A 72,089-nucleotide genomic window follows, 5' to 3' on the forward strand; every position below is an offset into this window, starting at 1 on the left:
CTGCTGCTTCCTCCTCGGCCTCCTTTATCTCTTGGCCAAAATGCGACTGGATTGGGCTCAACAAGGGGTCGGCCGACCCTTTATGGGCTCTTCTGGCCCCCAACTTCCTCCAGGAGATTTCCATGTGGGCCCCTAAATTAGTGACATACATTCTAGGCCCATTTGTGATTATTAAACTGGACTTTTGGGCCTTCTCATGTAATTGTAGATCACCAGCAGACTTTCGACTGATTGATCGATATATTTCCACCTCCTCCTCTTCATTTATGAGTGCTTCTTCTGCATACATGTTAGTAGCAAAGCATATAGTGGAAGTAATTATTTTATTTGGGAATTATGCATTGCGAGCATAGCTAGTCTTCATATATTGGATAATATTGACGGTCGAAACTGGTCGATAACGACCGTCAACAAAACCCCCCAAGCTTGAACCTTTGCTTGTCCCGAGTAAAGGACGAAAGGAACAAAGACTTGGTTGTTGATCAGGAGTTGCTGCAATGTTGTATATCTCAAAGATACAGATGCAAGGTATGGACACTCTCTCTCAAATTAAATAAGTTTGGCATGGTGGCTTACCCTTACCCCTAATTCCCACGAGACACTGCCTTTCCTTGTCTTGAGCGGTTGAGAGACAGAACAGCAATTAGAGCGCTAGTTACCCAATCTTTATTCAACTTTTATTCCGGAGGTTTTCAAATGATTTTTTGCAAAAGAAAGCCAAGTTCCTCAAATGATTCTCTAGATCACTCAAATTGTTTGAATATGAATTCCTCACTAGATTTGCCTTTATGATTCCTACTCTAAGGTTTGATATGTGGAGCTTGGTAGGGATCAAACATGGCATACTTGTATTCTCATTTATTACTAAGTCAAAAAACTTGGACTAAAATAGATGACTAACCATACTCAAGATCAAGATCGTGCAAAGTGTGTGTGTGAATAATATGGTGGAAAATATGATGGAAAACAAAATGTGGATAAAGAAAATGCTTCTCATTTGTGCTTATGCTTTTCCTCCAAAATATCCTTTAATTTTCATAGAGAGGGTATGGCTAGTTTTTCTCTTTTTTTTTCTTTTTTTTTTCTTTCATGCTCCAATTTTGGGAGAGCAAGAATTTATTATTTTTCTCATAGCCATACCTTTCCCTCTTTTTTTCCTTTAATTTTTGCAAAGGATTTTTCTTTGGAAAGAAAGCATGGATGGAGAGCTTATTTGTGGATAATGATGACATGGATATGGTGGATGATATGAATGCTATCTTCCAGTGTAGAAGCTTAGCATATGTGTACATATGTGGGTGTATGATCTTGATCATAAAGCATGAAAAGTATCTACACAAGTCACAAGGATTTGACAAAGTTCAATAGAATTACAAGTAACCATAATGTATATGGCTTAATCAATATAAATATTTTTGGCTCTAGTAGGAATTCATATCAAATGAGGAACTTCCAAATTTATCATTTTGAAAAATAAAACATCCGGAATTCAAGTCAAATTTAGAACAGGGTCATAGCATGTCACGTCCTGATAAATTCATCCTGAAATAAAAATCATTCTCTAAAAGGAATAATAGAATTAATTAAAATTCGAAAAGAAATTGGTTAACACTAAAATACGTACAAGAAAAATTCGAATGTGGCCCGGAGAATTTTTGTTAAATTCTCCTTGGTCTAAAATGAGCCCTCAAATTTTACTTGAATCTTCAGAGCACCGGAAATATTTATTAAGCAACAAAAACAATTATCAAAGTTTATTAAAAAGAAAAACCTAAAAATAATCCTCCTTCCTCCTTTGGGCCAAGTCTGGCCCAAAGTCCTCTCTCTCTCTCTCGGCCCGCGGCCAAAGTCCTCTCTTCCTCCCTCTCTTTTTCCTTCCCTCTCTCTCTCTCTCTTGGGCCGCCCTCCCTCCTTCCCCTCGGCCCAGCTCCCTCCTCCTCCCTCTCTCCCCCGGGCCACCTCTCCCTCCTCTCCTCCTGGGCCGGCCGCCCGGCCCAAGCCGTGCCCCCCTGCCCGAGCCGTGCCCCCCTGCCCGAGCTGCCTCTCCCTCTCGCGTGCACGTGCCCGTCACGCGCGCTGACCACGCGCCTGACCGGTGGGTCCCACCCCCAGGTCGTCTTCCTCCTCCCGCACGGCCTCCTCTCCCTCTCCCGGAAACCTAGCTCCATTGCTCCCCCAAATCCACGCGATTCAAACCGGGAATTCCAAAATTGATTAGGGGGAATTAATCCCCTTTTCTTCCTCTTCAATTCCCCCCAATTTCCCCCTTGATTCGTGCCCTCTAACGCCCGGAACGGCCGCGCCATTCCCGGCCGCCTTCCATGGCCGCCGGCCGTGTTTCCCGTCGCCGTTCCGCCCTCTCCCATGCCCGGCTCCCTCCCCCATCCTATAAAATGGAACCCCCTCGCTCCGTTCTATCATTTTAGCCCCCTCCCGCGCTCTCCCGTGGCCTCACCACCTCTCCCCACCGTCCTCCTCTCTCTCCCGTGCCGCCAGCCGCCTCCAGCCGCCTCTCCCTCCTCGCCGGAGCGCCGTCCGGTCGCGCCGTCGCCACTAGCAGCCTCGCAGCCGCCTCCTCTCCCCCGGGCCGTCCTCCGTTTAGCGCGGAGAGCACCGGAGACGCGTTCCCGCCGGCGTTCAGTGGCGTCGCCGCCACTACACCGTCTCCGGCCGGCTCCTGTTCGTCGCCGGTACGCCGATCGACGCCGCCATCTCCTCCTTCGATACCGCGGCATCGTCTCCTTCCCCGGCCACTCCTCGGTTTCGCCGGAACACCGCCGTGCCGCGCCGGCCTCTCCATCCGCCTCGCCGGAATTTCCCCGGTCGGCCCTTCCTCTACCCGTGCGCCGTCGGCCGCGCCACCACCGCCTCCGGCATCGCAGCGGCAAGGTCGCCCTCGGCCTCGCCTCCCCTCCACCCGAACCCCGCCGGTGTTCATCATCGTCGTCTCCGTCCGACGTCGCCATCCCCTCCTCCGGTCGGCCGTTCCTCCTCGCCGGCTCATCGTCTCGCGGTGCCGCCTCCGTCCTCGCCTCCGTGCAGCCAACTGCCTCGTTGCCTCCTCGCCGGCCCCGGTCGTCGTCGTCGTCGTCGTCGTCTCATCGTTCCCGGTTTCGCTCGTCGTGGCGTTTGTCCCTCCGTCAAGCCGTTCTCGTTCGTCGTCCTCGCTCCGTCAAGTGCCGCAGCCCCGTCATCGTCTTCGTCCTCGCCTCCGCGTCGCCAAGCGTTGCGCCGGCCGCGTCTCGCCTTCGTGCAAAGATCGCCGCCAAAGTCACTCCCTCGCCGTTCGCCTCCGTCGTCTCCAAACCGTCTCCGCCGCACCCGTTCGCCGTCGTCGTCCCCACGCCTCATCGCGTGATGGTAAGGATCCGTCCTCTCGCTGCCCCGTCCTCGTCCTTTCGGTGTCGCCCTGTGCCTGTTGTGCGGTTGTCGACCCCGGTACCCGTGTACTAGTGTCGGTAGTCGTTCGCTTGTGCGTGTGGTGACCGTGTTAGTGTGCCCGCTCGGTAGCCGCGTGGTTTCCATGTGTGCAACCCGTGTGGTGTCTAGTGGAGTCCGTTTGTCGGCCACTCGCCTCGGTTGACACACGGGGTCCGCTTCCGTCGACCCGTGGACCGTCTCTGTGTACTCGGTCTACCGGGGTCCTTTAGGTTGACATGTGGGGTCTGCATGTCAACAGCGCAGCCTTCCTGTCTTTTCCAGGCTAGCACTTACACATGTTTTATAATTGCAAAACCTAATCACAATAATCCGTAAATCTCCATGTAACAACATTAAACTTCGGATGATCATATCTTGGTCATACGAACCCCGAATCGACCCATTCAAGTCTCCTAATGTTTGTTATAACATAAAGAACCGTGTGCTTTCTTTTTATGTATTGTTATTGCTTCTTTATAGGCTTGTAGCCTTGCTTGTGTGCTTCGCGTAGCTTCTGTCGTTCCGAAGGTTCTCGAAGCGTGGTTTGCGGTCGTCGCCGAAGGTTCGGAAGGCCGTTCTCTCTGAGCAAGGCAAGTCACATCATCCTTGAGCATATTGAATCCCAGTTTATAAAATTATTTTGATTTAAATTAATGCATCATCGCTTTATTTAAATTCCCGCGTTATCACTGTTTTAGTTAGCCATGCCTATTTACCTTTGTTATGACCTTATTATTATTGCTATTGTTTTTATCACCTTGCTTACCCTAGGCAAATAAAACCCCAACTAGTGGGTACTCTATTTAGGGTTCCACTAGTATAAATTTAGGTAGATGCTTCGCTGATTAATTAGGCAGCAATAGGTGGTTTTATAACTTTAGACTTTGGGAATTCTCATATCACTTGGATACTATGGAATGGTTGGCTTATGGTGGAATTGGACATACCCCTCTCTTCCTCTTTCAAAACCCCTAAAACCTGTTTTCCGGTGGGGTTTGGGTGCATGCCAGTTGTGGGAAGTAGCACCCCGGCCAATATAAGGATTAAGCTCGGGCCTCTGTTGCAAAGCACTACCGTACTAACCACATGTCTAATGGGTAAGGCTTAACTCGGTGCTCAGTCTAGTCCTGAACAAAAGAACACGGATAGAGATGGATGAAGTCGTTGCGACAATGGATATCTCTGAAGCAAATGAAGGCTACACGAGCTGCGGCTTGGTAATCGAGATGTCTAGGCAAATGAAGGCTACACGGGTCGGTGCCCGTTAGTCGAGATGCCATGGCACTAGACTAGTACGCGGGTGGTCTCACCCCTATGTGTGTGGCGCACCCGGTCTAGATCCTGTTGCTAGGGGCTCAATCCTGGCCTACCTGTCCCGAGATACCGGCCGTAGGCAGGGTTGGGTCGGTACTTTTGTTCACGGCTAGGATGGGTGAAGGGTTATGTCACATGTTTACGACGGGTTCCAAGGCCATGGAATGCGGAGTAAAGATGTGTCTTGTGGGTAAAGATGTACACCTCTGATCAGAGTAAATCTATTCGAATAGCCGTGCCCTCGGATATGGGCAAGCCTAGCGATGTACCCAAGTTAGTGGTTTAATTCTTAAAATTTGCTTAACAACTAAAATATGGAATGGTTGGCCTGGGTTGGCTTGGGACGAGCTAGGACCCAGGTCAGGTTGCTAGTTCGGTCTGAATCATCGTAGGCCTTGGGTTAAGGCAGGTTCGTGTGGGTCCACGGCGTTGATTAATAATACTGTGTAGCTCTAGGATCGTCTTTATAAAATAGCTTTGGGCAACTAAGTGACTTTTAAATGCTGTTTACTGCAAAACTTAACCCCTATATTATTACTCCTTGTACCCCCTTGCATTAATCATGCATCTCCCGGTGTGACTTGCTGAGTACGGTGGTTGTACTCATTCTTGCTCTATCTCTCCCCCCTCCAGTAAGAGAAGCTTTGGAGAAGAAGTCCTAGGTGGAGTCCTGGCTTATACCCCAGTTGAGCGCCTGTGAAGATGGAGCCGTAGGCCCGCTAGTCCGCTGATGTTTATTTTTGTTTGTCAGGCCTGAAGTGCCTTTGTAATAATGTAAATATTATCGATATAATAAAGATGTGCCTTTTGTATCATGTTTGTTTGGTGTACCCCGGCTTCTCCTGGGACGGGGATTAATACACTAGCGTTCGGGAAAAGGCAATTTTCTCGGTCGCGACATAGCAACTCTTATTTACTATCTCATATCTCGCAACAACCTAGATGTTGGTGGTTGTTAAATGCCGATTCTATACCACCAGCATCTGCATAAAGTTTAGATAATAAAACATCCAACATAGTGATAGGTGCTTAATCTCACACATTCCACAAGTGTTGGTGTATATTTATGCAGGTAATAAACCCTGAAGTTGGGAGGACATCTAGACTAAAGTGAGGAAAATTTTGTATCCATACAAGGATGGGTTGTGAACTTCATCAAAACATCAATAAATCAGCCCAAAATACCAAGAAATGGATAGAGGAGGACCAGGGGAGGACTTGGGCCAAAGGCCAGGCCAGATGGGCCCAGCCCAGGTTCAGCCGAACCACTATCTCCACCGTTGGATGTGGGGTTTGGCTTGGACGCTCCAGATCACTCCCTGATGGTGGTTGGAGGGCACTTCGGACATTTCCCCTTCGCCAACCGTTATACCTACCTCTATATAAAGGCTTCACTCCCTCACTTCACACACACACTTCCAAGCTTGAGCTAAATTATAAAAGGCTCTATTGTACTATATTGTATACTAGAATAGAAAGAGAGTAGAGTAGAAGGAGTCGGAAGAATTCCGGAGTTGTCGGTAATCTTCTCCTATTTCTTTTATTCTGTTTATTACTCTGAATTCAATATAATATTCTTCTTGAGTAATTTAGATTTATCTTGTGAGAATTACCTCTTGGTTAGTTCCTAATTAGCATACAGGATTATTGTTCACTATAATCAACTAAAATATAGTGATTGCTTTGGTGAGTTATAAACACTAAAGTAGATATTAATTGCTTAGACGTGGTGTTTAGGTAATTATTATCCAGTAATTGCTGCATATCCCACAGTACGTTGAGGTGGGTGTAGAGGTGGTGACAGCCCTCGAGAGCACTTAAGTCCTCCCTGTCCGGGTACAAAGTAGAGCGACATCTAGGAACAGCGGGTTGCCAGTGCCTGAAGTATTACGTGAGGATTAAAATTAAGCTTTCCCTACACTGTTTCTCACTAGTAAATCCTCTCTATCTTGGCCTATCAATTGCTTGGTGTCCTTGGATGAACCGGAGGAAGCTCTGATCACACATGTTCCCTTGGATTCGATACCCTTGGAATACTCCGTAGGGGAAGTGCTACATCGGTATATCCGTGCGCTTGCGGATTTTATCTGTAACCGTATCAAATACCAACACTAGACTCAGATCAGCAAAGTGCAGCTCACTTACCTCAGGTTCCCGGATAATTGTTGGCTACTCTTATTCAATTCTTGAGAGAGTACTTAACCATGAACCCATATATGAGAGATATAAAACAGAGCAACTATTCATCATTTCAACATGAAGAACTAAGCATGTCTTACCTAGCATATTAAATCTAACCTATCTTTTTGGTATTTTTAGTTTTGCAAATTTTTATGTTGTTTTTAGGTTTATAAATGCAATGCAAAAATTTAAACATGCAATTTGAAAAGGGAAATATGCAATGTGATACAAGTTACCTTAGTGGCCCCTCAAGCTTGCTTCTTGCTATGGCTCATGGCGGGGATCAAATCCCTGGTAGTGGTGAAACGCTTGCCAGTCAACTTGTTGTTGTTGGATCATAGTGTTAAAGTTTGCAAGCTGTGCATCAACAGTCTGCTGCCATTCCCGTGACTGTACCACATGATCTTCCAGCATGTGCTGCATGTTCCCTGCCTACAGTTCAAGTGTATCCATCCCCCGGATGAGTTTTCCCAGATCCCCTCGAGAGGAGATTGAGCAATGCATCCAAGAGGATGGAGGTAGACCACTTGAACTGAAGGAGCGCGAATATCCCCAGTGCAGCTCCTGCGGCTCATACCACCGGCTGTCGCTAGCACTCTACCAGGACGAACCTCCAGCATCATGTTGCAGGAATTGGGTCCAACCGGGGGCATGCACGGTCGGGTCCCAACAATCTCCATACTTCTGCACTGGTGGTGAAGAAGAAGACGCCTCCTGAGGTGCTTCTCTCGCCATTCGTCATGTTACCCTGCATGGGACCTCACGAGGCAACACCGCTTGGAGAGAAATGGTTAGTTTTCTCAGCAGTTATACAAATGAAACTCCGGGTTAGATAACGGAATCTCATTTGTATTGCCGGGAAACAAAAACATAAGAGAATCATTTAGACCATGTTTCAGTATGTGACCTTGAATCAGATAGGCCTCATCAACATAAGAGCGGGTAACAGGAATACAAGATACTTGCGTATCAAGCATAGTCCCAACTCTTCATGCTAAATGAGTCACCAAAGAAATACACTTAATAGGACCAGACAACTTCACATTTTCTAACCATTGCTTGATCATGGGTTGAACGGGTGAAACTTGATTTTTCTATCCATGGCATACAAAAGGATAAGTTCATACTATCTGGATATCAGCTCTAGGAAACAGCACGAAACCAAGCAACCTATGCAACAACCTCAAGGTAGGATTATGGATGTCACTAGTTCCAAGCTTTTTACAGGATGACAGACCCGAAATACCTTGCCAAAACATACGCTTGTTAAAATCAGGAAATGCATCCTGAAATTAATTTTGCATGTTTTGTCAAAGCCTAGATGCAAGCTAAAGTCTTTCCAAGAAAGGTGATATTCTTTGCGGAATAACCGGAAAGTAACACCATCGCCCACCTCTAGCAAGGCACATGAAACTGCATGGTAAGCAAATGGGAACCCAGCTCGTCTACACATGCAAATTTATCCCAACCTATAGCACGCTAAATAGTATGAAACTCAGCATCCATACCTATCATTTTCAGAAGGTCGAGTCGTATGCTTAGGTATGAGCACACGTTCGGTTTTTCAGTATGTAGTAGGCTTTGCAATTCCCGGTCGCCCACGAGGTCGAGATCGTAGTTGTCGTAGCCTCGGTGGAACATACGCCTCCTCCATGGATGCATCCGCGGAAGAAGGTGTACTTGGCTTATCGTGTCGGCTTGTCCGTGAGCTTGATCGTCTCTTCAATATGCCTGAAAGTCGTTTCTTCATAGCTATAACAAAGAGAAAGAATACAAGACTACTCAGACGGGGGTTAAGCAAATACCCGCCGATTAACCTTGCACCGAACTAAAGCAAACTTGTACATGCAAAGTGTCTAAACTAAATGCAGCAAATTGTGTGAATTTGAGGCAAACTTGCAAAACTTTGAATGAATTAATTTTGAGAGCAAGGTTTTGAGAGGGAGTGAAAATGAGTTAAAGTGGTGTGACTTCCCTCTCCCAGCCGAGCTACATATATAGTGCATGGATAACGGCTAGTCATGGCATGTGGGCCCCACTAGCCACTACCCTGCAAAAATTTGCAGCCAGCCGGTGCTAGGCCGGTTCGGCCCGAACCACTGGTGGACCCAATCGGCCCCACATGTACCTGTTGGGTTCCATCGACTAGTGTGAAGGTGGTTGTGTAGAATTTTGCCAAAAATTTTATTTTATTTTGCTCACAAAAATTCATATGAATAATTTTCCTCAAATTCAAATCTCAATGTGCGTTTTGAAAATTCAAACATGCTTCGATGCAATGGAAAATAAATATGAGATAACTACCAATTTACCTGTTGGCAAGGGCGACGTCGTTTCAGGTCCGACGAGCACGACCGTACCTCCGATGTTTTAGCTCGATGAGGCACCCAGTTCCGGAGGTACAGGAATGGGTGTCTTCTCCTTAACCCACCACACCTTCTTTGTCTTAGGTGTAGGCTGCGGCCTCTTCGTAACTGGGAACACAGGTTGACCAGCCTGTATTCCCGACTTCTTGGATGCCAGCTTAAGGTATTGTTGGTTCCTCGTTTTTCCCTGTTCCCGGAAGTTCATCATGAAGGTGTTGAGGCTATCCGTCCTTTGGGGTTTTACTTTGACCTCCTTGTGCTTCGGTCCGTTCTTGATCTACCCCATGGAGCAATGCTCCATCCTTGGTCTCCTTGTGGACGATTCCCGTTGCTGTTGTTCATGAGCATGACGTCTTTACGGGTTTTCGGACCATCCGTCCCAGAGTGACCGGCATTGCCATAAACCTCAGATGTCATGTGAGAGCCCAGAGCATTAACGGTACCCTGCTTGGAGTCCTTCTCGTTGTTGTCCACTCTATTCTTAAGGAGATCCAACTGAGCTGCTAGCATTTCCATCCACTTGATAGTGTACATGCCGCATTGACGAGTTTGGAGTCGTTCCTTGCTCCACCCCATATTTGAGAGCATCTTCTCAATCGGTTGGCATCTGACTATACTTGAGAAGAATGTCCCTCTAGCAGCAGCATCCAGGTGATCCCAGGACGAGGGGGTTAATTCGTTCAAGAAACTCTGTTGGATGAGCCACTCGGCCATCCCATGATGAGGACGGGCGGTGACGCATTCCAGCAGCCTTTCCCAGGCTTCAAGAATGGTTTCATCCCTCGTCTGCTGAAAGCTGGATATTCTTCCATGAAGAGCGTTGGTCTTGCCCATCAGGAAGAATCTTGAGAGGAAGGCCGTTGAGCAATTGTTTCGGGTATTCACTGTTGCACGGTTGATGTAGAACCGCTGTTCTGCTCTCTCGAGGAGGGAGAACGGCAATAATTGGAGTCTGATTCTTCTGACGGTATACGTGCTACGACTTTCCACGAATTACTGAAAATGAGCACTTACATCCTCCTTAGCCTTGCCACAGAACAAGCAAGCCTACGCCATCGTTAATTTAGCTGGTCTTTAAATCAAAGTCACCATCTCCCCTGCTGACTTGGGTTGCAACTAGCATGTTACCAGCAGAGCGAGCAGCGAACTTGCAAAGGGACTTCTTGTAACAGCCCTAGGATCATAACCAGGTATTTAGAAGTGCTTTTGTTGTCCTTTAGATTTCATATTTACTATATTGCAATTTGATCATAGGCGATGACAAAGTTAATTCTAATCGGTAAAATTGAAACCACTTCTATTTGAACAATAACTTGAACAGAAATGTACATGTATAATAATTTATTCAAATACTAGTTTATTTATCACCAACAAATATAAATTTTGTGGAATTTTTACTCTCTGTTTTGGCCTCCTAAAAATTTCAGCCTAACCAATTTCATCTTTCCACCAGAATTAAAATATTTTGAATTTTTGAGTGAAACTTTGAAAAATGGAAACTAGGTGTCCAGGTCTATCTCCACACCAAAGGATAAAATTATATCACTATTATTTCTTGAACTAACTGAGTGTCATATTGGAAGAGGTGTAAAATTGCTGAAAATTCCGGAAATCTGCCCAAATTCTTGTTCCACCTCTATTCCAGCCCTTACCTCTTAGACCACCACGACTTGGGCCCACTTGTCACTAACCTTGGGTGCCTTTTTAGCCCAAAACCCACCCTTGGGTGTTCTCCCCACCTCAAGACATAAGGTGGGTAGAGGAAAACCCCTTCTTCTTCCTCCCTTTTCACTTCCCTTGCTTGTTCTTTCTTTTCCTTCTGAGGCTGAGCTCCCAACTCACTTCTCCTCCCCCAAATCCCATCAAAGAACCCAAACTCAAGCTCTGCATGTTAGACCATAACAATCCCCATCATCTAAGCTTTCAATCCATCCCAACATCTTGCACATGCATGGAGAGTTGAGAGAGATCGAGAAGGAAGAAGAGAGTGGTGGTTTCAGCCTGCAGGGCTGCAGCAGCAGCATTGTGTTTTCCTCTATTTGGTGAGCTTCCTTTTCATCCATGGTGCCTCTTTTGAATTCTCTCCATGTTGAACATTTATAGCAACATTCAACAGGTCATCCATCTCCATTATTGCAGCTAGGAGGTGGCTGCAGCTCATCCGGTGTTAATCTCTTTTGATTTTGGTTGAAGCAGCCCTAGGCAACGTCTCTTACCGTCAGCCGAGGCCTTGCTCTGTCTCTTGCCATCAGCCCGAGGCCTTAGCCTCGCACGACCCTACGTCCAGGTTGCTGCCATGTGAGGGATGTCCGGTGGAAGTTGGAGAAAAGGGGAGCGAAAATAGAAATCGATTTCTGAGATAGCTTTTGAGCTGAAAGAGGTTTGCGTTTTAAAAATTCATAACTAATTCATATGAACTCCGAATTCAGTGAACCAAATTTCTGTGGATTAAGAAAAATGTGATCTTCTATGTTGTAAAATAAAAATGACCAACTTTTGTACTGGTTTTCCCAGTAAAAATATAAATAGCTATATGTATCCCTTGAGTGGTCTAGCTCTTAATAAATTCGTAAGAAATTATTGGTAAAAGCTAAAATTGTGAAACCAATTTTGTTGAGCTTATATTTTAGTACTCTTTGCTGTTGTGGTGTTGTTTTTGGCAAAACTACCTCTTAAATCATGTTTAGGAGTTTATTTATCATTCCTATGTTTTTAACTTGTAAAATCCATAAATAAATAATGACAACACATATAGCTGTGAAATAATTTTTCTTAGGAGCTGTGAGTGATGTACTTTACTCTAAAAATAATCATTATTATGAAATCTTGGTTTGAAATGCATTTTACTTGTAAAGTACTAAAGGAAACGTTAATATTTACAGAACTGCCATTTTCAGCACCTAAGAGCTTGTCATTTTCATATCTCCCAAACCATAAGTGATAATCTGGTGATTCTTTCACCTAAATTCAAGTTAAAATATGATCTACCCACTGTATTTATTTCATAATTTATTGATCATTTTGCATGTGCATGTTTATTTGGCTCTTATTCGCATATTGCTTCTTTTCGATAGATTCAGAGATTCCGGAGAGTAACGAGCCATATCCCGACGAGGATAGTGACTACCCTCAGTAGCAAGGCAAGCACCTAAGCATATAGAACCTATGCTTTCTCTAAAAATGATTTGGTTGCAATCTATACGTATATATATGCATGCATTCCTAGATATTAATATTGCCGGTTTATGGTGTATGGGAAGAACCTATTTATGCATTTAGTTCTTGTAATATTGCTGTCCTTATACCCTATTACCACTGGTTGGGATTACTTGGGATGTCTTATTCATTAATGCTTAGCCATGCTTAGTGCTAATAGAACTATAGGGATGGACAGTGCTATTAATTGTGGTATATAGACAACTTGCATTATTGGGCATAAAACTTGAGCACTTACACTAAATAATGGTTGATGAAATATGTTGGACTTGGACAGGTGATAGGGCGATGAAGGGAGGTTGGTTTTCCTCTGATGCAAGAAGCCCCGTCTGAGTCGTTAAGGACCGAACATTTTGACATCTATTCAAGCACCCTTCGTACTTACCACATGCCTTATTTGGGACCGGCTTGTCCTTTACTAGTTCTACTGTGATCATTTATACCACGTTGGAGAGACTTGAGGGCAGGTAGCCCTTTGGAGGGCCTCGGGTGCCTATATTGGCCGGGGGTGCCTCCCGCGTGGCGCGCCCGCCTTGGTCACGTCACGCACGCACGTGACTGAGTCGTCGGGAACCCTAGCGTGGTATAGGTGGTTGGGGTGGGGCTAAGAAAGGGCATGTAATGAGCTTGAATCACTTGTGTACCGCACTCGACGGGGTGTGTAGCATTTGATCTTTGTTCATTTCGTGTGGGTCCAGTTGTACACCTCTAGTCAGAGTATAATCTATTCGAATAGCCGCGTCCTCGGTTATGGACATTGCTTGATGTGTATCTCACTCATGTTAGCATCAAATGTGGATTATTATGGATGGGATTATGTTTGATGGTGGTGTTGGCATGTTGTGCCATGTTGGTATGGACTTTGGTGGAACATGGTTGATGATGAGAGCGCCGTTTGGGGTCATTTGCTTATACATTTCAGAATTATGTTCTTGCTGTCCATAAATTAAAATGATGCTAGATTTACTTGTCCTTACTTATTTTACTCATTAATTGCTCAATAAAATTAGCATTATGCAAATGTTGAACCTAGAGACCCACTGTAGGCTAGAAAGCTTGCATGCTTCTCTCTCCCTTATGTATATATAATTTTGGGTAAGACTTGCGAGTACAATCTTGTACTTAACCTGGTGTCTGCAATTTCAGGAGTGGAATCCAGTTTTGAGTTATGCTTCTTGTGTGGTCATTGCTCTGCCGAGGGCGGCGAGGGCAATGAGTGATCTCTTGCAACTTGGCTCTTGCCCGGTTAGTTTGCCCTAGTGGGGTTGTGGCACCACCGGTTTTATCTTTTGCTTATGAACTCTATTTGAGACTTCCGCTGCTATATTTATGTGTTGTATGTTGGGACCTCGGACCCTATTATGTGTCATGTATCTCGCTGCACTTTAACCCTATTATGGTACTTGCTATGTTTATTAATTGCTTGCGATGAAAGTGTGAGGATAGTCGTATTCCTGGGGACTAGCTAAGCATGAGTAACGGGTTTTGATCGCTTGAAATAATTGGGGATAGCGAGTCACTGAGGTATGCTTTTGGTCGCCACCTTCGAGTGGTTGACGGGCATATGACGTGGTGGACTGGCAAGCTATCTTACGGTTATGTCTTGCGCTCACTACTCGACATTTCGGTTATTATAACAGAAGGTTGTCAACCGCGATCATGGACACATTGAGGACGAGTGGCTATTTATGCGTGTATGGATCCCACTTCTCCAATAGTATGTGGTGGTCGCGTTGGACACTAGATGGTATAATACTCAGGGTGTCCACACTTCTCAGCCGTATCGTGCAATTCTGGTGGCGCGGAATTGGCTGGTCTGGTTGCCGATAGAGTAACCTTGAGGATGAACGACACGGGGTCGGCTTCACTTCACCAGTGACTCCAGATATGAAATTGGTCGGCAGATCAGAACCAGTCCTGTACTACCCTGTTTTCATATAAAAGAGAAAACAAACAAGGTTTGCCAACAAAGGACAATAACTATACGGAGGTAACATATAAAATTATTAACATGTAGTAAACTCTTAATCTTTTATCTTCCCCGGCAACGGCGCTAGAAATACTCATTGGTATTTCTTAGCGACACTACTGGAAATATAATTCCCAGCAATAGCACTAGAAATAACCTAGGTATATTATGGTTACAGATGTGATCTGCAAGCGCACGGATATACCATTGTAGCATTTCACCCGGGAGTATTCCAAGGTATCGTATTTATTTTATCCCAAGGGAAGATATGATAAGAGAGTACTATGTTAATAGTTTATATATTACCTGTATACATCAAGGTCTATGCAGGGGTAAGTTAAGCTTAAGGGTTGAGTGACACACAGCTAAGGATTTAGCTAACTCCTACATTCTCCTAATTATAGCTAAGTGGTAGTAATTTAGATAAGTTCTATTCCTATACTTCTAGTATACAACATCTTAGTATATTCTAACTAGTATACACTATGTAGTATAACCCCTTTAACAATGCAACATAGCTAAGCCCAAGAATAGCTATGCCCTCCCGATGCATCGCAAAGTTACCCCGGGTTGCCGAGTTTCTTATGACAACCTGTCATAACCCTCCAACCGAAGTAGGATACAGCGGTGTATCCAACCCTAGGAAATTGTATGTAGGAATATAAACTGCGGGGGAGACGCCCGTACTGAGCTGTCACCATCAGCGGCATGCAAATCACCCAAAGAATATACCTCCAAATAATGATAAGTGATAACCTAAACCCTATGCTTAAGTTACTACTTATTACTCTACAGCCTTGCAATCGGTGCAGAGCATCTGAGTCCCCGAGCCATAGCTCTCGGCCAAGCCAGAGCAGACTTATGACCCAGCAATCAGACATTATACCAGCATCAATGGAAATCCCAGAAGGTTTAACCACACAGATTATACTACTTATGAATAAACTAAGACTGATACTCATACTCTATGATTGGAATAAAGTACCGAACTTGTACAAAGAAGAATATTATATTGATAAATGGAAGTCTTACAAAGAAGAAAGGAAAAGCTATAGAACCTTTACCAAACTCCCCGAAGCCTCTGCGGACTTGGAACTATTCTAACTCTACTCTACTAACACTAATACTAACTTTGTAGAGAGCTTTTATCCTTGCTTGAGTGTGTATTGAAAGTGAAGGAGGTGAGGTCCTTTTATAGCACCCAATGACGGTTGTAGATCTTGGGAATTGTCGGAAATGCCTCGCAACCGCCATCAGGAGTTCATCCGAAGCGTCCACACCAAAGGGGACTTGCCCAATAGGCCTGGTTTTTGGCCTGCTGCTTCCTCCTCGGCCTCCCTTTTGTCCTGGCCAAAATGCGACTGGATTGGGCTCAACAAGGGGTCGGCCGACCCCCTATGGCTCTTCTAGCCCCCAGCTTCCTCCAGGAGACTTCTATGTGGGCCCCTAAATCAGTGACATACATTCTAGGCCCATTTGTGATTATTAAATTGGACTTTTGGGCCTTCTCATGTAATTGTAGATCACCGGCAGACTTTCGACTGATTGATCGATATATTTCCACCTCCTCCTCTTCATTTATGAGTGCTTCTTCTGCATACATGTTAGTAGCAAAGCATATAGTGGAAGTAATTATTTTATTTGGGAATTATGCATTGCGAGCATAGCTAGTCTTCATATATTGGATAATATTGACGGTCGAAACTTGTCGATAACGACCGTCAACAATCCCCCCCAAGCTTGAACCTTTGCTTGTCCACAAGGAGGTCAGGGGTGGAACCAGCTCCGCTCCAACTACCAAGGAGGCAGCAACAACAATAACGATACAATCAACAACCAGCCTTCCTTGAAAGATCTTGTTTTTATTCAGGCTAAAACTACCGGTGCTCTAAGCAAGAAACTAGCTGCCAATGACAAGATCTTAGAAAACATAAATGTTAAGCTAGATGGCTTTGCTTCCGCTTTCCAAAACCAGCTGAGATTTAATAAAATGCTAGAAACTCAGCTGACGCAAACTAGCTACTCTAGTCCCTGCTAATGAGACTGGGAGGATTCCAAGGCAACCCGAATCCTCCATAGAAAATGTTAAGGCAATCACCACGAGGGGAGGAAAATCGACTTAGGATCCACCGTATCTTAACACTGCATGAACTAGGAGGAACAGCGAGGATACATCTCAATCTAGCACAGCAGGGACAGAGGAGATAGCACCTCAGGAATATCGTGATACCAATCTGCTGCCATTTCCTCAATGATATCAAAAGCCATCCGTGGACGAGCAGTCCTCTCGTTTTGTTGAAGTCATTCAAAAGATCCACATAAACGTGCCACTTTTGGATGTGATGCAAGTACCCACACACGCTCGCTACCTGAAGGACATTCTAAACAACAAGAGACTGACAAAGGAGGAACTGACCAAGGAGTGTAGCAACCACAGAGGTGGTGAAACTGACGAAGGAGTGTAGCAATGCTTTACTCCACCGACTTCCAGAGAAGAAGAAAGATCCGGGGTGTCCCACAATCACCTGCTCAATTGGGACACAGCATTTCGACCAAGCCCTCTGCGACCTTGGAGTAAGCTTGAGCGTCATGCCAAAGGAGGTCTTCGAAAAACTCAACTTCGCGGTGTTGGCACCAACACCGATGCGTCTCCAACTGGCTGAATCTTTGGTCCGCTACCCAGCGGGTATTGCTGAAGACGTACCAGTGAAGATCCGGGATTTCTTCATCCCGATAGACTTTGTGGTGCTTGACATGGACTCTGACAAGGATACGCCACTCATTTTGGGGCGTCAATTCCTTAGCACTGCGGAGGCTAACATCGATTTGGGAGCTAGGAGTATTCGGCTCCGCATTAACGGGAAGGAGGAAAAGTTTGAGTTTTGACCTAGGACGGAGCGGTGCTCTATGGTGAAGATCAAGTATGGGCCAAATCCACATAATATACAAGAGGTTGAAGTGAAGCCGCTAACGACGAACAACCTAACAGCTTTCATGAAGAACTTCCTCGAGAAGGAAGCAGAAATGAGCAAGCCTCGTCCAAGAAATACACCAGTAAAGCCAGGGGCGCAGGCTAGAAAGCCTGTGAAATCAGCTGCTAAGAAGCCACAAGTCACACCAAAGATGAAGAAGGTGTGGCGGGTGAAACAGATGACATTCGATCCCTCACCTCCGGAGCCGGGTGCCACATCGTCATGCTAAATAGGATGGTGGTACGGCCTTGCTCGTCGGACCTGAAATGACATCGCCCTCACTAATATACTATCATCGGTTTCAGTGCCACTAATGAGGGGAAGCCGATGGAGCCTTAGGCTGAAAAGTGTTAGATGTTAGAATTGATAGTATTGATCAAAATGAAAGATGGAGAGTTTAAAGAGAACTTGCCAATGGAGGAGGTGTCAGTCGAGGAGTTGGTTGCCGATGAGTGGAAGCTGATATGGTTTTTGTCTTCAGAAAGATAATAAAGTGTTAGAAGATATGAATGTTGTCCAGATAGAGTGGAAGGATGCAATATTTACTCTTGCTCAGGGTTGGCCGACGACGAGGAGGTAGAGGAGGAGGTTGCTCACTGGCTTTGCTGCTTTTGTCCTCAGGGATATTGCTGGCATCTTCATCTTCATTAGTAACATTGGTAGGTTCATCGCCCATATCGGCAGCAACATTTTCGATATCTTCCATGGCGGCACTGAAACCGATGATAGTCGGAGCTATTTCCCCATATGGTAATAAAGCTTGAGCATATACAATCGGCTGATTACTATCACTAATTGTGGGAGGACATCGGCGGCCTACAATAAAAATGGATTAACGGTAGAGAAGTTTATGAATTGCAAGGGCTAATTGAAGGATTGACTATGGTTAAGTAAAAGTTAGATCCCAAGACGTAAAGATGTTTCATCCACTCAATCCACCATTAATCAAACAATCGGCTGCGCATGGGATGGATATCGATATCGGCAGGAGAGCGTAAGATAGGTCCTTCAAGGTTTAGCAGCCGATCAAATAAGAGAGTTGAGATCACTATTCCCCTAGTTTGAATTTTTCTTGAGAAGTATAGACCAATTGGGAGTTGGCCATATCCTAGTTGTCGGGCTGCCACCATTAGATGATAGAATTCGTAAGAGACCTCAGAGTAACAGCCGGTAGATATACCAGTCGGAAGGATGCAGGGTGAGACAACTGATATAAATATATCTCTGGACTTGTTGTCACTGTTGATTTCATCCAATCTCAAATCAATTGGGAGCTCATAGGAACTGAAATCAGTGTTGGAGTACCAAATTCTAGTGCTTCTGGGAAACCATTATAGAAGTGTTCAAACCAAATTTGAAGTTTTTCATCCAACGGTCCTAATCTAGGGTAGATTGATGTTGCTTCTCTAAAGGACATACATTGGTGAGTTGTTTCATCGGCATTGTTGGAAATACATATTCTTCGAGGGTTGGACATACGATTAGCAACTTGAACTGTATAGAGATTAAGCCAAAGTTGGACAAACCACCAAGGCCCTCCACATCCTATCGGCTTGCCAGTTAGCAAGTTGATACGTGGCCCCAATAGATATTTTCCTAAAGGCATCTCTTTACCATTAAAAACCATTAAGAGCGGCGGGCTGGGCGGCCGCTCGGCGTGTCCATGCCAGCGATTTGCTACAGTACTACAGTGCTCGGGTGTATTTTTGCAAAAAAGCCCTTAGATTTGTCCATAATTCGGAGTAGGTCCCTCATGAAAGTCGCTCTGAGGTGATTTTTTATTTGGAGGCCCTTTAGAAAACCGGATATTGCATGTGAAGGAGGGAAAAATTGCGGATTAGGAGTGCGCTGTAAAAAGTAGAAGTATAGGGGCTTTTTCGCAAAATGCCACCCACTAACCGTAACCAAACCCTAGACGCCGCCGCCCCCTTCTCTTCTCCCTCTCGTCTCTCCCTCCCCATCTCCCACCGTCGCCGCCACGCGCCGCCGCCTCCGTCTCCGCCTTCCCCTCTCGCCGACGCGACCGCGTCTACCTCCGCCGCAACAGCCACGTCCACCTCCGCCGCCGCGGCACGCGTCCCCTCCTCCCTCTCGTCTCATCCTCTTTCTCTCCCGTCGCCGCCGCCTCCGCCTGCCCCTCGCGACGCCACCTCCGCCTCGCGCCGTCGCCATCGTCGTCCCTGTCGCCTCGAGCCGCCGCGTCCATATCCACCTCCGCCTTCCCCTCGCGTCGCCGCCTCCGCCGCCGCCGCCGCGCCATGTGGTTGCTCGCCGCCGTTGGAGAAGCTGGATCCGATGGCCAAGCCCTCAAGGCCGTCGCATCTTATGGCGGCAAGTTCATGGCCGGCCAATCCGGTGGTTTGACGGATGATGGAGGGGATGGTGGTGATGGAGCAGTGGGGCGAAATCCTAGCCCATGCCACCAGCATCCCTTCGCCACGTCCCTCTATCTTCTGCTCTTGCGATACACGAGCCGCTGCCGTCGTCGAGCATTGCCTCCCTCCCCAACATCTTCCGGGGCGTTCGAGGTGGTAAGGTGCTCGATCCGGTGATGATACGATTGACCTCAACGGGGAGAAGCTCGGTTAACTGGCGCTACGATCGATCTAGATGGCTTACTCACAAGGCAAGCCTGTCATCACACTGTCCTAGAATCGGGTCGCCCCAGTGACGCCCTTGTCTGGTGCTGCATGCCTCCTCATCCTCTCCCTCACGCGACTGCAAGATTTGAATCACTCCGGTGAGTCTCTGGTTCGTTCTCGGCTTCTCAATCCTCTGCCTTCCTTGATTTTTTTCCCCTTTTTCTTTGTTCTTTACTTTGCTGATGTGCATAGGTGAATTCTTTGTTCTTTACTTTGCTGATGTGCATAGGTGAACGAGAAAGGCGTCCAGCCAACCACTTCTCCTCGTTGACTGTCTTTATCTTCCCTCCAGCCCTGGCAGCAATAGAGCAAGCTCATGTCACCATAGTCCCATGCTCTTGGGGAAGGAGATACTAGCAGCCCGCCTACGGAAATCGCCATTGCCGCTGCTTCCTCAAGGTTTGCATTATTTTTCACGGGCGTATTTGTTGCCACATGAAAAAAAATGTTAGCTGATATTGTTTTCCTATGTTACAACAGGTGAGAAAGATAGTACAAGGAAAACATGTACTTTGGGGAATCTGTTATGGACAATAGTAAAGGGAGAGTTTCTTTTACAAGAATAAACCATAAACCATTTCCAATTTACCATTATTATTCCGCAATATAGAACGACAAAAGCCTGAGCTCACCCGATCTGAAATTTTTTCAGCTTTTATCTTATTTGACAGTTCAAGAACTGGTGTAATAGTTGATAGAACTATACTTGCAGAAAATAGAAAACATGACCTCTGCGTGCAGGCGAGAGATTCTCAGTGGTGATGCGGACGGAGGCAGTACAACATTCACAGTGGTAACATGACACTAAGGTTTGGTTGATTGGGCGAAGAAAAATAGAGTTTGGTCAGGATGCAGTGTTTCCTCTGAGAAAATTGTTGCAAAAAGCAGCTGCACAAGACAATTATGAGGTATTATAACTGCATTTATGGACTAAATTTGGTTCTATCGAATTCGCTTGATTCGTACTATACATGTTTATATATGTATGGATTGTATTACAGTGCGATATGAAATAAAATAAATTTCAATAGTTGAGTTGGATTACATGGTGAAGGATTATAAACACAAGCAACCTAATTATGTGGATATATTGTATGGGTTTCCTATAATAAAAGAATTGTACAACAAACACAATTTGCTCTATGTAGTATTCAAATTCAAGGATTTAGTACAAATAAAAAAGGTCATTTAAGGGGATTGAGTAGTGCAATACATAGTTCTTCCATAGTACCATAAATTATATATGGAAATAGTCATGCCAGAGCTGTAGAAGCTAGAAAGGCTATACTGTAAGTATGGTTACATAGAGAAATGCACATTATGTAGATGTACAGTTTATACAGGGGTGTAAAGCAAAAGGGCTGTATAAAGTAGTATTATATACAGAGGTGGCAAAGCTATATAATTTAATTGAGCAATGCAAAAAGGTTTATATATGAAAGTGGAATGAGATGTCTTACTATTTCATCCTGTTTATTACAAAAGGGATTTAGGAAGTGGAACCATCCAGTTGACCTATGAAAACAAAAAAAAGTATTAATCATACAGGTTACATCAAGTCAGTACATGCTATTTGTAATGTGCTATGTTAATGAGTAATCGATGTACCTTATCATGTTGCTTTTATCTAAACGATGTATAATACGTGATTAGGAATCCTAGAGAGTTCTTGCATTGGTAGCAGTGTGCTTTGAGCCTTTGAGTCAGTATACAGGCGTCATGTGCGAAGTGTTAAGATTAATTTGTAATGGATCTTCCGTGCCACGATTTGTCGATTTCACACGAAAGTTCTACTCTTCGTGTCCTCCTCATATTAATAACAATTCTCTTTTATGATGTTCTACAGCGCTTCTGAAAAATGAATATATATCACTGGTGACAGATTATAGATTTGGACTTACGTAAATTGGTATGGTATCCTTGTGAGTATTCATCTACAGTTCAAGGTATGATACATACACTGCATATATTTATAGGTCCATCATCCTTGTTACAGTTTCTTTCTGTTAACCAGATAATAATGTTTTCTTGTATGTCCCCCAATTATTATCATTCCTTCTCACACAAAAATTGTGCCTTTTGTATTTCTGTAATTTTGTCATAAAATACTACCACTTTGTATATTACAAGGAAATAACCATTATCATGGTTTCTTATTAGTCAATGGCATGTTTCTGAGAACAAGAAAGGATTAATCAATACTCTTTCTGAGAACAGGAAAGGATTAATCAATACCAACTTCTTTTTGTAATTTTATAGAAATTGTTGGTTTTCCTTCTTAGCAGCGGCTGGTGATGAATTTCACTGCATCATATTTTATTTGCTTTCAGACAAGATATGATGGCAATTGTTCCACATGAAATCTGCTAACACATGCATATTTGGTATGTACTTCTATCCTGATTATATGGCTTTACCTGCCCTTTTCAATGCCTTCTACGGAGTGTCGCCTATTAAAATCAGTAATTGACAAGCCACATGGCATGCTCATAGTTTTTTTGGGTTAAATAACTTGAAGCATTTCAGCGTAGAAGCTGGGTAAAGTATGGGACAAGTATGGCGCTGATCATCTCCACTTAAGGTGAGAAACATTTTTCTTCATTTGTTTCAGGAATTGTAAATGTTCTTAGGTTTAGAGGTGAGATCCATGTGCATGCTATCTAACTGATGCTCTCTGGTTTACCAAATTTGTGGACTTCTATGTATTGAATGATACCCTTACAGGTTGTATTTGAAAGGTCAAAATAATTGATGCATCACCATGTTTCTTGCCCTATTCATTCTATTTGAGAACATATTTATATATTACTACTGCCGGCATATACAAGTTACAATTTACAAGTTGTTACCTTTACTGGAAGGCATATACAAGTTACTATATCCCTTTTTTTTTGACGAAAAACAGCAGGAGAAACTCCTACTGTCCTATATTAATATATATATAAAGAACAATATTTACATGAGAGAACTACAAGATTAGAATATACAAAAACTTATGCTAGAGTTTGGCATTTATTCTTTCTACTCGTTGAATCAAGAGAGTATCTTCAAGTAATCCTAGCTCTGAATACTTCAAATTATCACTTATCATTGTAGCTGAGATATATTTTCTTACTTTAGTTACTTCTTGCTTTAAATTATCTATACAAACAACACCTTCGTGAATATGGTTTAATGCACTCCAACGAGTTTAACACTTCCTTTAGCTCTATAATTATGTGCAGATTTTTTTAGTTTAAATTCACCTTTTAGAGACTATTCTTGTGATTGAAATTTTTTGGATACTTATTTTTTCCTCAAGTTCATTGAGTGTGGTCTAGGCATACATGGTTGCATCATTTTGCCATGGATTTTATCACTTGAGAATATGCATGCTAGAATTAGGCTTCTTATCTTTCAGGTTTTTTCTAGGGTTAATTTAAGATTAGAACTGGCATGTACCTTTATATGTAAAGAATTTTGTTTTTTCACCTCAAACCCTCTATGGTGTGTACTTCCTACAGAGTAATACGTAGCATGTTTTCTCTGTTCAAAATTTAAGGTCATATATACATATTCATTTAGTCCTGGTATTTAAGTAAGATCCATTGCAGTGAGTGTGTGTATATGAACTTTTGTATGTAAATATATCTAACCAATTTACTGTGGCTTATACAAAATTAGATCCTAAATTACATTGAGAAACCTTTTGTATTTCCAATCAATTATACTAGAGCATATATGTATAGCTACCAGTATTGTGCATTTGAAAAATAGAGCATTTTTTCCACCAACGGTGGTTGATCTGTTAGTCTCAGGTCCCAATTAGATGCAATATTTCATCTTAGTGCAATTTATTTTGATCTTCAGTTTGACCTAAATAATTGTAATTTGCATATGTCTTATTTTTCTGATCAATGACATTCTTAAATATTCCTATAGGATGTTAGCATCTGATACATGAGCTTTGATCTATATACACCACAGTTGGTATTGTCTCTAACCATGTTGAATTATCATGACATCGATGCATTTTAACCTGAAGGAATTATAATCGTTCAGAATTTTGTAATTTACATTAAGTATACCATGGCTGAATAATATAATGATTCAAGTTTTTAGTTAGTTGTATTTCTCGAAAATGAGTTGGAGTTGTTTGGTTGAATTCCTGTAGGTACAGCTGTTGCTGCCATTTGTGTACATTGGGGAAATTTTTTAAACATAAACTAACAAGCCATATATATTTTGCAGTACATTTTAGACACCCATTGCTTTGGATACTAAGTCTAACTAGACATGTTTTCTATTTGTCAACCACCTTTTTGTTCGGTCAAATAATAATTGATCTACACTGGAGTTATTCTCCATTCTCCAATGTAAATATAATAACTAATGTAGTTTAGGATCTGATGTATTTCCTTTCGATATAGATGAGGCTGACAGTGCAAACAACAATGAGCTGTAGTACAAGTTGTAAGCATTTCCTTTTTACATACTGACAATTGTACTAACAGATATCATGATATACTAATGATATTGCTACATTTGACAACTGTTAAAGCCTTTGCTCTCATCCAGGAAGCTGGCTTTGGAACCCAACACCTCTAAGCGGAAATGTGCACGCATATCAGAGCTGGCTAATAGTAAGCATATCTCTATAATTAAAGGATGCTAGAGAATTTAAGATTAATAGCTGAGCTATCTATTCCCATAATAGGAGAGTAACTAAGGATCACATAAATCTCAGTCAGTAACAGTCCATTGTAGGCACTATGTCATGCTCTCCTAAGCGTGCTACATTGTAATTCATCTGTCATCCTATGAACAGCCAATCATTATCTTTATTATTCTTAAGGTTTTTGTTTAGAACTCAACTTATAAAAATGCTGATGTGCCTTTAAAAAATAGCTTAGTTAGTCATAGGATCATGTTGTTCTATATAATGAAGGGAAAAAAGAGAGGTATGCCGTTTTTAGTTTCCTCAGTGTGAAAATAGTTACTTTATTTAACCAAACCACTTTATTACTGATGTTTATAACTATCCCATTTTATTACCTTTCTTCAGTGCTGCGTGCAGTTTGTGACTTTACTCAGAAACACAAGGCCGCAACCAAGTCGCTAAAGTGATTAATTAAGTGCATCGCTATTTTGGCCTGGTTAGTGCATTTTGTAAGTTTGCCAGCTAAACTGTACATTTCCAGAGGTAGAATACTATCATATAGGTGCGATTATTATATACTTGTATTGTGCTATATACGTCCTGGCATCAATATATATGCTATCTACCTATATTATCATTGTGCTGCTAATGGACACATCTTTATTTTTAAGGCATTCTTCTTGTTACAACCTGTTTGATCATATTGCCAATACCGTAAATGTGCATATGATGTTCTTGGCAGGAAATGCCCCGTACCTTTTACAATGCTTTTGCTTGTAACATAACAAATTATTTGATCTTATTTAGAATCTATAGTCAGTTATATGGAAAAACATGAGTGTTCGATCATTATGTGCACTATTTGTTTCAATTTTTTATCATTATGTCTCATCAGTATCTGGAGATTGTTCTTTTCGTTTGGAGAAATCTTGAGATTGTTCTTAACACCTAGAATTTATTTATGGTCGTTCTACCTGTTCACTATACAATGGGTGCTTAACTATACTTTTCAGTTTTCTCATAGCTTTGATCATGCATGTTAATATCTATACTGAAAGAACATCTAATCTACTATGCTTAACATCTTAAGACAAAATTAATATGTTCAAGTTACTTGTGAGATCTGCTTTCAACCTTTTATTCAAAGAAGGCCTTAGGCTTAAGTTTATATAAGATTTCCTAAATGTTGCACTTAGCTTGTCAAAGCTTAATGACCTCGTGTTATTAGTTAAAACTGCATGAATACCTTTTTGTTCATCATGAATAAAAATCCAATATACTAATATCAGCACGCATTCATTCGTAGGTTGTTCTTGGGGTATTTGCTGCAAGCAGTGCAGTACATAGTTCTTACATAGAACCATATGTATTATATGCATGGGAATGGCCATGGCAGAGTTGTACAAGCCCAAAAGGCCAAACTGTAACTAAGGTTGCATAAGAGCTGCAGATTATCTAGAGGCACAATAACGATACAGGAGTATAAAGAAAAAAATGTCATACTTTAAGTAGTCTTATATATAAAAAAAAATGTCATACTGTAAGTACTCTTATATACAGAGGTGGACAGGTGGTAGAACATACTTCGTATATACTTCGTGTTCTCGGTTGTGTCTTAATTTGGATCAAAGTTATCACCAATTATGCAACTAATTATGAAGTTGTATGGCAATTTTAAACAACTAATCATATGCTTTTACATGAGAAATGTTTGTGTGCCATGATCTTCAATAGCCCACATAACTCATGTAGTCAGGTATTACATTCATGCTTGCTCTTACTTCTCATCTCGATTCATTTCAGTTTTAGCCACAAAGACATTTTTCAGGTATTACATTTCAGTTCTATCCCTATAGATATTTTTCTACAGTTGTCTATATTATGCATGAATGGAAAGTTCATCTAGCCTGCAGCTACTCTCCTGCAATATCTACTATACATGTGTTGGTTATATTCATACACTTCTGCTAGACCCAAAATCTCATGGAACAGTGTGTGATCGGTATTGCATTGGTGATCATTGAGCATTGATAACTCAATTCATACGCTAGCTACATGTCAGATATTTGCAATTACTTCTGCTTTGATCTAATAGAGGAAATCTCAGCACATGATGTCTTAATTGTCAATCCTCTAATCATTATCTTCAGCAAGCATCAATTTATATATATTTGTTTTTCTTAATGTTGAAGCAGGATCGAGAGATTATCAGCATTGCTCCCTGATATTGGTGCAATACAAAAGCTTATCTGACCCCTTTCCATCGGTGGGATCGAGAAATTATCAGAATTGCTCCCTGATATTGGTGCAATACAAAAGCTTTTCTGACCCCTTTCCATCGGTGGGAGACAATACTTAGCCATTGTGTTAGGCTGTGTTTAAATCCAAAGTTTGGATCCAAACTTCAGTCCTTTTCCATCACATCAACCTGTCATACACATAACTTTTCAGTCACATCATCTCCAATTTTAACCAAAATCCAAACTTTGCGCTGAACTAAACACAGTCTTAGTCTATTTCACTGCTATACTGTACATGTGTTTGTTATGCTGAAACTATTTCGTTGAATTTTATGTACGTATATCGGAAGCATGCGAGGATGTTGGCAGGGCAGTTGGACCAAACAGTTTAGTAATAAAATCTCACAGAAATCCACTGGATTCGGTAACCTTGTTGCGTACGGTCAATTATCAGTTATACACATTGGATCAGCAAGGTATGGTATAGTGTGCCGGTATTTCATACAGGTGGCGCGCGGCCCATCCTCTAGTTTACTAAGGGTGTGTTTAGTTGGGGAAAAGAAAATTTTTGGATGTCACATCGAACGTTTGACCGGATGTCGGAAGGGGTTTTCGGGCACGAATGAAAAAATTTATTCCTGAACTGGCCTGGAAACCGCGAGACGGATCTTTTGAGACTAATTAAGCCATCATTAGCACATGTGGGTTACTGTAGCACTTATGACTAATCATGGACTAATTAGGCTTAAAAGATTCGTCTCGCGATTTCCTCTATAACTGTGCAATTAGTTTTTCTTTTTATCTATATTTAATGTTTCATGCATGTGTTCAAAGATTCGATGTGATGTTTTTGGGAAAAAAATTTTGGGGAACTAAACGGACCCTAAAGCAACGGCATATTAGCTGTTGGTCCACAACTTAGTTCCACAAAAAACAAATCTGTCCAGCCAAAGATTCAAGAAGGCTACATGCTCCTTCTCAATAACAGCCCTAGTGTTGGAATCAAGTTGTTAGGATCGGATATTAGGTAGTATCGTTTTGCTCAAAGTAGTATTGTATCGTAGAATCGTATCGTAGTATCGGGATACTATGAGATTTTCTTTTTTGAAAAGTTTAATTAATATTTATATTAATTATATATAGCCATTCTATATAAAAATATATAGTAATAATATATATTATGCAAATATAGACATTTATCATGAGAAATCACATTGGTTTTGATATATTTAACTGATTTCTATATATACTTGAGCATATTCGTTTACATTATTTCCAAACCATCTTATTTTAAATAATATTTTGTAGTATCGTAGGGATCGTAGAATCGAGATATCACCTAAGATTTCATAGGATCGTGTAGTAATGAATAGTAGGATCGAGAGGTGGGATCGGTATCGTTTCTGCTTGGTAGGATCGTAGTATCGTAAGATACTAGAATACGAATCGGGATACTGACAACCTTGGTTGGAATGTCTGGTGATATACCCTGACCAACCACCTCCACCTTTGGTGTCCAACTTATAGTTGCACTTTGTTCTCAAACTTACGAAGTTGATGAAAGAGGTTGTATCTAGGCCGGTCAGCATAGAGATATTAAGTAATGTTGGAGTCATCGACCCATGGTTCAAAAGAAGCATTCAAGGTATCTGACTAGAAATAGGAAGCTGATGGCATTAAAGGTTCATCTGAGAGTTCAGAACTGCCCTATGGGCCGAAGAAGTTCTCAGTTGCCCATCGAGTAACGAACAATGTTAAGTGGATGCGGAGGTAAGTTGGTACACACTTGGGGCCGGATCACTCCGAGCAACGACCCAAGCGTCCTTTAACTTACTAGGCAGAAAAAAGAGAGATGTGGAGCAATATTACACCTTGTTACTTTTTAGCCTGGTCTGCTGTGGGTATCGTGTGGGTAAAAAGCTAGGTAGACGTTGCAGAGTCATAGAGTATTTGAATGTGCTGTGCTCCCGGTTAATGGAGTTGTGTCTATGGGTGGATTCCAGATTATGAGGACAAGTTAAACTAATTGGCTAATAGTTAATTTGGTTAATTTTGTTATTAGCTCATGTTCTGTTTAAGTTATTAGAAACAATTACTCCCTCCATTCCAAAATATAAGAACCTAGGACTGGATGAGATATTTCCTAATACAACGTATCAACGTCCCATTTGGTCCTAGTTTCTTATATTTTGGGATAGAGGTAGTATATTTTATGCTTATTAATATTGTTTAAATTAAATGTTTAATTATGTTGCTTATATTAAATGTGTATTAGGACAGACCCTATGAAATAACTGATAAGGTTTGGGTTTAAACCTTTCAACTTCTTATATTGCATTTTATTATGTCATTATAAGCATGTTTTGCTGAGTACCTTTTGTACTCATAAATGGGTTCAGATCATGAGGAGAAAGATGCTCGTGGAGATCCCGTGACCCGTTAGAGTGGGACGATTATGATTTCTAGGTCATTCTATGCTCAGGCAGTTCCTGTGGTGGAGTCCAACTGTTTATTTGTTTATAGACATAAGGTTTTATGGGTAATATATGGAATGATCATATATCAAAGTTTATGATTTTATATCATTTCATGCGTAACTGAACTTCCTAGGAGGTTATGTATTCGTGGGGCACCTTAACTTTATCCGGTGTCCCCACAAAAACCGAACCGATTAAACTAGGAAAACCGAAAGCCCACCGCTAGGGATCAGGATTGAGATGCATAGGAGGTTACGTATTCGTGGGACACCTAATTTTATCCCGTGTCCCCACAAAAACCGAACCGGTTAAACTAGGAAAACCAAACGCCTACCCCTAGGGATCGGGATCGAGATGCATAGGAAGAGGATATCAATATTGGGGAGAAGGCACAGTCTCTGGAACAGGACAGAGGACGATGCATACGGGCTAGGGTGTGGGTCGGTAACAGCTAAAGCAGTTCAAAGGAGAGATATTATTACAAAGTAGATATATTTACGCTGTTACTGCACACGAGTTATATTGTTACTATATTGATTTCATGATGGTACTACAGGTTTCAAGTAACACATAATACAATTGGCACAGTAACGTGTGAGTAAAGGTTAGTTGTATTAAAATCAATCAATAACGTGGTGGTAGCTCCTACTCATAGGAACTAAACAATGGTGTTGTCTCATATTACTACAGTAATATATAATTCTAATGGTGATTTTATTGTAAGCATAATAATATAATAATAGATTTGTGAATATGCAGTAAGATGGTTTGAAGTGTACAGTAACAAACATCGCATTGTAGTTATTACATGTTATGCCAAATTCTACATCAATTACAATGGATTTTCCAACAAGCCGTACGAGGAGATCTAGTTGTTTGAATACTAGTTACATTTCCATACGATTTGTGTTAATATTAGCATTCTCAGGCCATGGAATGAAAGATTTGAATTAGTTAGGCCTTAAACTTCTATTTCCTTTAGAATTTAGGCATTATTTTTTCCCCTTGCTTCCAAAAAAAATAGTAAAGAAACACTAATGACAACCCTTCGAGTTTTGCGTGAAGGCTATTCGCATTACAACAGTCGATCCATGCGGCAAACTTTATTTACCTAACCATACTGATATTGGCGCACATCCATGCTATGGCTGTGGCCTGCTTTGCACTATAAAAATATCTTTCCCAACCAGGCAACCTTCCACATCCTGTGCACTCCCGAACTTCTGCTCCAGATACTGGCCAATCGCAGCCAGTCGCTGACCAAACTGCTTCCTAAAGGTTGTATCAACCGACAATGGCTTCTTGCTGTAATCAACAGTAAGACGAATTACTTCTCCATTGGCAGGACCAGAGTTGTGCACCACCATCTCCTCACTGAAATTTGAAAAGGCAAGAGTGGCAACTTTTCCATCGAATTTGTTACATGACAGCCTCCACGGGGTGCCACGGGTTCCTGAAGCAAGCGTTTCACCCAGCCCAGGGGTGACCTCAGCCTGGACAACCTTGGGGTCATGGTCAGCGGCGCAAACAGTATGAAGCACGAAGGAGAGATCTGGCTGCAGTATTTCTTGGACAAGAACAGCCATTGTCGCGTCTCTCTGATAAACACCAGCGGCTCGACGGCTTAGGATGGCTCTCCTTGTGTATAAAGAAGCCCAAACCTTCCCAACCGCAGCTCCAAAGGCACATGGGTCCATGAGACTGACATTGGGAATTGAATCATAGAGACCAGCAGCTGACATACCAGCCAAATCCTCCACATTAGCACTAGATCTAACAATCAACCTGACATCCTGTGGGAAGATTCTTTTGAGAAATATAATAGTCTCCTCCGGTGGGGAAAGATGTGAAATTATTGCTTGTAGCTCCAACGCCAGGCTATCAACTTCACCATTTTCGACTTTGGCTGTTTCAATCTTTTCTAGAAGGCTTGTATAGGATTCCAGTGATCCACTTTTCTTGAGCGCATCCTCCATTGATCCAAATGGTATCACAGCACCAGAAGGGACTCTAAAGGCCGCTGGAACTCCTTGATCACTATAGACTACACAGCAGTAAAAAAAATATCAGAAAATAATAATTAGAAGTCTTCTCTTATGAATTTATCACCTAGAAGTTTTCCATTCAACAAACATTAGCAGTAAACAACTCTATAATATCAACCCTGTACTAGAGTCATTACAATTGTTTTCCTGTGAACCATATGTACACTTTCCATCAGTTACCAACTTACCATGGATAGCACTACATTTTAACTGTCTTGGCAAACTGTTTTTTTAAAGAAAATACAATGATACGTGCACTTGGATGATCCACCAAATTATGCACAGAATTGTTTACCTTATACTTTGATTACATACAAAATCGTGCAGTGTAATAATATATCCTAGTATTTTCTGTTCAAAACTTTCGACTTCCCCATTGATAATAATTGGAGCTTATTTAAATACTTGTTTAAACTTAAAGTCCCTCGATATCTTGCAAACCTTGTAAAGTTCCATTTGCAAAAGAACTTAGACAAAAAAAAATTTAAATGAAAACTTGATACCTTTATTAGACAATGAAGCAAGAACAGAAAGAGTTCTGCATGCAGCAGCTTTTGCACCAGCTGATTCCACTGAAGCTTCTGAAAGCTCGAGAGCAGCAAAACTACCATTCACTCCTGATTTGCTTTTTTGCTGTGGCAATGCCCACGGAATGAAAAATAAGTAAGAGCAACTGCAACAAGAATGCAGGATGCATCTTTCTGGATGATGCCTATCAAAGATAAGAAATGAAGCATCACCTTAGACATTTGCAGTGGCATCTCGATATCCGATGGTAGAGAGAATTCATTTTGGAGTTTCTGTTGAAATGGATTCCCTGTACTATTTGGTTCTGTAGAGACAGCATTGTCATTTTTTTCTGAAACTATTGAGAGATTGACATTGATGGATGATGCTTCTAATCTGTAAGAAACTAAGTTGATTTCAGTCCACCAAAAGGGAAAAGAGAAGTCCTAGAGATATACTGTTGAGAGAACAAGGCCAATTAATTCTCATTAAGGACGAGAAAGCATCTATGGAATTTGCTAACCCAAATACACAAGTGAATTTTAAATCGCAAGTCTGTTACAATGGTAGATGAAAATTCAGAGTTCAAAGTTCAATCTGATTTAAATAAAAACTGAGGCCATTTTTGGAAGTGATATTTCTCTTAGATTTAGTTTATGCTTATTATCCAAGAATAAAGCCTAATTCATGGCGTGTGCTGGAATATTCTTCTACACTTTATTCCTGCACCTTTTCTATCCCCATTCGTTCCTTTTGGCACAACTCAGTAAGTTGGAGAGTCATGACATCTTATGTAGTTAGCAGGGAGGGAAGCACCATTGGCCCACAATGAAATGGATATGCGCATCCCTAGTTGGAGAGGCTGCAAGTTATCCTTCTTTGGAGGAAGCACCAACGTTGCAGTGGTGCAGTCCTTCACCCACTAGGCTCGCAGTTGGCACAGTAACCAGAAATTATACTTCTATTATCTACAAAACCTGTAGATCGTACAACTCATGATTCCCTACTGTCATATTCTTCTATAAAGATTACTAGCAAAATGCCCGTGCATTGCCATCAGAGAAAACAATTTCAAAAGAAGTGAAAAAAAATGAAGTATCAATAATGCATGTACATGGTAGTCGTCATCACAAGACGTGTGCTTGGTTGATGAATTACAATGAAAAATTGTTATCATTTGTGAATGGTATTTAGTTTTGAAGTTACGAAGTGCAATGCTTTGATGCAGTGGTGCTGTGGTGCCTGTGTTGACTAACATGGGTCAGCTTGTGAATAATCTATTCCCAATATGGTTGTTTGGACTATTGATACGTAGGAGGCTTGGAGTTAACCTTGCTACTGGTATTACGCTAAGAGAAGAGCCAAAACACATTGGCAAACAAACACCTTACATCACGATTGATGTGATGGGTGTAAGTCGATTTTTATGAGTGGCAAAAAACGAGAAGAAAATATCTAGAGAAATGGAAAGAGAATAGGAGAAGAAATCAAATTTTCAAATCACAAGGGACATCATATGTGCTTTGTCTGCTTAGGCTACTGTTCCTGTGGAACTATTCACCACATCATGCATGGGAGAGGTGATGAGATCTTGGCTTACGGAAGTAGGCTCATCGGCCTTGGTGGGTCATGGCCAGCTGAGGAGCCAGCCATGTGGGGGCAGGGAGGAGTGAGGCTCCCTCACACAGTGTAAGGGCATCTCCCAGCGATTGAGTTGTGTTTGAGACCAGCACAGCTACGGAGGTGACGGACCAAAATTTCTGGCAGAAATGCTATCAATTTTTATAATAGTGGAGATAAAGATATGGATTACATCATGATATAAAGCATTTATGAGTTAGCTGGTTTAAATAGCACAACTAGATATTCGAAACTTTTAACAAGATACTGAAAACATTCAACCACACAAGTCGAGATTAAAATTTCAGCCTGTTATTCAATCAACGATTCAAAATTTCTAGCAGAGCAATTTTAAAGTGTACACCACATACAAATCTAAAGTCGCAAACAAGGTCATAGTTGTCACTTAATCGTCTCTCATATTAATATTTGCACAACACACAGGAAGAATCATGGGCATATTTGTCACTTGAACAAATAAAACAGAAACTTCAAAAGATCAAAGCAAAAGAAATAACATTTCCGATGAGAACAAATCATTAGAACAGAACATGACCTGATATATTTTCCCTCAAGCAAATACACATCTGTAACTGTGTCATCATATTCACAAGTTACAAATACAACTTTCTCCTGTAAATATATCAAAAGTAGCTTTCAGAAACGGCACCATCATAAGTAAAAGGAAATGAGTGTAGTAAGACTAACTTGACGAGCTCTAACACCAAGATGTGAAAGGTGAGGTAGTTCCTGAAGAAGAATAACACCAACTATATTATCCCCAGCAGCTTTGACCTATCAAATAATGAGCAAAACCATGGTTTATCAGTTATGGGGGTGATAAGATCAGCAAATAAGAACTTGGCGCTCCCAAAGTACCTCTTCATCTCCATCAGCCTTATTTACAATTAGAACCACAGGTTCTTTGACAGATGAAGGTAATGATCCAGGAAGAATTCTTTCCACCTGAATAAAGAAATCGTTTCCACAAAACATAGACAATCAGACCAGATAATAACTCAGGCCCAGGAAAAACTTCTAGTTGGACTGAGGATATTATAACCATTCCTTATTTAGTAACCTGAAGGAAATGTCTCTTGCAAGGCACTGGCCCAAGCTGATCTAATTTAATTAGAAATGAAGCATACAATAATTTACATGCATGTTTATGAAACAAATAAACATGTACTATCTCCAACAGAAAACAAGAACCTAGAGAGTAGAAAAATGGAAACAGTAGAAATTTCTATATGTCACTAATGAAAATTGAAGGCACCAAAAACCTAGATCTAGTTACTTGCCTGCCACAGGAAAATAAAATTCTACTCAGAATGCCACTCTGACAAGGATAAAGATCTTGGTTAATGTTAAATGAGTCTTATACTCCTCCCAAAACATGTGACGTCCACCCAAAATTCCAAATGTGTAATAAAACTTCAGAGAATAATGCACAGAGGAAGGGTGGACTGTGATAGATGGAGTGGAAAGGACTAGGAGACTATAAGCTAGGATGATGAATATTTGGGAGAAGAAAACATATATACAAACATGTCTTTGTCCATAAAACCACACATTTATGGTCATGATATTGCACTTCCTGTCTGAAGTGCCCTAAGCTAAGGTTCCCTTGCTCTATTGTAAGTAATCAGGTTGGTGCAACAGAAGATGTCAAGGAGTGTTTCCTACTGCAGCAACACTACAAGGAAAAAAAAATTGAGGTCTCTCTCTCTCTCCCCCTCGACCAGAGAGAACTGAGGGCAAAGCAACCTACCTTGCCAAATTACCCCAATCAGTACTCGCCCTCCCTCCCTCCCTCCTCCCCCCCCCCCCCCCTCCCCCCTCCTTCCTCTCTCTCTCTCTCTCTCTCTACCAGAGAGAACTGAGGGCAAAGCTACCTACCTTGCCAAATTACCCCAATCAGTCCCTGGGCTGTGTCAATGGATATGCACAAAATTTCATATTAGGATTATGGTGGCAACTCAGGAAACAAGGCAATGCAAACAGAAGGAAGTTCAATGCAAGAAAGTCTGCTGCTTAGTTACAGAAAATACCCGCATCAGAGTTCCATGGGCCACTCCAGGAACAAGAACATCCCAGCCAGTTGATCCAAGTACTTCTCGAATTGCTTTCTGAAGTACTGTGCATAGTTTAGATACCTGAAAAACAATGCTAGACATATATAAAAAGTTAGGTTCAGAATAATTAGATTGATTACAGCTCCAGAAAACCACAATTTCCAGACTCTGTACAGAAAAGGATTACCCAGCACGAATTTCTGCCTCTGTGTAAGTTCTCACACTGTTATCTGGTATTCCAAGGGCTTTCCCAATAACCTATTAACAAGACAGCCACACAGAATCTAAGTTTGAAACATAACCAAACAAGACAAAAAGTCTGAGTGCAAAACTTGTATGGTCAAATATCACAAAAAAAATGTAAATCTTTAGGAACGACCATCTGAGTAAAGTTGTCCATGAACCAATTTTCCATGCTTACATGCCACTGAAAATGTCTGATCCCAGATATGCCCCTGAAATTTTGGTTCTTCCAGTTTTACCACTGCTTTTTAATTCATGCCTGAAATTGCAATCATTGTCAATGTTGCGGGATCAGCTCAGCTGACGTGCCAACAATTGTTCCGACATGGCAGTCCTACCCTTGCTTTACTCAACATGTGAAAATGGATTGACAATAACCCTAGGCATCCATTCACCATGTTATTCCATCTTAGCTTCTATCCTTCTCAGGTGATGGACAACACAACCAGTAGAAAGGAGAAGGGCAGAGGTGGTGGGCAGTATCCAGGATTTAGCTCACACAACACAGGTGTTTGAGCTGAGTGGGTTTGGGGTGGCGGATGTGTGTTGCCATAATGGCAGTCAACCACACCAACAGGTTGTACTCAGCAGCTTATTATACTATGCGTTTAAGTTTGTTGGATAATAATATTGACAACATTGTATCTTCATATTTGTTTCATTTAACTGCATGCATACAGTTGTGCATGCTGATCAGGATATATGCATACTTGCAGCAGAACATGAAGAAGTAAGATGTGATTTTCATGAGTGCAAACAGAGCACAAACTTGTCTTAAACTCTTATTTTCTATGTGATATTTTTAACAAATTTCTGCAACATGTGTTAGTTTTAATACAATGGCATAAATGCGAGTAATAAACCTAACATGGTGACAGAACAGGAATACGAGACTTCCCTCACTTGCAAAGCAAGGGTAAATTTGGCATTTCCCACCTCTTTCACACCAAGATTTAACACCAGTTGGTCAACAGTCACATTTTCAGGCAAGGATTAAAACCTCTTGTAGGCTACCGATTTTATCTTGTTAGACTAAAGCAGTGACAAATAAATAATCAAAATTTCAGTGGCATATCTAGGACAGGAAAATTTATATGGCATTAAGGAATTTTCCATACGAAGGTTTGGTTTGAGTCTGAAGCAGGTTGTGATAATCTCGTTCAGTTTAGCAGTTAAAATGCTATTAATTTCCCGTGTCCATCTAGCTACTCTTTTTCTTAATCAAGTTGCGAATGGGTTTATTTTTTTCAGACCATTTAAGATGAAATGTGACAAGAAATGGGGAAAAAAATGATTTATCTAACTATAACCTGACTTACCAAGCAGTAATATTACACAATGGTTTCTGTTTTGAAAAGAGCAAACCATACCATGATAACAGCAAACTAAGCCTACGTCAAACAATATGAACATAGTTGTATACCATTGAACATTTTTTTTCATTAATGGAGTTAAGGTCCTCTAGCTTCGTTTAATACACTCACCATTACTTTTTCAGGGAATATAGAAAGAAGTGCTTCAGAGTACTCTTCCGTTAATCTCCGTGCTCTGTCCAGTGTAGCTTTAAGTCTTAGTGACCAAATATATTTCCCATCTTCACAACCTTCACACATGACAAGAAACAGTCAGGGTATTTCTGAGTCTTGACTACAATAAAGGTATTTAGGCATGGGCATATAAAATAGATAGATATTAAAGAAGAAACAGCACCTTCACTTTCAGATAGACCTTTTTGCTTCCAGGAAAGAATCTCATTCCCTATGGCAATACATTCATCTGTTTTCCAACCTGAAAAGCTAACTTGATTGATGCCAATGACAAGGGCATCAAGAGTAGTATCCCATAGAGTAGTATTTCTAGCTACATCCTTTGCAAGTGAAGCTGATCCACCTAAGGCTTCAAGAGTATTGATGAATCTGTTATAGTACCAGAGCAAAGTACATAAGCTCACTGATACCGCCAAGAGTAATATAAGTTTGCCTAGCTACGATTTTATTTTGAAGCTATAAATGATAACATAGAGTCATGGAGTGAATTAACCTATAAATCATAACAAATAAGTCAGCAAAAATTGATACCATTTTAATCAATGCAATGCATTAGCATTATTTGGAAAAACAGACTGCAAAGTCTATCTTTTCACTAAAGCACAAAGGAAATTAGTTCACTGTTGCAAAAGTCAAACAAGTGAAATACACTGTTCTTCTCACTTCACACACACACACACACACAAGTAGGTGATGGACTGAAGGTGTTTTCAGTTTGCTACAATAGCTACTTCTGCTAGCTTGCATTACTACCAATTATAGAGAACATGTTTCAGTCGATTCTGCTCCAAAACCAACATATACTACAGCTGCTTGCAATCTCTGCAGGTCTCTGATTACTACTGATCCTAGAGCAGGAAAACTCTATCCTGACTTCTATCTTGTCAAAGGAAACTTATTAGCCCAGCAGCCTACAAACATTTCTAGTGTTCAGACATCAGTTGTTATGGGTTAGGGTTCATAGGGGTAAACACCGCCGGGAGGATGGTGACGGCTGCTAGGGATGAGAGAGGGACTTAGGTTGGGAGAGACTGATTCATCGCTTAATCCAAAATTCCAAATGACGATACAATCCATCCTTATATAGATGGATAAGATGGAGGGAAAGACCCAGTCTAATCCTATCCAACCAACTCTATCCAACTGAGCCCTAGGGATGATGGAACTGATCCCTAGGGCCTCAACCCATCGGCTCACTAGGACCTCCACCTCTCGGCCCACTACCTATGACAACAGTTGCCTACAATCTATTTGTACACATGAGTAAGCTGCTGGTTTTATTTAACAAATTTGATGCCTAAGCATTAGATTCACCTAACAATTATGACTCCGCATGCCCTCGAATAGATCAATATCCACTCTATATATGCACATAGATAATATGGCTTCACTAAAGATGACTACATCACATGAGAGTGCAACCTCTACATTCACTTTTTATCCATATTCGTCAGTATTTTCCTTTAATATTTGTATTCAACAAGACTCCACACCACATGATATAGATAAGCTTGAAACAGGGGTCAAAAAGAGGTAGGGCACTCGTCCACATCTATCCAATGACTTTTTCCTATCATGATAGAGAGGCTTCAAGCAATTCTTGGTTTCTCATTGCAGAATTCTAGTGGTAAATTAGTTGATCTTATTGGGATAACTCAAACTAATACAGTAACCATACAACGTTTCTATCAAACCCCTAGCAATTTGTTTACTTAATCCAATATGGTCCTTCTGGATCAAAAAGAGAAATCTAGTATGCAATCAAATTTATGTTCTGACATAATCAAGAAAAAATTGCAATTCATGCAGCCATCAGTTTTCACCAGAGCAGCCCCCACTTCATATATACCCAAAGTAAATACTTTATTTAAAGATTGATTATGGCATGTTAGTGTCAATAAATTTTCGATTGCCCACTAGTTTGGAAAGGTATGTGCTTTTTTAGAGAGCACTGATGCATTGTACAAGTGCATACAAACTAATCAACAAAGAACATAAAATCTCAAAAAGTGACGACTATTGACTAGTAAGACAAATGAAGGGCGAAACTAACATTTCAGAATGGAAAGAAAAGGCAATTCAAAAGTACAATTTCATAAGGTTTGTGAGAAAGCACCAATTAAAATCACTTAGTTGAAACTAGGACAGTTACCTGCTTAACAGAACAAATGAATAATCCTCAAGACTAATTTCACAAAGGCGCCACTGCAAAACGTAATCAAGTATCGCTTGTGATATATGCAGCCAATTTCAACCACTTATCAATTATGTTAGACAAGATAACCTTTTGTCGCATTGCTATAGCATTATCAGGCGCATCATTTCTAAGGCCACTTTCAAGGCCCTTCATTAGAACCGATCTTAGAGAAGATAATGATTGCAAGGTAGTCATCAAAATTTGAATGGTATCATTTTTATCCAAATCTTCTGCATGATCCACTTGGTCCAAACTCTGAAAAGGAAGATAAACACGAAAGGAATATGAGTTAGGCATGACAATGATAAGCAATGATGCCAGACCAGTACTACTTGTTCCTCTATTGAAATACCAGAAAGTAACAAATGTCGGTATCAACTGTCAAAACATAGAAATAACAAGGACATAGTGCAATGCAAGGTGACATAAATTCGTATTTATAAGTTTATTTGATTATGTTATGTTAGGTAACCAGAGCACAGAAGTGTCTGATTGAGAGTGATCCCTGGTAGAGCATTATCCGCAACTCCAATGCAAAGGAAATAAGGAGATAATTAATTGATGATCATACATATAAAGAAAAATTAACTGGTTTCAGCAAAGTTTACCCTTTTGGTTTCCACAAAGGATGAGAGAACTTCTAAGCCTGACTCGTTCAGAGATTCCTTGATGGACTCCAGTTGCTCAAATAGGCTGTGAAATCGGTAATCAGGTTAGACAATTTATATTTACATGGACACTATATGACCAACAGGCATTTGAATATCTAACACACTAAACATCTGCTTTTTTTCAATTTTGTTTTATAAATTTATTTTGTAGTAATCTGTTATTACTTCTTAAGGTTTGATTGCAGGTTAGCAGTACATGGCAACTTTTTTTTTTATTCTAGTGTACATCTAAAAGGGCAGCCACATAGGCATTAGGCAGCACACGGCCTCCTAAGCATGTCTGTTGCCTGACTAGAACTTAGAAGTTCTAACCCTGGTGAACAATTACATGAAACCCAGAATTGACAATATAAATTGAAAGTTTAATTACTTATTTCATTCCATGTCACTGCGTTGAAGTTGAATGCATTATAAGGCTCATTCAGAACTACAAATTCCCATCTTCTACTCCCTTGTTTTACGAGTGCACGCTTCCCGAACTACTAAACGGTGCATTTTTTTCCAGAAAATTTCTATAGGAAAGTTGTTTTAAAAAAATCATATTAATTCATTCTTCAAGTTTTTTTAGCTAATACTTAATTAACCATGCACTAATGAGCTACCTCGTTTTCCATGCGGGATGAATGAGTTACAAATCCTCAGGTTCGAACACAGCCTAAGGGTGTGTTCTTTTATCCCCTTTCTCAACTTCTACTCCCTCGTTTTACGCACGCTTCCAAATTACTAAATGGTGTGTTTTCTACAAAAAAAATTCTATATAAAAGTTGCTTTAAAAAATCACATTAATCTATTTTTCAATTTTTTTAGCTAATACTTAATTAATAATGTGCTAATCCACCGCTCTGTTTTGTGTGCCAGAGGGGAAGGCCGGAAGGGTTCCCAACCCTTCCAAAAGAACACAGCCTTACCTTCACTGGTGCCCTGAATAAATATATTAAATTCTTAATACCAGCATTATTGCAAGAAATATGTGCATATACTAGCAGCACCAGTCTGGTGTTTTTCACAAGTTAAGACCTTGATTTATCTTTCTTTGTGTGAATTCATGGGTCGATGGGGGACTACCATCTGTCTATCTCTATCACCGTAAAATTACCACTGCTTCTAGTTATAAGTAGTCATGAATTGGAAAGCTATAACTGGCATAAGGATGTTTTAGTACACAGTAGGATAGATAAGTTCAAAAAGAGAGTGACAATTTTGTTAGCTTTTTCAGCAAACAGAAAACTTATATCTATGGAAGTAGGAAAATGGAAAATTGTAAATTAGATAACCTGCCAGCATTGAAGAAATCTTTTAGTTCGCTATAAAATATCGTGAATTGTTCAACAAATGTTTCACTGTATTCTCCAGGGGTCTTAGTAATCCTAGCAAGCATGACTTCTGTAGCAATAAGATCCTCAGGTCCAGCATTACGATGAAGTTTGTTTTGTATAGTATGCTTGATTTCTTGCTGTCGACATGAAAAGATCAAACTAAGTAAAGTAATCCAATGAAGAGATTGTTCAAAACTGCAGAAAGGGATCACCACCTTGAGATCATGTGGAATGTCATTCCGGTGAGCAATATCACGAATTCGTGTTAGAGGGACAGAGGCTGTAAACTCTGACTTAAATGAAGGTAAAAAGGGATGAATTTTGCGAATCACGAGAACATCCTGCACAAACATAATTGGAAGTTGGCAAATAATAGATATACCTTTTCCCAAATGTTAGTCTGGCAGAGCCAGAATGTGCTCGAGAGTAGGGCTGAACTAGTATAATCTACATAAATTTGTCTTTTGTCTTCCATTTTTCAAATTTTAAAGTATAATTTCAATGAATATTTGGGCATAGGAGTAGGGCTCTAGCCCTAGCTGCCCTACTCCTATATCCACCTGAAGATTTAACTAACAGTCAAGCATTACATAGTTAGCAGAGCAAACATTTAATAGCAATTATATAAAAGTTGGACCATTTTCATGTGCTTAGCCTCAGTTAATTGGGATAACTACCATACGAATGGGACCAAGGACAGCACAGAGAAATATAAGGGATCTTAGGTCAAGGAGGCTATCAATTGGGACGAAGAACATGATTACATGAGAGACTAGATTAATTATTTCATATTGCTTGCTTAATCAAAAGATATCCTTATATAGATATGATTGGGTGGAGCATTAAGGGGAAAAAATAATAGCTCTCACTAAAATAAAGCAGCAGAGTCCTGCTACAATACGTCGTGGACACTATTCACTCTACTTTTTAAGGGAACAAAATTGTAGTAGTTCATCTTGATTAAAGGCATTGTGATCTGAATATAATCACAATACTTGAAAATGCTGATGTTGATGTAACATTTTGTTACTACGATGAAAGGGGCAATTAACCTTGGCTGATGTGGTTTTCCCATAATACATCATTTCAAGTTCACGGAATATTTGCCTCGATATCTCAGCATGTTTGTTAGGCCGATGGTGGCCACCATCTTCAAAGCACGATATCTGACCTGTATAAATCCACTGAAATAAAATATAAAAAAAATCAAAGAAAGCTATGAATAAACTGTTATACGGTCTTATTAACTCCAAATTATAAAATCCTAGAGAGGAAAATTAGATTTATAGGACCATTGACATAAAACAATTGTAAGGAGAAACCTTCAGATAAATAGCTGAGTATACAAGGGCCCCCAGACGACTCTGGTCATCAAAAGATTCTGACAATATCCCGCGAACAACCTCTAACTGTGAAAAGGAAAATATGAATTAAATTAATATAAATAATTAGGTAGACAGGGTTATAATATACCTCCCTACAAAACAACTACCTACACCGGCCCTAACTCTCAATGCACAAGGGGGACTCCCCTCTGTCCGCTCGCATTTGTTCATTAGATTCAAACCCATAATCTCCACACATATGTTTGCTAACATAACCAACTAGACCAACACGGAAGCACTAAAGTAGAGAGCAAGCTAATTTACATTACTAGGATATTACATTTTTCATGAAATAGCCAGAACTTTTGAAAAGATTTCAGTAACCACTGACAATCATGGGGGTACAACTATGGCTTGATTTGTATAGATGTATGTAGATATATTTGTCTGTGCTGCTGCACCATTTAGTTGTTCGTGCGCAGTAGAGGTGCAAGAAACACAGAAAGATCTGACGGCAACAGCACTACAAACTAAAAAACATACAACCAAAAGATTACTGCATTTTGTTTGCAGTTTTATAACACTATTATGACCAGTTCTAAGTATAGGATTAGTGCACAATGACAGCTAATACCCTGCAATATAAGCCGGTCAAAGCCTGCAGTTCATCTTCAGCTATCCTTTTTGTAAACGATCATCTTCAGTTACCTTCAGCGATGACTGAAAAATCGCTGCCTCAATATCGCAGAGAAAGAGCTGAACTGTTTATAGTTTAGTCCTGTTCAGATTCTTATTTCACAAATAAATCCCTGAGAAAACTAATTGCAGGAATGGACCCCTTGGCTCTTACTTTTTTTTCCCTTTCCAATATATTTTATTGTTGTCTTACAAATTTGGGAACATAAATTACATACTAACATTTAACTTTATATCTACAAATAAAGAGGACTACATGTAAAAAAACAGAACATGTAGTATATAGCATTTCATATGTTTCAAGTTAAAAAATGGAACATGTAGTTTTAAAATAATATTGGGAGAATAATAGTCAACATAAATTATATAATACATTTAACTTTATAGCTATAAATAGAAAGTACTCCCCCCATCCCAAAATATAAGCATTTTGAGGTTGCTTAGCAAATACTAAGGTTAATGAAAAAGATTCCCTTTCAGTCACCTCAATGGTCAAATTTTGAATTGCTTAGATTCCCTTCCCAAGCACCTGACTAGCTGAAAATGTATGGATTTTCATGCAATGAACTCAGTGCCCCAGAAATGCTTATATTGTGTGACAAAATTCGATCCTAGAGAGCTTACAAATTGATAATTTTCACATTTAGGAATAAAGATGAATTTACATATAAAATATGTAGGTTTTCACTTTTCAATGAAAATTAGGGGAGTACAAATGTAGGATTGGTAGGAGAAAGGTCCGTAAAAAGATATCGTCAGTTTGAACCTTGCTCTCTTGGATGAAAAGCAAAACCCTTACCACTTTGTTGGCATTGTTTTGTTGTGAGGTAATGTCTTCCACATCATTTTTGAGTGGTGCAGAGGTCAGTGCCAAGCATTGGCATTGACCTCTGATAACATGACAAACTCACAGAAAGAGCTCACCAGCACTGAGGCATTATAGCTCAATGCCTTTGAGGCTGGATCTGAGCAAAGGGTACATTCCTGCAATTAGTTTTCCCAAGAAACCAGAAAGTGCTAAATTACAAAAAGTTCAGGACAAAGAGGGTTGGTAGCTATTCTGCACTGTAATGGTGTATTGCATTGTCATAAGATAAGCAGATTTTTTTCCTAAACTGCAAACTAGCTTTAAACATACTGGCTTTATGGTGGCTACACAAAATATTCCTTAGCATGGCATAAATATTTATTTCAAACCCTGAAGAGACAGAACCAATCAGAGAAATAGGCGCTGCACCACCTTTACTCAGTTATATTCTCTCCAATTCCATGTCAAAAACAGAAAAAGCAGTAACCAAGGTTTGGATCTCAATTCTCAAATATTGGTATCAACTTTTCTTATTGTTTTCCTGTTCTTTCCAGCCAACATCACCTCCTGCTCTAGCTAGCATGCACTAGCTAGCAGCCAAGGTTTCGATCCCAGTCTATGTCACATTTTATCAAACATTTAACCATCAAATGTTCTGGGCCATCAAAAAGTTTGGATCATCATTAGGCCCACATATTGGCTGAATGAAATATTGTTGCCTGGTTTTTTAAGCTAAGGATCCTGGTTTTTTCTTGTTCAACCGATGGTCCAGGCCAGGAAATAGTAACACTATTTCAATCCACTCAACTGGTACCTAAAAGTATTAAACACTTCTAAGTACTATCCAGGAATGGTATAAAAAATAAGTATCGAACTTCTGCACGTAAATAAATAAATAAATGGTAAAAACTACTCCCTCCGTCCTAAAATATAAGAAGTTTTGGTTGGATGGGACACTAAGAATATGGACATAGGATGTGTTCCATCCAACCAAAACTCCTTATATTTTGGGACGGAGGGAGTACATGGAATATAAGACCCATTTGAAAAGGAATTAACTATAAAGCAACTAACCTTCAGCCACCAGTTCCTGGATGCTTTATCGCCCTCCACCAGTTTCAGTGCTATTCCATCAAGCCCAGTTGTATCCCACATCCTATCAGCCTCCTTATTCAGATGCTCATTTGATCTCATGAAAACAGTTTTACTTCCTTGCCATTGCCCACCAAATTTGCTTGACTCGGCCTCTGGTGCTGGATCACCATTCTCAACAACTGAAATATCTTGAACTTTTTCAGGTGCAAAAGTTACAGATGCTGAAGCATCCTCGCCAGTATTCTTTTCAGCTTCTCCGACCAACTCAAACTTTGGTGTTCCTAAAAGTTCTAATGGCTCTTCTGTTCTATTCCAGTGGCATACTATATCAAACTTACCATCCTTCGGCAGCTCAACAACACGGTTATTACCATCTTCCCATATTTTATCTTTTCCTCCCACCAAAAATATAACAAATTTAAACTCCACAAGTGTTTCTCCAGGGAGCTTAAGCTGGCAGACCCAACCATTTGTAGTCCATTCCAGTTCAACCTGCTCCTCCCATGAACCAAGCTCCTTTGTGGAACCGATAATGCCTACATGCTCACCAAACTTAACCTGGTGCTCTAGACAAACCTGGAGATGCACCAATGGCTGCTTTGAAGAATCTCTTCTCTTTTTCTCCTTTGTACAATGTACAGTCAAATTATAGCAACTGTAACCAATTAATTGTCCAGAAAATTTAAGTTTGTAAACTGGAAAGTAAATGTGTGCAATAAAACTCTTTAAAATGAACCTTTTCAGGTTCACAATTTTAGTTAATCACTTGAAGCCAGAAAAGAAAAGGCAAACCACCATTGTGGAAAAATAATAATAATGACAGACAGATTGTCAAGGAATATGGAGATAGTCAGTTAGTATACAGAAGTCTAGATAATGGAATTACGTTACATTATCTCTCATTCAAAATTTAAATAGCAATCAAGTGTAACCATGTTTCATTGATCCTGAAGGAACTATAATAACTTAAGTAAACAAATAACGAATGCAGTCTATCTCAGTTTATTATGCTTTTATTTTCTCATATACCGCTACGTTGGTCCAATATTTGGCATTTCTTTGATTGATCCCTTGGTTACATTAGGTAGACTTGTTGTGTTGTTGCTTACTAGTTTCCATATAAACTTGTTCTATTGGGCTGTATCACAAGTTTATTAGTAGCAATTTCCAATCGTACGATGTTGACAGAACTAGAGTTGCAATGGATAATATCCAACACGAAAGACATCTCGGAACAAACTATACAATACAACTGCCCCCAACACACAGAGCTTCGCTCTACCAGGTTTATTGCACGCAGCCTCATGAAAGCATAAGAGAGAGGAGGAAAAAAAGAACAAGATATCACCTCTCTGCCGCCGAGGCCGCGGATCCCCCGCGGCACGCGAAGCCGCGCCGCCCAGGGAGCGCCATCGCTCCCCGGCGGAGCAGCACACCCGCACCGACTCCGGGCGGCGGGAGGACGAGACCACGTCGCGGCCTGCCGCCTATGGAGAGCGAGGTTTCGAGGGGCCGCAGCGACGTCATTGATCCTCCTCAACGGCAATCCGCCGAACAGGTGGCGGTCGCTCCCCGAAGGCGTCGCCGCGTCGGTTTGTTCGAGAAGGCACGGAGGGAGGGGAGGAGGAGGATCTGGGGCTCAAAAGCAAGCGAGCGAGTAGGCCTCGGACCGCGTGCGAGGAGGATGCGCTGCGAGGAGGACGGGTGAGTGGAAACGAGAAGAGGGGCGAGACGATCGGGGTGGTGCCGTCGTGGCAGACTGACAGGGGAGGGGAGGAACGAGTGGACGGGCCGACGGGGTTCCCGTGACCGCTTGACCGGTCCCATGCGCGACCACCGTACTTATCATATATTAGGACCTGTTTGGAGAAAGTTTAATAGTATAGGTAATTACTAGCTTCAATTTATCTATAGCTAATCATATCTCATTTATACAATAGTTAACTATAAACATATATTATATCATCAATATATAGTCTCACCTCTCATACACACGCAACGTATTGGAGTCCGTTCTGCAGCCTGCTACAAATATGTAGTCCGTTCTGCAGCCTGCTACAAATATGTAGCCCGTTTTCGTCTCTCTCTTCTCTTCTCTCCTCCACATGTGCTTAAAGTTGACTTAGGAGTCTGTTCTGCAGCCTGCTATAAATCTGTAGCCCGCTTTCCTCTCTCTCTCTTCTTTTCTCTACTCCACATGTGCTTACAGCTGACTTATAGCATGTTATTGTACTCGCTCTTAGTTCGCGAAAAGAAAATTTTTGGTTCTCACATCAGATGTTTGACCAGATATCGGAAGGGGTTTTCGGACACGAATGACAAAACTAATTTCATAACTTACCTAGAAACCGCGAGACGAATCTTTTGAGCCTAATTAATCCGTCATTAGCACACGTGGGTACTGTAGCACTATGGCTAATCATGGACTAATTAGGCTCAAAAGATTCGTCTCACGATTTCCCCTCTAACTGTGCAATTAGTTTTATTTAAATATATATTTAATGCTCCATGCATGTGTCCAAAGATTCGATGTGATGCTCTTAGGAAAAATTTTTGGGGGAACTAAACCAGGCCTTAGGTCGGCGCCATGTGTTACTACCATAATCCCTCATGTTCCGCGTGCACGCTTTTCAAACTGTTAAATGGTACGTTTTTAGCAAAAAGTTTCTATAGGAAAATTGCTTAAAAAATCATATTGATCTATTTTTTTAAAAAAAATAGCGAATACTTAATTAATCACGCGCTAATAGACTGCTTCGTTTTCCGTACGCGAGATATGTGTTGCCAACCTAGCTGCCGAATACAACCTTAGGCCATTCACAGTTCATCACACTATTTTAACTCATAAAACTTATTAGGCCATTCGCAGTTCATCACACTATTTTGAGGAGCCTCAGAGTGCCACGTAGGCTAAAGCTATGGGTCCAAAATCTGGTTCATCACAGTGCAAGTGGCTCTAGGAGTGGCTTTAATTTTACTCCCTCCATCCACAAAAGTTAGACATATTTCACATTTGACTTTTTCCAAATAAGTTGTTCCTATTTGTAGTCTTTATGCATTCAAGACTTAAAGACTTAAAGAAGAGATAAATTAAATGTTTGATTAGAACCCAAGGAGTCATATAAATACTCATTGGTTGCATGGTAGCATTCGCCCACCAATTTATCATATGCCTCTATTAATCTAGTCTTAGCATATCGATTTAGCTCTATCGGTTGCTTCTCGCTTTAGGGTTTCTGCTAGTATCGGCTAAATCGTCTTGCTAGATTAGATTAGCTTAGACATCTACCACCCTGAAAATCAGTCAAGGGCTTGATTGTTTAGATATTGTGTTTCTTTTCATACTTAGTGCTGCATCAGTTAAGTTTGATCTACTAAGTCGTACTTAAAACCATAATCTCTAGCATGCTTTTTGATTGCCGATAAGGGTTTCATCAGAGTTTCAGCCGATGAAGTATCTAGACGTCACATCGGCTTGTAAGGATTACATACTGTTGATGTGAAAACACGACGGCCTGGGAGATCTGCTTAACTCCAGTGCAGTTCCAAGGCTAGGCTCGAGTGTGTCAATGCCAGTTGATTTGATCCTACAATCAGCAAGAAAGAATAAAAGCAGAATCAGTCGACCGATAGCGTATCAGCTGACAGAGTTAGACCAAATCGGCTATGGACTGGATATATCAAAGAATAATAAACCCTAAACATACCTAATCGACTGTAATACTATCTATGAGTTCAATAGATTTATTTAAGACAATATTATGAAAGTAGTCAATGTGCAGTCTGTTGACGGTCAGTATCGATCAGTTGCGCCCGTCAATATTACCAAAATAAAAGATAACTAGTTATGCTCGCAATGCATATTTATGTTAGAATAAGTTATATTCCACTAGCACTAGGATTCTAACCTCTTCAAGAGAATAAATACAAAATGGAGGAGAATCAGTAGCAAAACATACAATCGATCAATCAGACGCTATCGAGAATCAGACTTGCGGACAAGTGGGCTGAGAACACCAAATTGACACGTCCAAAACAGCCCAAAATTCACAAGTATACAGAAAGGAGCAAAAGAGGAGGCCGCCAGCCGAGACTTGCGGACAAGTGGGCTGAGAACACCAAATTGACACGTCCAAAACAGCCCAAAATTCACAAGTATACAGAAAGGAGCAAAAGAGGAGGCCGCCAGCCGAGATTGTGCTGGTTTGGCCTAGCCCATGAACCCGCCGTGCAACCGTTTGATGCAGGGCTGGCGCTGGACGGTCTGGATTTCTTCCCTACAGCGGTTGGAGGGTATTACCGCACATTTCCAACTGCCATAACCATCATTACCAGGCTATTTAAGGCCTTCACCTCCTTACTTCTTCCACATACTCAAGCAAGGGGCTTCTCATACATTCTCTCAAGTTCAGTTAGTCTCTACAATATAGTGGAATAGAAATAGAATAGAGTCTTCAGTCCTCGGAGTCTTCGGAAGAATTCGGGTATGGCTCTAGTAGCTTTTCCTTCTTTTGTAAGACATGTAATATTTATAGAATTTTCTTTTCAATATATTTACGATACTTTGCTTCATTCTAATCATTTGGGTACCGACTTTTCGATATATTATTCGAGATATACTTGTCTAGCTAGCTTACTCAGGAGATGCAATTATGTGGGTATAATGTTCATTTATATGTTTGCTTATTTCATGAGGATGATAGTAGAGTAGTATTTGGTAGCATAAGCGAGGTGCTTAGGCTATTGAATATTATTATTTGGGGTTATATGCTGCAGAACAGTAGAGGTGGGCCGCTGATGGTGATAGCTCAGTATGGGTATTCCTCCACGTTAGTATATAATCCTAAGTTACTTTCCTGTGGAGGGTACTCCTCCATATTTTGCTCCATTTGGATGGCAATGAAGAGTTGTCGTAAGGAACTCGGCAACCAGGGGTGGTCTCTCGAAACGCCAGGAGGGCATCGTAAGGGGGGCATTGGCTATATAACTATATAGTAGATAATATTGACTAAAGTTGTATGTATGTATATTAGAAGTATAGGAAATGATTATTTTCTTATTCTTTTCCACTCAGCCTAGAATCAGTATGTATGAGAATATCGAGTGCTTCTGCTTTGTGTCACTCTACCCTTGAAATGAATTAACCCCTGCTTAGATTTTGATTATCACAAGTAACATATAAATATTAGCTTGGTTCTCTCTATTATAATCTTCCCATGGGATTAAACAAATACGATACCCTTGGAATACTTTTGGGTAAAATGCTACAATGGTATATCCGTGCGCTTGCGGATATGGTCTGTAACCATAATATACCATGAATACTTCTGTGCTATTGCTAGGAATTATATTTCTAGTAATGTCGTTAAGAAATACAACCACAGTCCAACTTCGAATTCAGTTAGATTCAACACCAAATCCGCTTTGATCTTCTTTCTTCTTCTCCGAATTTGCTGCCAAATTCCGTTGTTAACACATACAAGTTGGAGTTAGCCGATCGTAACAGAGGTTTCACTATTTATCTAATCTCGTGGATTTTATGACATGGGACCTCTAGCCGATGTATGCTATAACCTTCGGATCAGTGCTTATTCTATCATATCATTATTAGCCAATTGGTTTCTACTGGATTATATTGTTGTTTTGTTACATTATCATCAGCCGATTGTCTTTATATCATTTATTTACTCAAGTATCAGACTCTGCATTGGGCATACAACCGATTGCTTAAAACCCTATCGGCATCGACATACAGCCGATTGCTTAAAACCATATCGGCACCGGCTAATATAGGCATCGGCTGGAATTACTCCATCGGCTTGATCAGCTCATTGATCTACTATTTGCATATCTTATCAGTTGCAGGATCAAACTGACTGGCACGCCCACATCTCATCAACTTTTGGACCTGCACTGGAGCTAAGCAGATCTCCTAGGCTGTTGTGTTCGTCGACTTAGTTCGTGCCAATACATTTCCGGCACCATCAACCGAGCGTGGATTTTTCATCAACACCACCCCACCGTCGGCGCGCTCTCTCCCTACCACCACACCACCGGTGCACCTCTCTCCCTACCACCCCACCGTCGGCGCCACTTTTCCTCCTCATCTCCGCCGGGCTATCCCTCCACCTTCCCCGTCGGGGTGTCGGCGGAAATCGAGCGACGAGCTCGGCACCGCGTGCGGGGAGAGGCGACCGAAGTGGCGGCGCCCGGGCGGAGAGGTGGTCGAAGCGGCGGCGACCCCGGGCGGAGAGGCGCCGGATCCCCCCTCTCTCCTGTGGGATGAGCTCGGGGATGACGCAGCGGCTCGCTGGAACTCCCTCTCTCCTGCGGGATGAACTCGACGACGATGCGGGCCTACTCGCTTGTAACGTCCCGCCTCTCCCAGGCCGGGACCACTTACATCTGGCAGCTTTTCTTGGATATAGACTGCCCTCACAGACGAACACAAGTCTTTTCTGCACACTTTGTCCTCACTCGTGTGCACAGGGGAAGAATTTCCTGGTCGGTCACCCATCCCGAAATTGCTCTAGGCCAAGAAAAAGAAGTTGCAACTTGTTGGTATGAGTATTCTATTAATCCTATTAAGCCCTGGGCCAGGATGTCACATCGCTCACTCGTACACACGGGACGGCAAGGACAAGCGCAGGAACAACGAAACGAGGTAACGACCTCCACAACGTGCGCAAGTGCTCGCTCCTCACGCCGCTCGCCCTGGATTTGGCCGAGGAACACGTGACCAAAGTTGGACGCGCGGACTTCAGGTAGATGCGGCATAAGCTAATGTGGCGTGGAATATTCGTTCGGGAACGACGAAGCCAAATGTCAACTAGACTGTCACACCCGGAGTTTCTCCTTTTTCGTAGTTTCTGATTCACCAATAAATCGTCTATAGAAATTACTTTGGTTAACCAGGAGAAAACCCAAATTAACAATGTATTTAATAATTGGAAATGTCAGGGAGAATTTTTTTCGAATTCTCTTTGCTCTAAAATCATTAACAGGATTTTAGAGCAAAGAATGTTGTTAATTTAAATTGTAAAGATTTGACTTAAATAATCTTTCTCTCTCACCTTTGGTCATGAATAGTGCCCGATTCACTCCCTCTTCGTCTGCGGTTTCGTTTTGCATGATGAGTCGGGTCCGTTTCTGTCCGCGGGTCCGTTTCCGTTCTTTTCCAAAACCGGCACCGCATTTCTTTTCCAATTTGGGAAAGTCCCTATCCTAATTCTTTTCCTATTTTTGTCCTCCCACTCCCTATCGGCAGCTGCTCCCCCTCTCCCCCTGCCGCGCGCCGCCCTCCCCTCCCCGAGTCCGAATCGGCATCCTCTCCCCTCTCCTTTGCCGACTCCCCTCCGGCCCCATCTCTTTTAGTTTTTCCCCTCTCCTATAAGTTAGAACCCCCTATTTTTCCTATTCGATTTTGGTTTAGCCCTAGCCGCCGGCCGCCCACCCTAGCGCCACCGCCCGCCGCTGTGCCGCCGCCTCCCGTCGTCGCCGTCATCGCCCTAGCGTTGCCGGTAATCCGTTTTCCCTCTCCGTGCCATGGCTATCGCCATTATCTATCCAGTTCTAATTTATCTTTGTTCTAAGTTTTGATCTAACATCGCCGTCATCTCTGCGTGTTGCCGCCGGACCGTCGTCACCATCATCACCCTAGCATTGCCGGTAATCCGTTTTCCCTCTCTGTGTCATGGCTATCACCATTATCTATCCGGTTCTAATTTTTCTCCGTCCTAGGTTTTGATAACGTTGCAGTCGTCTCCGCGTGTTGCTGCCGGACCATCGTCGCCGTCTCCTCCTCGCCGATCATCTCGGTTTGGTGAGGAATCTATCCGTAATCTCCTGTTTTAGGTGTTAATTCTTTTAGTATCGTTGTTGAAACTCTAGTTTTTTAGCCCCGTGCAAAACCCTAGCCGCCGCCACCGCCGCTCTCGCGTCGTCGTGGTGGTTTGCCGCTATGCCGTAGCTCGGTAGCCGAGTTGCAAAGCATAGGTGCATCCCTAAATTCCTACCGGCCTATCGTTTGTCGTACCGAGTCTTTGCCGTAAATCGTGTCTAGTTTTCTGTTGTCGTTCTGAGCCATCGGTTCCGTTCACCGGTTCGGTTGACCGTTTGGATGGTCCCGTGTCACGAAGTATTGGCTCGTTGAGTCATTAATTCATGAGGCTCGCTGTTGATGTGAAAACACGAGGCCTAGGATATATGCTTAACTCCATTGCAGGTCCAAAATCTTGCCTTTTAGGTTCGTGGGTGTGCCAGTTGATTTGATCCTGCAATTAACAAGAAATAAAGACAAAGAAACCGTAGTTAAATCCATAAATGATAGCCGATCAGCCAGCCGCCGATGACATATCATTTATCTCCGAGCCGATGTCATATGTGAATCGATCGACAGTTATAAATAAGTAAATTAAAACTAAATCTACTCGATCGGCTGTAGACGTTAATAGTGCATAATTTTTATGTCGATATATACTTAAATCAAGTGATTGGGATAGATTGGTCGCCATGCCGAGACAGTATAAATCACTTAGATCGAAATATATATAAACAATGAGATTATAGATGTTCACAGCATAACCGATCAGATAGATCTAGCGCGTATCGGCTAATACTCCGATACCACTCTATATTAAGATATTAAAGTGAGTAAAATATATCAAATAAAAAGCTTAACATATCTAAAAAGCAATAAGATCTCAATATAAAGGGCAGATTTAGCATATCAATTAAGCACATGAAATATAAGGCTAAATCAGGTAAGATCGGCTGAAACCCCGATACTACTCTAATCGACAACCAAGAAGCAGGCTAGAGATTATAGTTCTAAGCACGACTTATGAGGTCAAACCTAACTGATGCAGCCATAAGTATGAAAAGAAACACAATATCTAGACAATCAAGCCATTGGAAGTTTCGTAGAGTGGTGGATATTCTATATAATCTAAATCAACATCGGTAATTAACCTGATCGGTTGCCTCCCAGTAACAGATGTTAGCCTATTAGAGGTTAGGTAACGATATTGCCAGAGATTATATAGAATATATGATAACTCGACAACTTACATGCACAAGATTAGAGTGTCATAATGATGCAAGCACTAATCCTGAGAACGCAAGCCGCCATAACAAGTCGTACCTCTAGTTGAAGATCGAAACCGATGCAGCTCAACCCGAAAGCAAGAACTCGTCAAAACAAAACGAAAGTAAAAGGTGGCGATGCGCCGAGATTGTATTTGAACGTGTGTTAATTGATTACATGGGGCTCGGGGTCTATTTATACCCGAGATTACAAAATATGTCCTTGTCGGACACAACTCTCATCTCTAACAAACTCTAAGATACCATAAGTCTTTGCGGCAGACTTTTGCACACACTTATCTCTAAGGAAATTACATAAAATATCCTAATTAATAGATACAATTGCCTTCTTAGGACTCAATCCACGTGTGGCAATCCATATGAAGCACATTAATTCAACCCGATGACGTACACCGTGTCATATTGTTAGAATCGGCTGTATCGGCTAACCCTGTTCGACTCGTACTCTGCCAATCCTGTCTGTAGCCGATTTGGATCGTAGCCGATTCTTGCTCTGTTTCCGCAACGATCTTCGTCTTGGATTCTGCTTTGATCTAATCTTCTTTTCCAACACTGATATTACCAAATTTGGTCGTTAACACATGGCCCCCAAGTCCGAAATATTTGGTAATGTTTCGGATTTGCCATATGTCGACTCCGAGTGAAAATCGCACTTGCCGTTTTCCGACCGTTACTCCAGCGCTTTAAATGCTAACCGTCACCTCCGAGAAACTTCACGTTGTTTCCTCCGTTTTCACCGCTGAAGCAAACCTAGTTTTCTCTCTCTCCGGCGATCCCCTCGGTGCGCTCGGCGATTTCAAGGCGATCTCCTCCCCGGCCAAGCTTTCGCTCACGGTGATGTCGACCTCCGCCGGCCTGTCCGCTGCGCCATCAACCAGCCCGTCTGTTGCGCCGTCATCCAAGTACGCAGAGGTATGTATCCATCGGCTAGATCCCTTTTTCCCGTGCAGTAGATCGATTTTCTTCATCTAATCTTATTTTCTTGTTCTCTATCTCTTTTGCACTTGTAGCATCTTACCAATCTTGTTGCGGTTCCCAGTTTGTCGCACGACCATCAGTACTTTCTCGGCCCAATTGGCAACCTTGACCCCTCTGAATTTATCATGGTTGAGACCAACAGAATCCCCTTTAGACTGGCCAACCCAAACTTAAGTCACTGGAAAAACACCTTTAAATCATGGCCATCTATTGAGAAAAGTACCCCCGAGAAAAGCTGGCCTTTGTGGTTCGAACGGGTATCGGCTAGCAAACAAGCCCACTGGGATGAAATCGGAATCAGCCAAGCGCTAGCCCTTACTACAGCAAATTTGGCTAAGGATGAGCCTCTGATGGCCGCTGCAATCTACTTTTGGTCCAACACCCTTAATGCCTTCTTGTTCAACCAAGGGCCGATGACCCCTACTTTGTTAGATATCATCATGATTACTGGTCTGGATGTGACCTCATCGGCTAATCCCATGAGCTTGAATACCAAAAGCACCTTTGAATTCAAGACCAAAAGCATTGGGGTTGGTCGGGGTATATTGTAGCATACATGGGCAAAGGGCCAGTCACCTCTCGAGAGCATGTAGCTTTTCTACTGATGTGGTTGGAGAAATTTCTTTTCTGTGGATCAAGTTGTGGCCCTACAACTGTGGAGATTATGGATACCCCAACGCACATGTGCCAATATTGCGTTAACTGACAAAAGTTCGTCGCGCGAATCACTAAGTGATTTTTTGCCTCGAAAGCACACAAAACACTCCAATGTGTCCAAAAATCATATTTTGGTGTTTTTTGAATTTTTCATTCCGGTCAAAAACATCGCACCCACGTGTGCCAATGTATGCATATATTGGCATTAATTGACAAAAGTTCGCCACGCGGATCACGAAGTAATTTTTTGCCACGAACGCACCCAATACACTCCAATATGTCCAACAAACAAGTTTTGGTGCTTTTTGAACTTTTCATTCCGGTGAAAAACATCGCACCCACGTGTGCCAATATATGCCTATATTGGCATTAATTGACAAAAGTTCCCCGAGCGAATCACGAAATGATTTTTTGCCACGAACGAACCCAAATACACTCCAATATGTCCAAAAATAATGTTTTGGTGCTTTTTGAACGTTTTCAATCCGGTCAAAAACATCGCACCCACGTGTGCCAATATTGCGTTAACTGACAAAAGATCGCCACGCGAATCTCTAAGTGATTTTTAGCCACGAACGCACCCAATACACTCCAATATGTCCAAAAATCATGTTTTGGTGCTTTTTGAACTTTTTCATTCCGGTGAAAAACATCGCACCCACGTGTGCCAATATATACCAATATTGGCATTAATTGACAAAAGTTCGCCGCGCAAATCACGAAGTGCTTTGTTGCCACGAGCACCCAATACGCTCCAATATGTCCAAAAATCATGTTTTGGTGCTTTTTGAACTTTTTCATTCCGGTGAAAAACATCGCACCCACGTGTGTCAATATATGCCAATGTTAGCATTAATTGACAAAAGTTCGCCACGTGAATCACGAAGTAATTTTTCACCACGAATGCACCCAATACACTCCAATATGTCCAGAAATCTTGTTTTGGTGCTTTTCGAACTTCTTCATTTCGGTGAAAAACATTACACCCACGTCTGCCAATATACGCCAATATTGGCACCAATTGACAAAAGCCGCCACGCGAATCACGAAGTGATTTTTTGCCCCGAACGCACCCAATACACTCCAATATGTCCAAAAATAATGTTTTGGTGCCTTTTGAACTTTTTCATTCCGGTGAAAAACATCGCACCCACGTGTGTCAATATATGCCAATGTTAGCATTAATTGATAAAACTTCGCCACGCGAATCACGAAGTGATTTTTCGGCACGAACGCACCCAATACACTCCAATATGTCCAAAAATCATGTTTTGGTGCTTTTTGAACTATTTCATTCCGGTGAAAAACATCGTACTCACCTGTATCAATTTTGCATTAATTGACAAAAGTTCGTCGCGTGAATCACTAAGTGATTTTTTTTCCTCGAACGCACCCAATACTCCACTATGTCCAAAAATCATGTTTTGGTGATTTTTGAACGCTTTCATTCTGGTGAAAAACATCGCACCCACGTCTGCCAATATTAGCATTAATAGTTAAAAGTTCGCCGCGCGAATCACGAAGTGATTTTTTGCCATGAACGCACCCAATACACTCCAATATGTACAGAAATCATGTTTTCGTGCTTTTTGAAATTTTTTATTCCGGTCAAAAACATCGCACCCACGTCTGCCAATATATGCCATTATTGGCATTAATTGACAAAAGTTCGTCGCGCGAATCACGAAGTGATTTTTTCCCACGAATGCACCCGATACACTCCAATATATCCAAAAATCATGTTTTGGTGCTTTTCGAACTTTTTCATTCCGGTGAAAAACATCGCAGCCACGCACGTCCATATATGCCAATATTAGCATTAATTGAGAAAAGTTCGCCACGCTAATCTTCAAGTGATTTTTTTTGCCTCGAATGCGCCCAATACACTCTAATATGTCCAAAAATCATGTTTTGTTGCTTTTTGAACGTTTTCATTCCGGTCAAAAACATCACATCCACCTGTGCCAATATTGGCATTAATTGACAAAAGTTCGCCGCGCGAATCGTGAAGTGATTTTTTGCCACGATCACACCCAATACACTCCAATATGTCCAAAAATCATGTTTTGGTGCTTTTTGAACTTTTTCATTACGGTGAAAAATATCGCACCCACATGTGTCAATATATGCCAATATTAGCATTAATTGACAAAAGTTCGCCACGCGAATCACGAAGTAATTTTTCACCACGAATGCACCCAATACACTCCAATATGTCCAGAAATCTTGTTTTGGTGCTTTTCGAACTTCTTCATTCCGGTGAAAAACATCACACCCACGTCTGCCAATATACGCCAATATTGGCACCAATTGACAAAAGCCGCCACGCGAATCACGAAGTGATTTTTTGCCCCGAACGCACCCAATACACTCCAATATGTCCAAAAATAATGTTTTGGTGCTTTTTGAACTTTTTCATTCCGGTGAAAAACATCGCACTCACCTGTGCCAATATTGCATTAATTGACAAAAGTTCACCACGCGAATCAAGAAGCGAGTTTTTGCCACCAACGCACCCAATACACTCCAATATGTCCGAAAATCATGTTTTGATGCTTTTTGAACTTTTTCATTCCGGTCAAAAACATTGCACCCACGTGTGCCAATATATGTCAATATTGGCATTAATTGACAAAAGTTCGCCACGCGAATCACGAAGCGATTTATTGCCACGAACGCACCCAATACGCTCCAATATGTCCAAAAAACATGTTTCGGTGCTTTTTGAACTTTTTCATTCACGTGAAAAACATCGCACCCACGTGTGTCAATATATGCCAATATTAGCATTAATTGACAAAAGTTCGCCACGCGAATAACGAAGTGATTTTTTGCCACGAACGCACGCAATGCAGTCCAATATATCCAAAAATCGTGTTTTGGTGCTTTTTGAACTTTTTCCTTCCGGTGAAAAACATCGCACTCACCTGTGCCAATATTGCACTAATCGACAAATGTTCTCCGCGCGAATCACTAAGTGATTTTTTGCCTCGAACGCATCCAATACACTCCAATATGTCCAAAAATCATGTTTTGGTGTTTTTTGAACTTTTTCATTCCGGTCAAAAACATCGCACCCATGTGTGCCAATATTTGCAAATATTGGCATTAATTGACAAAAGTTCGCTATGCGAATCACGAAGTTATTTTTTGCCACCAATGCACCCAATACACTCCAATATGTCCAAAAAACATGTTTTGGTGCTTTTTGAATTTTTTCATTCCGGTAAAAAACATCGCACCCATGTGTGTCAATATATGCCAATATTAGCATTAAATGACAAAAGTTCGCCACGCAAATCACGAAGTGATTTTTCGCAATGAACGCACGCAATACACTCCAATATGTCCAAAAATCATGTTTTGGTGCTTTTTAAACTTTTTCATTCCGGTGAAAAACATCGTACTCACCTGTGTCAATATTGCATAAACTGACAAAAGTTCACCGCGCGAATCACTAAGTGATTTTTCGCCTCGAACGCACCCAATACACTCCAATATGTCTAATAATCATGTTTTGGTGATTTTTGAACGTTTTCATTCCGATCATAAACATCGCACCCACCTGTGCCAATCTTACCATTAATTAACAAAAGTTTGTCGTGCGAATCACGAAGTGATTTTTTGCCACGAACGCACCCAATACACTCCAATATGTCCAAAAATCATGTTTTGGTGCTTTTTAAACTTTTTCATTCCGGTGAAAAACATCGCACCCACATGTGTCAATATATGCCAATATTAGCATTAATTGACAAAAGTTCGCCAAGCGAATCACGAAGTGATTTTTTGCCACGAACGCACCCAATATAGTCCAGTATGTCCAAAAATCGTGTTTTGGTGCTTTTTGAACTTTTTCATTCCGGTGAAAAACATCGCACTCGCCTGTGCCAATATTGCATTAACTGAAAAAACTTCACCGGGCAAATCAGTTAGTGATTTTTTGCCTCGAACACACCCAATACACTCCAATATGTCCAAAAATCATGTTTTGCTGCTTTTTGAACTTTTTCATTCAAGTGAAAAACATCGCACCCACGTCTGCCAATATATGCCAATGTTGGCATTAATTGACAAAAGTTCGCCACGCGAATCGCAAAGTGATTTTTTTGCCATGAACGAACCCGATACACTCCAATATGTCCAAAAATCATGATTTGGTGCTTTTTCAACTTTTTCATTCCGGTGTAAAACATCGCACCCACATGTGTCAATATATGCCAATATTAGCATTAATTGATAAAAGTTCGCCAAGCGAATCCTGAAGTGATTTTTTGCCACGAACGCACCCATTACAGACCAATATGTCCAAAAATCGTGTTTTGGTGCTTTTTGAACTTTTTTATTCCGGTGAAAAACATCGCACTCACCTGTGCCAATATTGTATTAACTAACAAAAGTTCGCCGGGCGAATCACTTAGTGATTTTTTTGCCACGAACGCACCCAATACACTCCAATATGTCTAAAAATCATGTTTTTGTGCTTTTTGAACTTTTTCATTCCGGTGAAAAACATCGCACCCACATGTGTCAATATATGCCAATATTAGCATTAATTGACAAAAGTTCGCCTAGCGAATCACGAAGTGATTTTTTGCCACGAACGCACCCAATATAGTCCAGTATGTCCAAAAATCATGTTTTGGTGCTTTTTGAACTTTTTCATTCCGGTGAAAAACATCGCACTCGCCTGTGCCAATATTGCATTAACTGACCAAACTTCACTGGGCGAATCACTTAGTGATTTTTTGCCTCGAACACACCCAATACACTCCAATATATCCAAAAATCATGTTTTGGAGCTTTTTAAACTTTTTCATTCCAGTGAAAAACATCGCACCCACGTCTGCCAATATATGCCAATATTAGCATTAAATAACAAAAGTTCGTCACGCGAATCACGAAGTGATTTTTTGCCACGAACGCACCCAATACACTCCAATATGTCCAAAAATCTTGATTTTGTGATTTTTGAATTTTTTTTCATTCCAGTGAAAAACATCGCACCCACATCTGCCAATATATGCCAATATTAGCATTAATTAACAAAAGTTCGCCAAGCGAATCACGAAGTGATTTTTTGCCATGAACGCACCCAATTTAGTCTAGTATGTCCAAAAATCGTGTTTTGGTGCTTTTTGAACTTTTTCATTCTGGTGAAAAACATCGCACTCGCCTGTGCCAATATTGCATTAACTGACCAAACTTCACTGGGCGAATCACTTAGTGATTTTTTGCCTCGAACACACCCAATACACTCCAATATGTCCGAAAATCATGTTTTGGTGCAGTTTGAACTTTTTCATTCCAGTGAAAAACATCGCACCCACGTGTGCCAATATATGCCAATATTGGCATTAATTGACAAAAGTTCGCCAAGCGAATCACGAAGTGATTTTTTGCCACGAACGCACCCAATACAGTCCATTATGTCCAAAAATCGTGTTTTTGTGCTTTTTGAACTTTTTCGTTCCGGTGAAAAACATCGCACTCACCTGTGCCAATATTGCATTAACTGATAAAAGCTCACCGGGCGAATCACTTAGTGATTTTTTTGCCTTGAACACACCCAATACACTCCAATATGTCCAAAAATCATGTTTTGGTGCTTTTTGAACTTTTTCATTCCAGTGAAAAACATCGCACCCACGTCTGCCAATATATGCCAATATTGGCATTAAATAACAAAAGTTCGACACGCAAATCACGAAGTGATTTTTTGCCACGAACGCACCCAATACACTCCAATATGTCCAAAAACCATGTTTTGGTGCTTTTTGAACTTTTTCATTCCAGTGAAAAACATCGCACCCACGTCTGCCAATATATGCCAATATTGGCATTAATTCACAGAAGTTCGCCATGCGAATCACGAAGTGATTTTTTGCCACGAACGCACCCAATACACTCCAATCTGTCCAAAAATAATGTTTTTGTGCTTTTTGCACTTTTTCATTCCGGTGAAAAACATCGCACCCACACGTGTCAATATATGCCAATATTAGCATTAATTGACAAAAGTTCGCTGGGCGAATCACTTAGTGATTTTTTGCCACGAACGCACCCAATACACTCCAATATGTCCAAAAATCATGTTTTTGTGCTTTTTGAACTTTTTCATTCCGGTGAAAAAAATCGCACCCACATGTGTCAATATACGCCAATATTAGCATTAATTGACAAAAGTTCGCCAAGCGAATCACGAAGTTATTTTTTGCCACGAACGCACCCAATATAGTCCAGTATGTCCAAAAATCATGTTTTGGTGCTTTTTGAACTTTTTCATTCCGGTGAAAAACATCGTACTCACCTGTTCCAATATTGCACTAACTGACAAAACTTCACCGGGCGAATCACTTAGTGATTTTTTGCCTCGAACACACCCAATACACTCCAATATGTCCAAAAATCATGTTTTGGTGCTTTTTGAACTTTTTCATTCCAGTGAAAAACATCGCACCCAAGTCTGCCAATATATGCCAATTTTAGCATTAAATAACAAAAGTTCGTCACGCGAATCACGAAGTGATTTTTTGCCACAAACGCACCCAATACAATCCAATATGTCCAAAAATCTTGATTTTGTGATTTTTGAATTTTTTTCATTCCAGTGAAAAACATCGCACCCACGGCTACCAATATTGGCATTAAGTGACAAAAGTTCACCACGCGAATCGCAAAGTGATTTTTTTGCCACGAATGCACCCAACACACTCCAATATGTCCAAAATTCATGTTTTGGTGCTTTTACAACTTTTTAATTCCGATGAAAAACAACGCACCCACCTGTGCCAATATTGGCAGTAATTGACAAAAGTTTTCCGCGCGAATCACGAAGTGATTTTTTGCCACGAACGCACCCAATACACACCAATGTGTCCAAAAATCATGTTTTTGTGCTTTTTGAACTTTTTCATTCTGGTGAAAAACAACGCACCCACATGTGTCAATATATGCCAATATTAGCATTAATTGACAAAAGTTCGCGAAGCGAATCACGAAGTGATTTTTTGCCACGAACGCACCCAATACAGTCCATTATGTCCAAAAATCGTGTTTTTGTGCTTTTTGAACTTTTTCGTTCCGGTGAAAAACATCGCACTCACCTGTGCCAATATTGCATTAACTGATAAAAGCTCACCGGGCGAATCACTTAGTGATTATTTTGCCTTGAACACACCCAATACACTCCAATATGTCCAAAAATCATGTTTTGTTGCTTTTTGAACTTTTTCATTCCAGTGAAAAACATCGCACCCACGTCTGCCAATATATGCCAATATTGGCATTAATTGACAAAAGTTCGCCACGCAAAAGTGATTTTTTTGCCACGAACGCGCCCAATACACTCCAATATGTCCAAAAATCATGTTTTGGTGCTTTTTGAACTTTTTCATTCCAGTGAAAAACATTGCACCCACGTCTGCCAATATATGCCAATATTGGCATTAATTGACAAAAAGTTAGCCACGCAAATCACGAAGTGATTTTTTGCCACGAATGCACCCAATACACTCCAATATGTCCAAAAATCATGTTTTGGTGCTTTTTGAACTTTTTCATTCCGGTGAAAAACATCGCACCCACGTCTGCCAATATATGCCTATTGCATTAACTGACAAAAGTTCGCCACGCGAATCACTAATACACTCCAATCAACGCACCCAATACGCTCCAATATGTCGAAAAATCATGTTTTGATGCTTTTTGAACTTTTTCATTCCCGTCAAAAACATTGAACCCACGTCTGCCAATATATGCCAATATTGGCATTAGCTGAGAAAAGTTCGCCACGCGAATCACGAAGTGATTTTTTTGCCACGAACGCACCCAATACACTCAAATATGTACAAAAATCATGTTTTGGTGCTTTTTGAACTTTTTCATTCCGGTGAAGAACATCGCACTGACCTGTGCCAATATTGCATTAACTGACAAAAGTTCACCGGGCGAATCACTTAGTGATTTTTTTGCCTCGAACTGATGAACCCTGAGTTCATCTCGACACTCAAGGCTGTTGTTGGCCCGATCTTTCGGTGAGTTGTGATAACTACGATTTGGGAGAAACGTTGACGATCCGACTACAACCGTACGAGACGTTGTGTTGCGCCTTAGCGATCGATACACCTCTCCGTGGGTTGTTGATCTTGCCGGTGCAGACCAACCCTATTCCTGCAAGCAATCGAGAACAAGCAAGAACAAGATATAAAGCAACTGAATTGCTAGATAGACAAGACGCACAAAGATAAATTGATACACGATAAAGTGGGGTTCCGAACAAGCAGACGGACAGTCTAGCTGACACGCGCGCTGCAAGCGAAGTAGCAATGGCTAAACTTACAATTAATCAAAACCCGACTAACCCTGGAGTTGTTACTAGCTATTTAAGGGATGGAGGAGGTCAGAAGGGCGTCCTCCCTCTGTTTGGGGCGCAGCCCCCCTTGGGCCCCACTTGGGCCGGGGTCCCAAACGAAGTTACAGGCCCATAGGCCCATTACAGACAATGCAGCCCCTTGTTTCTTCAATTGCGGCTCACTGAGATGGAATATCACAATGAGGCCGGATCCGTTGGAAAGAGCACTCCGAGAGCTTTCCATCAAGTACTCACGGGCCGAAAACAGAGCTCGAATGGAGATTTGGCGGTCGTTTGAAGTCAGCAATGTTGCAGGTGGCCGAATCGGATTCCAGCACTTGGAGGACTTGATCTTGATATCTTCTTGTTCATCCATGATGTGAATAATGGTTGTATCCATAGTAGCCATGGTCACATCATCCTCCCCTTCTTCAAGGAAAACCGTCCTCGGTTTTTCCATATGGTGCTCTTTGCGTAGTCCATTTACAACAACCTGTTTCTTCCAATTAAAACAAGGCAAACTCGAGACAATTTGGTTAAAAATAACATTTCTCTCTAGCTTGTATGTTTTGTCCACATGTACAGGAGGTTCTAAATCTGAACAGATGTAAGCTCTATGCACCAAATATATTCCTCCATCATTATATTCACCAAAGAGATGAAAAATAGCGTTACTTGGACATGGCAAATCAGACTTAGCAAATAATTTCTCCTTCAAATTATCGAGCTCATGAAAATCAGCAAACTGAACATAGCCCAAAGTATTTAAAGAAGATGTCAATTCACGTTCCTCTACTCTATTAGGAATGTGAACAACATGCTTAAAATCAGCGCAGTTAGTATTAACAACAGGAATAGCATGTTCATTCACTAGTTGTGGCATGGATATAAGTGAAGCATTATCACACAACTCTTATTTATCACAAGGAACAGCAAGTAAATCAACTTGTGACAAAGGCAACTCAGCAATTGATTCCACTAATGGTTGCTCTACTATAGCATGAAAAGTGGACAAGTGTAGCTCACCTTGAGAATACTTACCTTCATTTCTCTCAGCACCATTTAATTTACCTTGCGAACTTTCTTCAGACATCGCAGGTGCTTCATCCCCTTTCTTCTCAAGTATACCATTCTCCTTTTCTTGGATGTGCTGATCTTCCTGCAAAACATTAGTAACAGGGGAGACAAAAGATTGCTCCTTCAATGTTTGCACATCATCATTACTTAAGTATATTGGGGATTCAGAAATAGGAGATAAATCACATTGGTCATGCATCCTCGCCTTTGATATGATCTGACTCTCAATGCTACGAGCAAGCATGAATAGGTGCCCAATATGATTATATGTCACATTATCAAGCAAAACCTGAATTTCAGAATTAAGCCCATTGAAAAATCTACGCATTGTATTTTCATTGCACTCTTTGAGACCACTGTAGATGATACAGACCTTAAATTCATGAATGTACTCCCTAACAGTTCTGTCACCTTGTTTCAGATGTTCTAATTTCTCCCGAAGAGTACATTTGTAATAAGATGTCACAAAGCGTTTTCTCATCATGGTTTTCAATTCATCCCAAGTTTCAGGTTTATTACTAACATAAGTCCACCAAAATAATGCAAAAGAGGTAAACTTATTACTAGCAGCCTTAATCATTTGAGCATCAGAAAAATCATATATATCAAATTCATTGTCTACTGCTAGCTCCCAATCAATGTATGCAACAGAATCATACTACCCTTCATAGAATGGTAACTTAGATGCAACTTGTTCAAAATTATAGTCATGTACCTCATATGCATCACGTGGAGAAGTCGTCATATCTCGTCGAAGGTGTAGAAGTCGATGTTCTCGTATTCCCTTACGCAATCCTGCCATGGTTAGTAGCAAACAAGAAACACACAAAAATATGCACGCTCCTATCAACTACTGGGTAGTGGCAGCTCAAATATCACACACACTCAAGCTTTTAACCAAGCTCTTACAAGTTCTTACCAAAGCAAGCGAAATGGTGATGTACACCGACTTAACCAAGCACCCCAATGGAGGTTGGATGTATCGATGCCTTGGCAAACACTTGCTGTACGGCTGCAATCAGATCTGTGGATCTCTGGGTAGGCTTAAATATGTAGCAAAGGGATAGCAAATGCTCAAATTAGAGAATGCAAAGTTGAATAATTGTTCAAAGTCAAGTACCGTGCTGGTCCTAGGCTAGAACGTACTAGAGACGCGAGCCTAGACACAAACGATACCACAAGATAGCACTAGGAACAACTCATGCACAACTCTGATATATGAAGTTCAGCTCAAACATAACAGTATTTTCTCTTTTCTTTCTTTCTTCTTTCTTCTTTTTCTTTTTTTTTTCTTTCCTTTTCTTTTCTGTTTTTTTTGGTGCGGCTTTTTTTCCTTTTTTTTATGCACCTTTCTGCCTTTTTTTTCTCACTTTTTTCTTGATTTTTTTTAACAAAAACTGACTCAAGGACCTTAATGTAAGGTTACAGGGACTCAAACGTAAATATAAAATTTACAGGGACTCAAATGTAAAAGTCCACACCAAAATTAAAAATTATACAAAAACGGAATGCTAAATTTATGCCGGTTCCGTTTTTCCAAACAGATATCCAATCGGACACTCCGAAAATTTTCACCAAGGTGTCTAGCAACTCGGCACAACTGGTGGGGAGGTGGAGAGGTGGAGGTACGGTGGGAGGGAGTCGGCAGATTGGAAAGGTTCGATCTGGGCCCCCACAAGTGGAAACCGAATCCAATCAAAAAAAAAAAACTTTCCCCTTCCTCCTTCCTCACTTATGGAAACTGAATCCAATCTACGAAATTCACTCCCCTTCCTTCTTGCTAGCGCACACATACACGGCAAAAACTAACACACACAAGGATCGGCAAACTTTAGATACAACTCAATAACTCCAAAACTAACCGATAGAAACTTCTGAAAACTACAAAAATAGAACCGTGGCAGTGAGCCGATTCCGTTTTCGTAGGTCCCGACAACAATAGAGACACGGTGGCAGCGACGACTGTGGTACAAAACGTGACCAGAACTCGAAACTCTAAACGAACTAGACGCTAAGACCAGCAACACGACGTGACGATGCAACACAAAATTCAACAAAGCAAAAACTGAAAAGAACAATGCAATGGCACAATATGGCTAGGTAAATGATACGAATTTTTTTGTATGGCTATTTTCTGGTTATAGGAAGATAAAAACTCACCGAGCAATGAAAGCTCTGATACCACCTGATGAACCCTGAGTTCCTCTCGACACTCAAGGCTGTTGTTGGCCCGATCTTTCGGTGAGTTGTGATAACTACGATTTGGGAGAAACGTTGACGATCTGACTACAACCGTACGAGACGTTGTGTTGCACCTTAGCGATCGATACACCTCTCCGTGGGTTGTTGATCTTGCCGGTGTAGACCAACCCTATTCCTGCAAGCAATCGAGAACAAGCAAGAACAAGATATAAAGCAACTGAATTGCTAGATAGACAAGACGCACAAAGATAAATTGATACACGATAAAGTGGGGTTCCGAACAAGCAGACGGACGGTCTAGCTGACACGCGCGCTGCAAGCGAAGTAGCAATGGCTAAACTTACAATTAATCAAAACCCGACTAACCCTGGAGGGGTTACTAGCTATTTAAGGGATGGAGGAGGTTAGAAGGGCGTCCTCCCTCTGTTTGGGGCGCAGCCCTCCTTGGGCCCCACTTCGGCCGGGGTCCCAGACGAAGTTACAGGCCCATAGGCCCATTACAGACAATGTAGCCCCTTGTTTCTTCAATTGCGGCTCACTGAGATGGAATATCACAATGAGGCCGGATCCGTTGGAAAGATGACTCCGATAGCTTTCCATCAAGTACTCACGGGCCGAAAACAGAGCTCGAATGGAGATTTGGCGGTCGTTTGAAGTCAGCAATGTTGCAGGTGGCCGAATCGGATTCCAGCACTTGGAGGACTTGATCTTGATATCTTCTTGTTCATCCATGATGTGAACAATGGTTGTATCCGTAGTAGCCATGGTCACATCACGAACACACCCAATACACTCCAATCTGTCCAAAAATCATGTTTTGGTGCTTTTTGAACTTTTTCATTCCAGTGAAAAACATCGCACCCACGTCTGCCAATATATGCCAATATTGGCATTAATTGACAAAAGTTCGCCACGCAAAAGTGATTTTTTGCCACGAACGCACCCAATACACTCCAATATGTCCAAAAATCATGTTTTGGTGCTTTTTGAACTTTTTCATTCCGGTGAAAAACATCGCACCCACATGTGTCAATATATGCCAATATTAGCATTAATTGACAAAAGTTCGCCAAGCGAATCACGAAGTGATTTTTTGCCACGAACGCACCCAATACACTCCAATATGATCAAAAATCATGTTTTGGTGCTTTTTGAACTTTTTCATTCCAGTGAAAAACATTGCACCCACGTCTGCCAATATATGCCAATATTGGCATTAATTGACAAAAGTTAGCCACGCAAATCACGAAGTGATTTTTTGCCACGAACGCACCCAATACACTCCAATATGTCCAAAAATCATGTTTTGGTGCTTTTTGAACTTTTTCATTCCGGTGAAAAACATCGCACCCACGTCTGCGAGTCACGGAGTGATTTTTCGACACGGGTGCACCCAATACACACCAATATGTACAAAAATAATATTTTGGTGCTTTTTGAACTTTTTCGTTCCGGTGAAAAACATCGCACCCACGTGTGACAATATTGGCATTAATTGACAAAAGTTCACCGCGCGAGTCACAAATTGATTTTTCAACATGGACGCACTCATTACACTCCAATATGTCTAAAAATCATGTTTTGGTGCTTTTTCAACATTTTCATTCCGGTGCAAAAATCGCACCCACGTTTACCAATGTATGCCAATATTTGCATTAGTTGACAAAAGTTCACGGCGCGAGTCACGGAGTAATGTTTCGACACGGATGCACCCAATACACTCCAATATGTCGAAAAATCAAGTTTTGGTGCTTTTTGAACTTTTTCATTTCGGTGAAAAACATCGTACCCACGTGTGCCAATATTGGCATTAATTGACAAATGTTCGCTGCGCGAGTCGTAAATTGATTTTACGACACGGACACACCCAATACACTCCAATATGTCCAAAAATCATATTTTTGTTCTTTTTAAACTTTGTCATTCCGGTGAAACACATCGCACCCACGTGTGGCAATATTGGCACTAATTGACAAAAGTTCGCCGCGCGAGTCACAAATTGAGTTTTAGACACGGACGCACCCAATACACTCCAATATGTCCAAAAATAATCTTTTAGTGCTTTTTGAACTTTTTCATTCCGGTGGAACACATCGCACCCACGTGTGCCAATATATGCCAATATTGGCATTGATGGACAAAAGTTCGCCGCGCGAGCCACGGAGTGATTTTTCGACGCGGACGCACTCATTGCACTCCAATATGTCCAAAAATTATGTTTTGGTGCTTTTTGAACTTTTTCATTCCGGTGAAAAACATTGCACCCTCGTGTGCCAATATATGTCAATATTGTCATTAATTGACAAAAGATCGTCGCGCGAGTCACGGAGTGATTTTTCGACACGGATGCACCCAATACACACCAATATTTACAAAAATCATATTTTGGTGCTTTTTGAACTTTTTCATTCCGGTGAAAAACATCGCACCCACGTGTGGCAATAATGGCATTAATTGACAAAAGTTCGTGGCGCGAGTCACGAGTGATTTTTCGACACGGACGCACCCAATACACTCCAATATGTCCAAAAATCATGTTTTGGTGCTTTTTTATCAATTTCATTCCGGTGAAAAATATCGCACCCACGTGTGGCAATATTGGCATTAATTGACAAAAGTTCGCCGCGCGAGTCACAAATTGATTTTTCGACATGGACACACTCATTACACTCCAATATGTTCAAAAATCATCTTTTGGTGCTTTTTCAACTTTTTCATTCCGGTGGAAAAACCGCACCCACGTTTACCAATATATGCCAATATTGGCATTAATTGACAAAAGTTCGTGGCGCGAGTCACGAAGTGATTTTTCGACACGGACGCACCCAATACACTCCAATATGTCCAAAAATCATGTTTTGGTGCTTTTTTATCATTTTCATTCCGGTGAAAAATATCGCACCCACGTGTGGCAATATTGGCATTAATTGACAAAAGTTCGCCGCGCAAGTCACAAATAGATTTTTCGACATGGACGCACGCATTACACTCCAATATGTCCAAAAATCATGTTTGTTGCTTTTTGAACTTTTTCATTACAGTAAAAAACATTGCACCCTCGTGTGCCAATATATGTCAATATTGGTATTAATTGACAAAAGTTCGCCACGCGAGTCACGGATTTATTTTTCGACACGGATGCACCCAATACACACCAATATGTACAAAAATCATATTTTGGTGCTTTTTGAACTTTTTCATTCCGGTTAAAAACATCGCACCCACGTGTGGCAATATTGGCATTAATTGACAAAAGTTCGCCACGTGAGTCACAAATTGATTTTTCGACACGGACGCACCCAATACACTCCAATATGTCCAAAAATCATCTTTTAGTGCTTTTTGAACTTTTTCATTCCGGTGAAACACATCGCATCCACGTGTGCCAATATATGCCAATATTAGCATTAATGGACAAAACTTCGCCGCGCGAGTCACGCAGTGATTTTTCGACACGGACGCACTCATTACACTCCAATATGTACAAAACACATGTTTTGGTGCTTTTTGAACTTTTTCATTCCGGTGAAAAACATTGCACCCTCGTGTGCCAACATATGACAATATTTGCATTAATTGACAAAAGTTCGCCGCACGACTCACGGAGTGATTTTTCGACACGGATGCACCCAATACACACCAATATGTAAAAAATCATATTTTGGTGCTTTTTGAACTTTTTCATTCCGGTGAAAAACATCGCACCCACCTGTGGCAATATTGGCATTAATTGACAAAAGTTCGTCGCGCGAATGACAAATTGATTTTTCGACATGGACGCACTCATTACACTCCAATATGTCCAAAAATCATCTTTTGGTGCTTTTTCAACATTTTCATTCCGGCGGAAAAATGGCACCCACATTTACGAATATATGCCAATATTAGCATTAATTGATAAAAGTTCGCTCCGCGAGTCCCGGAGTGATGTTTCGACACGGATGCAACCAATACACTCCAATATGTCCAAAAATCAAGTTTTGGTGCTTTTTGATCTTTTTCATTCCGGTGAAAAACATCGTACCCACATGTGGCAATATTGGCATTAAATAACAAAAGTTCGCCACACGAGTCGCAAATTGATTTTTCGACACGAACGCACCCAATACACTCCAATATGTCCAAAAATCATGTTT

The 72,089-nt window shown here is 41.2% G+C and overlaps 1 protein-coding gene, 1 long non-coding RNA gene, 1 other non-coding gene and 1 pseudogene across 24 annotated transcripts; 3 read left to right on the plus strand and 1 right to left on the minus strand.

Moving 5' to 3' along the window:
- The first annotated feature begins 9,993 nt into the window (after positions 1-9,993).
- On the plus strand, positions 9,994-10,099 carry LOC127758263 (small nucleolar RNA R71). The gene has a single exon (XR_008013686.1). It is a non-coding gene; the product is annotated as a small nucleolar RNA R71 (small nucleolar RNA).
- Positions 10,100-11,228: 1,129 nt separating this feature from the next.
- On the plus strand, positions 11,229-13,717 carry LOC127758156 (uncharacterized; annotated as a pseudogene).
- Positions 13,718-19,323: 5,606 nt separating this feature from the next.
- On the plus strand, positions 19,324-27,246 carry LOC127756590 (uncharacterized). 22 transcript variants are annotated; one of them, XR_008013261.1, is made up of 9 exons: positions 19,328-20,178; positions 20,310-20,479; positions 20,561-20,988; positions 21,927-22,026; positions 22,411-22,464; positions 22,599-22,661; positions 24,490-24,702; positions 25,125-25,228; positions 26,026-27,246. It is a non-coding gene; the product is annotated as an uncharacterized LOC127756590 (long non-coding RNA). The 22 variants fall into 22 exon arrangements; XR_008013266.1 differs by having other exon boundaries at positions 26,915-27,246; XR_008013258.1 differs by having other exon boundaries at positions 25,125-25,215.
- Positions 27,247-30,386: 3,140 nt separating this feature from the next.
- On the minus strand, positions 30,387-47,337 carry LOC127758013 (phosphoglucan, water dikinase, chloroplastic-like). Its single transcript, XM_052283611.1, has 19 exons — positions 46,930-47,337; positions 45,561-46,236; positions 42,980-43,066; positions 42,710-42,841; positions 41,873-41,998; positions 41,616-41,794; positions 40,279-40,363; positions 39,758-39,925; positions 39,626-39,678; positions 37,637-37,842; positions 37,411-37,529; positions 35,871-35,941; positions 35,660-35,777; positions 34,488-34,574; positions 34,317-34,403; positions 34,165-34,241; positions 32,222-32,384; positions 31,985-32,114; positions 30,387-31,480 (listed from the first exon to the last, which is right to left on the minus strand). The coding sequence occupies exons 1-19, from the start codon at positions 47,106-47,108 to the stop codon at positions 30,579-30,581; spliced, it is 3,645 nt and encodes a 1,214-aa protein (XP_052139571.1). The 5' UTR covers positions 47,109-47,337; the 3' UTR covers positions 30,387-30,578.
- Positions 47,338-72,089: the final 24,752 nt, after the last annotated feature.

Source organism: Oryza glaberrima, chromosome 12 (genome assembly GCF_000147395.1).
Source record: "Oryza glaberrima chromosome 12, OglaRS2, whole genome shotgun sequence".
Taxonomy (NCBI): domain Eukaryota; kingdom Viridiplantae; phylum Streptophyta; class Magnoliopsida; order Poales; family Poaceae; genus Oryza; species Oryza glaberrima.

Coding starts and splice junctions, on each gene's coding strand:
- LOC127758013 (XM_052283611.1), bottom strand. CDS start 47,108: ATGACGTCGCTGCGGCCCCTCGAAACCTCGCTCTCCATAGGCGGCAGG. Junction 34,404..34,487: donor AGGCTGATGGAGATGAAGAG/GTACTTTGGGAG, acceptor ATTATTTGATAG/GTCAAAGCTGCTGGGGATAA. Junction 31,481..31,984: donor TGCTTCATTGTCTAATAAAG/GTATCAAGTTTT, acceptor ACTGCTGTGTAG/TCTATAGTGATCAAGGAGTT.